The 72,089-nt window shown below is 40.8% G+C and overlaps 2 protein-coding genes across 9 annotated transcripts in view; both read left to right on the top strand.

The window, feature by feature from the left end:
* Positions 1 to 22,857: 22,857 nt before the first annotated feature.
* Pnpt1 (polyribonucleotide nucleotidyltransferase 1) lies at positions 22,858 to 60,464 on the top strand. 4 transcript variants are annotated; one of them, XR_005871769.1, is made up of 30 exons: positions 22,858 to 23,075; positions 24,558 to 24,618; positions 25,322 to 25,396; positions 25,959 to 26,064; positions 27,033 to 27,082; positions 28,148 to 28,211; positions 28,320 to 28,367; positions 29,169 to 29,282; positions 29,402 to 29,588; positions 30,388 to 30,439; positions 30,980 to 31,037; positions 33,281 to 33,377; positions 33,733 to 33,835; positions 39,071 to 39,141; positions 40,589 to 40,625; positions 41,456 to 41,522; positions 41,602 to 41,691; positions 42,997 to 43,050; positions 47,968 to 48,074; positions 49,038 to 49,109; positions 49,198 to 49,261; positions 49,719 to 49,802; positions 50,775 to 50,858; positions 51,950 to 52,056; positions 52,139 to 52,194; positions 54,911 to 54,989; positions 55,765 to 55,812; positions 57,955 to 58,311; positions 58,573 to 58,603; positions 59,330 to 60,464. XR_005871769.1 is itself a non-coding variant. In XM_005070354.4 (28 exons), the coding sequence occupies exons 1-28, from the start codon at positions 22,897 to 22,899 to the stop codon at positions 58,111 to 58,113; spliced, it is 2,373 nt and encodes a 790-aa protein (XP_005070411.1). In that variant the 5' UTR covers positions 22,858 to 22,896; the 3' UTR covers positions 58,114 to 60,464. The 4 variants fall into 4 exon arrangements, 1 of the variants encoding a protein (XP_005070411.1); XR_002382774.2 differs by having other exon boundaries at positions 57,955 to 58,603; XR_005871768.1 differs by having other exon boundaries at positions 58,573 to 60,464.
* An 8,430-nt stretch (positions 60,465 to 68,894) lies between these two features.
* The window catches only part of Ppp4r3b (protein phosphatase 4 regulatory subunit 3B), a 51,220-nt gene continuing 48,025 nt past the window's right edge, over positions 68,895 to 72,089 (top strand). For all 5 annotated transcript variants that reach the window (XM_040733226.1, XM_005070352.4, XM_013113600.3 and 2 more), the window contains exons 1-2: positions 68,895 to 69,297; positions 70,417 to 70,472. In XM_040733226.1, coding sequence (XP_040589160.1) covers positions 69,156 to 69,297; positions 70,417 to 70,472 — 198 coding nt within the window. In that variant the 5' untranslated portion in view covers positions 68,895 to 69,155. The remainder of the gene's footprint in view (positions 69,298 to 70,416; positions 70,473 to 72,089) is intronic.

Genomic DNA, 72,089 nt, shown 5'->3' on the forward strand with positions numbered 1-72,089 from the left:
GGCCAGTCACTACAAAGGTGTCAGTACGGTAGAGGTCGCCAGGTGAGTCGCTAAATAGCCTAATTGTAGGGAGAAGTGTTATTAAGTAATCTAACTGCAGATTGCTCTCAGCTATTCCTGTGAGCCCAGGTTCTTCTATCAGGAGGTCACTCAGTTACCACAGGATATTCTTTCTCTAAGCTGTCTTCCTGTGGGGAAAGGCTGAATGGGCTGTTTGCATGGGCTCTTGTCAGCCTTTAAAGTTTATATAACAATTGCTCCTTGCAGTTCATGACCACCAAACCAAACTACACAAGATACAAAAGGAAAATGAAACACAGGAGAAAATAAAATTTTAGTCACAAAGACACACAAGAATAAATGAGCAAAGGTGAGCTACAAAGGGATCCACCATGTCCAACACAGCATACCAGCAAATCCCCAATACCAATAGAAGATAAAGAAAAAAACAAACCATAATCCAACTGACCAGAAAAGCAACTAACAAAATTATGGGAATTAAAGTCTGGGTGTGATGGCTCGTGTTTGTAATTCTAGCATGTGAAAGAGTGAGGTGGAAGACTCAGGAGTTCAAGTTGTCTCTAGATACAAAGCCAGTTTAAGGCTGGGAGGCTACAGCAGACGCTTGCAAAGAAAAGAAAAAAGAAAAAAATTACATGGGCTTGGGAGATGGCTCACCAGGTAAAAGGTTCATCATGCAAGTGCTACAACCTGAGTTCAACCCCCAGAACCCACATTTTGAAAAGAAATGTGTACAATGTGGTATGCATCTGTAATCCCAACACCTCTACAGAGATGTGCAAGGCAGAAACAGAATTAGCAGAAGCTCAGAAACTTACAGGTTAGCAAGCCTGGGGTACACTGCCTGAGGGCAGAAAACACAAGGAAGACACTGTCCCAGTGAGGTTCTAGGTGGAAATTAATTGCTGAAAGTCATTCTGAGACCTCCCTATATGCACTGTAGCAATCATACAAATGCACAATTAAATAAATAAAATAAAAATTACAAGAGTTGACAAGTCCCTTTCAATAATCTCAAAAGTGACCTCTATTTATCAAGAATAAGATACAAATTAACTGACAGTATTTTAAAAAGATACCAAATTGTTATTTATCTCAATAGCAAGACACTCACAGGCCCAGACTCAAGGAATACAAGCCAATTTTTCAAGCAAATAAAAAACAAAAACAAGATGGCATAGCTATTCTGATTTCTGATATTTTATTAAGTAGACTTCAAACCAAAATGACTTAAGAGAGATGAAGAAGGCTACTATATGCTAATAAATTGAATATGCTAATAATAAGAACAAGAGGGTGTAACAGTTATAAATATATATATATATATATATATATATATGTACAGAACACAGGGTTTCCCAAAGGAAATTAAGGAGAAAAGAGGTAAGAAGGGTCAGATGGGGTCTCATACAATGATAGTTGATTTCAATATCCTGTTCTCATATCTAGATAGATCTTCTTAATTAAATAATCACTTCAAAGAAGCTTCAGAACTAAACTATACTATGGTGCAAATAGAATTAACAGAATATTCTATCAAATACATATTGAATACGCATTATTTTCAGTGTCCCATAGAGCTTTCGGTAGCACAAGTTCTAATAGGTCTTAATAATAAAATCCCACACCAGATATCAGGGGAAATGCTGAAAGGTCAGAGAGAGAAAAGAGCAAGGGACAGCCAGCTCTTACCTTGCTAACTACTCAGCTGAAAGAGACTGAGTTCCAGCTTCCTTCTTCCTTATATTCCTCTCTCTGCCCAGCCATATCACATCCTATATGTCTGTATAGATCTCCAGGCACCTATGGTTAACTAGTGACTAGCTCTGCCCTCTGATCTTCAGGCAAGCTTTATTTGTTAGAGTATAAACAAGATATCACTACAACTCTCTCTAAAATGTATTGCACTATAGATGACAAAACAATCCATAACAAGTAGAAAAGATCTAAATAACTTATTGTGTCTTAGCAGATCAAAGCAGAATAAAACTCTAAACCAATAGCAAAATAAAAACTACAGAAAGTATACCAATATTTAAGAATCTAAACAAGACAGTCTTGTGTTTTTAGTAAGTAATTAAAAAACCATGAGCTCAATGTAAAAATATTCTAGAATAAATGAAAATGAAAGTACAACCTTTAGGATACAGCTAAGATAATTCCAAGAGAAAAGACTTTGCAATCAGTGCTTACATTTGAAAAATTCAGATATATCTCAAACAAAAGATGTGGTGATGTAACTCATGTTTTTATAAAAATAAAATATCTCAAACAAAAGATGTGATGATGTAACTCATGTTTTTATAAAAATAAAATATCTCAAACAAAAGATGTGATGATGTACTCATGTTCTTATAAAAATAAAAATAAGCCAAATCCAAAGTAGCCAATAGACATACTAAAGATCAGGCAGAAATTAATGAGACAGAGACTACAATGACAAGGCATAGAACCAATCAGAGTTGTTCCAAAAAAGTAAATAAGAACTTCATGTCCCTTGACAATTTAGTCAAAAGAAGGATAGTAAATACCCAAGCTAATAAAATCAATGATGGAAAAGAGGGAATGTTATAGTTAATTTCAATGAAATTCAGAGAATCATTAAAAATACTGTGAAAACATACATTCAAAAACCTTGAAACTATGGAAGAAATGGATAAATACCTAAATACAGATGACAAGCAAACTTAGCTCAAAAAAACATAAAAAAAAAATTCAAAGATGTCTCTTGTTGGGGAAGTCTTTTGCCAATAAAGCACTGTTGAGCCAATAGGAATCTAGATAGGTGGGACTAGGAGTCCAGGAGGAATCTGGGAAGGAGAAACACAGGAGATTCAAGATGTGACGCCATGGGGTAGGAAGCCCAGAAACTTCTCCGGTAAGAGACATACTTAGATTAACAATTATGGGGTAATTACTTAAGTCAGAGCTAGCCAGTAAGAAACAAACAAGGCTCACAGCTTCATAATTAATATAGCCTCCTGTGTGTTTATTTGGGACTGATGCGGCTCTAGAACCAGGCTGGTGGGAAGGCTTCTCTCAAAGAAAAAGATTCTCTTTACAGTCTCTTAACAAGCATGAAACAGAGACAGCAATAAACCATCTCCCAGCCGGGCGGTGGTGGTGCACGCCTTTAATCCCAGCACTCGGGAGGCAGAGGCAGGCGGATCTCTGTGAGTTCGAGGCCGGGCTGGACCGATAGCCTCCGAAACAATACAGAGAAACCCTGTCTCGTAAAAACCAAAAAATAAAAAATAAAAATAAATAAATAAATAAAATAAACCATCTCCCAACATAGGAAAACTCAAGAGCAAATGGATTGAGGATCTAATTCTATCCAACCTTAACATGGGTTCTTGACTTATGGGTTTCGACCACTTTGGGGATCAAATGACTCTTTCACAGAGGTTGCATATCAGATATCCTATACATTAGATATTTACAGTATGATTCTTAATAGTAGCAAAATTACAGTTATGGAGTAGATTCAAAAACAATTTTATGGATACAGGTCACCACAGCAAGAGAGACTTTATAAAAGGGCTGCAGCATTAGGAAGATTGAGAACCACCACTTTAGAAAAGCTAACACCCAATGCTCCTTAAATTGTTTTATGAAATAGAAAAGAAAGAAATGCTGAGAAATTCATTCTAAAGAGTATCAGAGTTGACTATGAAGCCAGCAACAAGACTGTAAAACAATATCCTTGATAAACATAGACATAAAATTCTGTTTTCAGCTTTTTAGCATGTATTTACTTAGTGTGCACATGCGTGCTTACCATGGAATGCACATGAGGGTCAGAACTGGTCCTTTCCTTCACCATGTGGACTCCAGGAGTCAAACTCAGGTCATCAGGGTTGTCAACAGGCACCTCTACCCACTTAACTATCTCACCAACCTGACACAAAGATTAGTAATAAAATTTTGCATGATAAATTCAAGAACACATCAAGATCATACATCACAAGTTGATTTTATCTAGGGATATAAGATGGCCCAACATACCATACCATTGGACCATTCAAATAATGTAATTCAACACATCAATAGACTTAAAAACAAATATCACTGCTGGACATGGTGAGACATGTCTTTAATCCCAGTACATACAAGAGGGATCTCTGTGAGTTTGAGGCTTATATAGAATGTTCCTGGCCAACCAGGGCTACAGAGTGAGACCTGGTCTCAAAACTAAAACATTTTTAAAAGAACATGAATCACATAAAAGGCCTTTGACAAAGTTCAACATCTCTTCATGACTAAAGCCCTGGGGAAATTAGAAATACAAGGAATATAACTCAACAAATCTATAACCAAAATTATCTAGAATGGGGAAAAATTCAAAGCATTTCATTTGAAATCAGGAACACTGTTTCCATACCTAATCAATATACTGTTTATAGTTTCAGCTAGAGTATTAAGACAAGAAATCAAAATGAAAAGGATCCACATAAGAAAGGAAGATGTCAAGGTGTCCCTATATGGTAGTTTGAACATAATTGGTCTCCATCCATAATCTCATAGGGAGTGTCACTATTGGGAGGTGTGACTTTGTTAGAGTGGGTGTGGCCTTGTCGGAGGAAGTGTGTCACTGTGGGGGCGGGCTTTGAAGTTTTCTATGCTCAGAAACTATGCCCAGTGTCTCCGTTGACTTCCTGTTGCCTGCAAGATGTAGGACTCTCAGCTATTTCTACAGCACCATGTCTGCCTGCTCACCACCATGCTCCCTGCCATGGGGATAATGGACTGAACCTCTGAAACGGTAAGCCACCACCTCAATTAAATATTTTCTTATAAGAGTCACCATGACCATGGTGTCTCTTCACAGCAATAGAAACCTTAACTAAGACGCTCTATTTGCAGATGGCATGATCTTATACTTACAGACCCTAGAGACTCTTCCAGAAAGTTATTAAATCTGGTAAATACTATCATCAAATTAACAGAAGACAGAGTTCAAAAATCAGTATTTTTCTACACAGCAGTAACAAATTTGCTGGGGTAAAAGACAAAAAGACAATCCCATTAAAACCTAGGAAGGCTTTAGAGGGGGGTGACTGAAAAGTTTTTGCATCCCGTTAAGCGTCTCCGCTGATGAAGCAATCCAAATCAGACCAAGTCAAGCCCAATTTCAAAAGCCCATGTTTAATGGATCCAATGCTCCCAGAAAATTTTCCAGCCCTCAGAGAGGAGACAGAAAAGAGAATCTGGAAAACACATGTCTGTTTTCTGGGGAACATTTTAAATATCCTGTGGGAGTGGTCTTGAGCATCTCTGGGGGAGGGGTCATCATTTGGTGCTCTTTCTGAGATGCAGCAGGGTTTGGAGAGAGATGGGGCGGGGACTTGGAGTGAATCTTCCACCAGAACATTCCAGACTCTTTGGGCATATGGATGCCAGGGGCTGTAGTGAAGCTTCCACCAGAACAATGACTCCAAAACCTTGAGCTTCTACTAGCAAACTGAAACTCCATATCAACTCAAGCTTAACTCATCAGAAGCCAACTATCTTCTAATGAGGGACTTTCATTTTAAACAATAAAACACTTTGTCTCCTTTTGGAGGAGGGGGGAGTAGAGACAAAGCCTCACTGTGAAGCTCTGTATGGTGTAGAACTCAACATATAGACCAGGCTGGATTTGAACTCACAGACATCCTCCTGCCTCTGTCTCCAGAGTGCTGGGATTAAAGGTGTGCACCACCATGCCAGTCCCTTTCTTTGTCTTCTTGCCATAAACACCTTACAAAAGTTTTCCCTGACACCCCCTCAGTCACCCCAAGTGATTTGTGATCTGCACCACAAACCTTTCCTCAAATAAATCCTTCAGTCTGAAGGCATCTGAATCTCTCTCTAAACACAGCAACCAAGCTTTACAAATGACAAAAACAAATGACAAATTTCCATAAGAAAATACCAGGAGACTGGATAGTTGTAAGCCTCCATGCCTTTAGGCTTACAAACAAACAGACAAGAAAATACTAAGAAGAGGAATTAAATTAGGCCAAGTCAAATTAAAGGACCCTTGACAACTGGGTAGGAGAATAATCCCTGTCTACCCTGTGTCTGTGTTAGTACATGGAAGTCCCTATTTTAAGAGATTAAATGTAAACGATTTGCATAAGAAACTCCACATTTCCTCATGTGGTGGTACCAATTCCACACATGCTTACTGAAAATGGAAAGGCAGAGAGAGGGAGGGAAAGGAGAGCTCTAAAACCAGAATGCTCAAACAAAATTATTTTGGATTTAACAAATTTTTTAAAAATATATATGAAAGGGAAGGTAAAAGAAGCCATGGGCCTGCCCCGCACCATTAGGACCAGGTGAGTGAAAGAGACCCACATGCCTGCCTGAGGCTGCTTGTCCTGGGAGAGCAGAAGAAATGACTGGCCTGCTTGGCACCTTGTGGAGCCAGGGGATCAGGCACCACTTTGGTAAGCAATTACATGGCGGAGTATGGGGAAAAGAGAGAGGCAGGCAGAATGGTTTGTGTCCTGTGGAGCAGGACCGACGTGAAGAGGCAAAGGCGGTGAGGCGTGGGCTGAGGTGGATGTCCTGCTTGGCACCCAGGGCCATGGTGATGACCAGGCCTGGCCCTACGGGACTCGTGGTCTGTGTTGACGTCTGCGGCTGTGTTATCACTGGAGGCTGTGAGGATAGGGCTAAACGGAACTGGTCCTGTCCCTTACTGACTGATATACTAGGGAGAGCTGGCCCTGCACCTGCACTGGGCAGCACGGTAGAACTAACACTGGAGGTGTGGGTGCCAGTGAGCCAGGCACCAAGTAAGTGAGAGCAGAACTGGCCCCACCCCTTGCTGCCTTGCTGCCTTGCTGCATTGGGTGAGCTAGCCCAGCAATGTTAGAGAGCTCCCCCCACCCTGTGGTGAGGATGAGGGAGAGCTGGCAGGCTGACCAACCAGCTACCACCCAGGCTGAGAACCAGGGCTATGAGTTGGCCATTCCAACATCCATCCCATCTGTGAACTGCTGCAGCAGGTGAAGGGGTGGGTCCTGCAGATCCAAAGATGCAGGGTCTCCATGACACAGGACCATAGCAGAGTCCCAGTGAGTGCCCAGTATCTACAGTGTAGCTGAAACCAGTGACCTCAAAGTAGACCAATCAACATTTGCTAGTAAATATGTATGGACTAAAGGGCATACTGTATGTCTCATTGTGTTACACCACAGCTTCCACCACAAGTTTTTTTTCTTTTAAATTTTATTTTATTCTGGAGAGGAGGTTGCAAGGGCAGAGGCCAGATATGAAGGGACAAGGAGATGAATGGGATCAGGATGCATGATGTGAAATCCACAAAGAATCAATAACAAGTTTATATATATATAAATGTATATATATGACTGTAAATACAATAGAATATTAAAAACACTATTGCTCAATTGTAAGGACTGTTTCTTACATTTGTTTTTTGGTATTTGTGGAGTGTGGTTGGGGTGAGGCTGTGCAGTACTTTTCTACAGGGTTGAAGCATTCTGTCTTTCAGGGACATTCCTTCACCCAGAAGGGAAACAACTCAGAAAAGCTTCAGGAAGTCCCTGAAACTGATCAGATTCCCTATGTCCCTTCCTTCCAAGAATAAACAATAAAGACTGCAGAAAGTCACTCTCAGACAAGCCAAGCTGCGAAGATTCTGAGACCAGACCACAGCTGCCTGGAAGAGGCAACAAGCACCTTTGCCTGCTGAACCAGGTCACAGACTTCCATAAGCCTTGTTTTTATAAGTGATCTCTGTAATAACCACAGAGAATCTTTACTATACATACAAAAATTTCAGAAAATTCCACATAACCTTGGATACCATCTCTTTAAAAGTCACAGGAGACATAGGATTGTGATGAAGGTTAAGGGAGACAGGAAAACTGGGACCTTTGTATACAGTTCATCGGGTCCCAGCAGTGCTGCCTGTCTGCTGAGCAGCTGCTTCATTCATGTCCCAGACACAGTGAGTGCATTTCAGCACAAAACCTTAAGTTACTCTGAGACGTGAGGCCAATGCAATATGGAATATAATATATTTATTTACATACAAGCTGGGGGACAGAAAACGTGGCAGACTTCCAAAGGAAAAAAGCTTCCTTTTTTTCTTTCACTTCCTTTTATCCTAACTTGTGCTAAATTTCCCTATCTCCACCTTTATGGGCGTGAAGGGTTTTGTGGGTTCACCCCTACATTACTCCAAGACCGCTTAAGTACGGATCAATGTCATCAGTTATATGACCAGCCCAAATCCAAATGCATGGTTTCCTTCCCTCCTGACAACCTCTTGAGTCAAATGTCATAAGGAACCAGAGGAAAAAAATGGATAGAGGATGATTTTCACATTCTCCCTTGACAAACTTTGAAATGAACCTATCCAGAAAATCTGCTAAAAGACATCTTTATTCTGTTAAGAAAACAGAGCAAGTTTAAGGAAGAAGAGAAAATGTTAATGTCATCTGAAATTCCCTCTAGCCTCATCAGCCCAGAGCAACTCCCAAAGTCTCCTCTAGATTTCAATGCACATTAATTACAACTGTCAAACATAGTTACTATGAACTGTAATTGTCTAAGCTCATTTGACTGAGCGTGCAGTGCAGGGTTGGCAAAGAGGACTTGTGCTCAATTGCTGCTCATTCATGCTGACTTGAAAGAACTGTTTTGTTTTGTCAAAGAGAGCCACATCCAACTATCCTAAAAACAGTCAACCAAAGGTGAATGTTTAAACAGCAGCCCAATGTTGTTCATTTCTTTAGAAACCAGCACAAGTACAAACATGAATTAAAGTCTATTTTCAGAGGACTCTGGTTATTACAAAGCTGTAAAATTTTCTCCAAAACAGTGTGTGACAAGGCATGAAAGCATGAGGACTGTGATCAGCAAGGAAATACATGTGTAGGAAAAAGATGACAGATACTGGTGCCAGCAAACCAGTTCAGAAAGTAACAAAGCAACCACTAAGGTGGTGACTGGCAGTACCATAGCACAGAGTACCAAGAGGGTCTAGGCATCACACCCAGCTTCCAGTGGGACACAGGCCAACCCCACTTAGGGACAAATGCCTTTCTGATTCTCTTATTGAACTAAAGAAAAAAGTCATACCAACACACACACACACACAAAGCGAAAGGGGACTTTAATTACCTTTTATGTTTCAATAAGAATAGAACAGCTAGAATGATCCAAGCAATACCTGCTGTCTCCTGTCTTAAGGTGGAGGCTTTCAGTTAACCTAAATGTCAGAGCCCCAGAACTGCTCTTTGCTTGGTTCTTGGGGGAGAAACAAAAGCTATGCCTTTCATCTATACCAGGAAGGCTGGGCAATAATTAAAAACAAGGAAACTGTGCTAGACACTATTGGGGTTCCTCCCAAATGGAAATTGCAAACCAGCAGAAATACCTGGTCACACTCTTCTTAGTGAAACACAAATTAAAGAAGAGCTGTCTCTGTTTTTAAAAAATTAAATTTCATTTAAAAATTGAAAACTAAAGCAAGGAAGCATAGTTATATATACATGTGCTCTTCACTGTTGTGAAGGTGAACACACCTCTTCATCACTATAATGACACACCTGAGATAGGTGTCCCTGTAAAGCAAACTGGATTATTAAAAGCACAGTTCTGCAAGTTCAGAGGCATCACACTGGCAATGGCTTGGTTCAGGAAAAAGCTTTCTTATCTGCATTTTGTCACCATTGGAGCACATGTGGGGAGAGACACATCTGAAAACAGAGCAGAGAGAAGGTAGAGTCCCACAGTTCCTCCCAAAGGCACATGCCCAGCTGACCTGAAGACTTGTCACTAGACCCCATCTCTGAAAAGTGCCACACCACCTCCCAAAGCTGCCAACTTGAGGGTCAAGCTTCAAGTGCATGAGACTTCAGGAGACAAACAACATCTAAACCAAACAAGTTCTCTTTCTTGCTTGTTCCAGGAATGTAATCTATATTCTGGATAGTACAACAAGTTGCCTGTTATGTACATAATCTCCATGAAATGCAATGCGATGGGCATTGTTGCATAGATACACACTTGCCATGTGTTATTTGTGATTGTTATACACTTTTGAAATGATTCCAAATACTTGCATAGTTTTGGAGATGATGTTTTGTTTTGGAGTGTAGTCTCTCCTCCCTTTGAGAATACAACATCTTATCAGATCCCATATGTGAGAGCCTGCAATGAACTCACTGTCTCCTGGGAATATTACGTCAAATTTTATCGGATTTTCCATATGTGAGTTACTGACCTCAACCACTGGACCTTGAGTGCTTATGAGGCCAGGCATTTGCCTGACATTGATGGTGAGGCTGCATTCTGCCAGCTGTTCCTGAAAATGGAGAGCATTCCTTGGGACAAGCTACACTCTGGGATCAGCTTTGTGCAAAACACTCAACTCGGGCTCAGCACTCTCGGGTTTCCACACCAGCACCGGAAATGCCCCTAGCACCAAGGACCTCATGCAGCCTCAAATCTCTAAGATGTCAGGCTGCTCCTCCTAAGAATCACGACAACAAAGACACATCAGGAACATTTGGTTGCTCTGTATCTGAAGCCATGTCTCCTCTTATAAGGACACTAAATCCACCAGAACCTACCCTGAGGATCACATTTACCTGATTCTAAATTCTGTCATACTAAGGGCAAAGACTTCAACATGAATTCCCAGGGTAAGTGACAATTCAGTTCATTGTTCCCCATAATTATCAATCTACATGAATCCTCTACCATTTATCCCTGCCCCCCATGGCTTCACAAAGAGGTAAACTAGCAAGTAAAATTCTCCCAATTACATGCGCCTATTTTTCTTCAGAAGCTTTTCTCGGGAACTGGAAAAGGCACACAGCAATGCTGCTATCTGGTGATGGTGCTGTTTCTCTACAAGATTCATTCTTCCCGCCTCTTAAACAAGTTCCTTCTAAACATCACACACCTTCTCTCCACTCCCTTACTCTCAGCTACTGTCCTGGCCTCAAAGAGAGGAACCTTCAAATTCATCTGCATCTATGCCCAATCTTAAATTCTCTCCCTCCTTTTATATGCAAAAGAGCATGTTTAATGAGGGGTTTTGCTAAGATACCAAAAATCTTTGTTAAGCATCCAAAACTTAAAACCATTAGTGACCACTGCTTCTAGTCAACTTCGACTGTTAACATAATCCAGAATTTGAAGGAGTCTCAATTGGGGAATTGCATTTGTCTTCTTGATTGCTAATTGATGAGGACCAGGCCCCTGCAAGTAGTTCATACCTAGGCAGGTGCTATAAGAAAGCTGGCATACACATACATGTGTACATGCATGAGACAGAGAGAGAGAAAGAAATAGAGAGTAGTGTTCTGTAGACCATACATTTACACCATGTGAATATATGTCACTATGATCTGTTTAATAAACAAGCTGACTGGTCAATAGCTGAACAGGATAAAGTTAGGCAGGACAGCCAAACTGAGGGCGATGGGAAGAGGGCCAGAGTCAGAGGAGTTGCCAGCAGGCACAGAGAGAAGCAAGATGGAATGCCATACTGAGGAAAGGCACCAAGGCACGTGGCAAAGCACAGGTAAGAAATATGGGTTAATCTCAATGTAAGAGCTAGCTACTAACAAGTCTGAGCTATTGGCCAAGCATTTGTAATTATTATTAAAGTCTCTGTGTCTCTTATTTGGGAACTGATGGGTGGAAAAGAAACATCCACCAACATGTGGTGCCCCAACATTTGACAACTACATCCACATAAAAGCTGAGGGGCCTTGGGAAAGGGTTCTAAACACACAGAAACAGAGCCAAGAGTGGCTTCCTCGCTTGCGTCTCTCGTGCTGGCCGAGGTACAGACAGACTCATCTCCTAGCTGCTGCCTGATGGCTTGAGATACACAGAAAGCTCCCAAAGTTTTTCAGGCTGGCCATGAGCTAAGCCAAGTGGTGGGTTCCCATACTTCCGCACACTGGCCGTGAAATATGCTGAGTGGCCATACACTGCAGTCTCTTACACCAGTCCAGTACAAAAAAAAAGCATCTCCTGTCTGCTGGGGAGCTGGTCACAACCTGCCGTGTGCTGCCACCATGTGCTAAGCTGAGCAATGCAGGAAGCTGGCATAACAGTTTAAGATTCACCTCATAGGAACAAAAAAAATTCAGATGCTTGGTAAAACAGATCCAGACAGGAAAAAAACCTCTAAATGGGAAAGAGAAGAGGAAGATTATTTGCAGTCATAGATTTAAAAATATATATAGTTTTAAAATAATAAAATCCTTAGAAGGAGAGTAAAATAAGATTGAAAATACACATGGATACTGTATGTTATGGTGTTGTGTTTGAATTTTTTGACTCTTGAGGAAGGAGCAACAGCTGCTAAGAGACATTTGATAAAAGCTACTGAATTCATCCAATCTATGTATTTTTTAAATGCCTTGACTTCAAAATGGAAGTCAAAAGATATGCTATTTTGGGAAAGAGGTTCTGCTTTTATTTCCACAGAAAGGGCTGTGAATTCATTCAAAGTTAAATATGATCAGGACTGATAAAGGAAGACCCCCTGAAATCCTGACTACAGACACAAAGAAAAAAAACCTAAAAGAACTACAAGACTGCTCAAACGCATAACAAAAAACCATCTTTGGCTCACTTGTGTACAATACATAGTCTATACTTGCATTAATGCAGATATGTATGTTACCTTTACAAGTTTATGTGTTTTCCGAACAAAGGGAGTAGACACCAATAAAAATGGTGATCCAGCATCCAAAACAACTTCAAGGATGGTGGCTGAGATTCTTTTGTTTAAGTTAAATATGGCACGCTATGGATATGGAGGTGGCACAATGGAAGATGAACCATAGAGAGTACATTAACCATGGAGTTCATTACAGGGCAGGAGAGTGAGGAGGGGACATGAAGAGGGTGAGAGGAAGAGAAGGGAGAAGAGAGTGAAGGGCAACCACGTAGAGGTGCTCACTTAAAAGGGCAGGCTTGCACATACTTAATCCTTATGCCTATGCCCTGCTCCAAATGACAGGACAGACTTTGAAGATCCCCCATGGAAGGCTTCACCACCCTGGGGAGCAGAAAGGGGATGGATAGGGAGTTGGTGGGGGGCAAGGGAGGAGAGGAGGGAGAGGCAACTGTGATTGACATGTAAAACAAGCTCGTTTCTAATTTAAACAGAAAGGTTGCAAGTGACAAAAAAAAGCTGAACAAAGGAGATAAGATTCAGGGATCTTGTTCTGAAAAGAAAGGGGGCATATAGAAATGATAGTATTGAAGGTGGATTACTGAATCTACTTTAATCTAAAAAACAACTATTAATCTAGAAAACAACTATTAGTCCCAAAATACTTTATATAGGAATAGATTTTGGTTTTGGTTTATTGATACAAATATAAAGTTATTTTTACTATCTGTATGTTCCTACTCTTATTTGGGGTACTTTGCTTTTTTTTTTTTTTTTTTTGGTTTTTACGAGACAGGGTTTCTCTGTATTGTTTTGGAAGCTATCAGTCCAGCCTGGCCTCGAACTCACAGAGATCCGGCTGCCTCTGCCTCCCGAGTGCTGGGAATAAAGGCATGTGCCACCACCGCCCGGCTGGGGTACTGTGCTTTTATGCAACTCTTTTAAAATGCAATGTATAATTGAGAAATACAGGTTAGTAGTTAGTCATCTATAATAACTAAACTTGTAGTCATATAAGGTATGTTTCCAAGGTTAAACAGATACAGATAGATAGATAGATAGATAGATAGATAGATAGATAGATAGACAGACAGATAGATAGTCAGTCTTCAAAGACTTCAAAGACCCAAAGAATATGGCATTTAAAATGTTTTATTAACATAAGGCTTTTCTTGACATTGAGATATGTCTGCTCCTGGCAGCACCAATTTACTTCAGAGAAAATAAATAGCATAAAGAAACCTCCATGTGGAGTTTGCTTTCTTTATGGCAAAAGCTAGTCATTTTGGCAAAGAAACTTCCCTTATGTCAATTCCTAACAGCATACTGCCCAAACTGGACCAACAGGACGCAAAAGAAAGCAATGGCCAAACTGTGCCAAGACAACGTAGGACAGTCCTTCAAAATCCCCTGCTTCTCAGAAGTCTGTCAGATATTCTAGGTCTGTAGGTCAAAGTTGGATGCCCCAGTGTCACAGAAGAACCTAGAGTGACTGTCCAGATACTCAGATGTCCCTAATGTTAGGTAACACTTCACCTTCTGGGATCTTTCATGGAGTTGAAGACTAGATAGCCAAAGTTAATATCTTCTTTAGTTATGAAAAGGTAAATTAGATATAAAACTTTAGAGTCACAAAGATAAGATAAATAATAGAGTATTTCTAAACTTGCCAAAATAAATGGATATCATAACTGCAATGCTTACTTAATAATTGTTTTTGTTCTATATAATCTTACTATGTTAAAATTAAAGTTCCTTTTTTGTTTTATTTTTTTATTTAAGTTAGAAACAAGCTTGTTTCACATGCCAATTCCAGCTTAATGAGAACATTAATGTTTGTAAGTAGGATTAAGGAGAACTAAGAAGAGCTGCTATACTCCCTAGAAATAATGTGCCATTCCACCCACCCCATGAGGGAGACAGAACACACCCATCTATCCCCACACTCAGTCAGACCAAGCAAGCGGCTGGAGAGAACAACTGGAAGAAAAAGGAACAGGTTGGCATCTCCCCCAGATTCACTCCTTTGATTATTGAGTAATAGTCCTTCCTCTGTTGTCATGAGAGAGGACCTTCTGGAAAGCTGGTATGTGCTCCAGAACTGGAGTACGCTTGCCATAAGTTTAAGTCCATTTTGATATGGGATTGCTGATTTCTTTTATTGGTGGTGATGTGGTCTTTTTGTCCAATCAGCCCCATCGGAAAAATGTTCATTGCAATGAGTCATTGACCTGGCTTGAGACCTCTGGTTTTTGGTACACGATTATCATTGGGCTGGGCCCTCATCAAAACTCCTCTCGGATATCCTGTTGTTACCCCCAAGTCAAGTCATGGATATTCTATGGTTATCATTCTGCAGGACTAGTCCCTTTGTGCACCCCAGCAGGTCAAAGATGAGGTAGATGTTAGGATGAGCCAACCCAAGGCCCAGGATGTTGGTCTAGGTGATAGTTGAGCTGGTCAGTCCAGGCCATTGGGACCACCCCTCAGGTAATGGGCAGAGACAGCTCTCCTAGGTCCATGCCATTGAAGCCAGCCTTCACACCTATGATTCCAGGTTGGGCCATCTCTCCAGAGTGATGGGGTCAGCTCTCCCATGTGAGGGAGAGGAGTGGTCCCAACACTCCAGCTATAGTGTCCGGTGAGGAGCAGGGCCAGCTATCCCAGGTCCAGTGAAGGACAGGCTGGCTTGGATTTCAATATGCATGGTTCCTATAAATCCCTGTGGCAACATGAGCCATGGAAAACAGCCCAGACCCTTTCTGCTGTTGGGCCACAGACCCAGCCATGGCCCTTGACAGTAGCCTGGGCCTGGACCCATGTGGTTGTGCAAGCCACTTGGATTGCCTGATCCCTGTGGTTGTGAAGCCCTCAGACACCAACATGGCCACAAGTGGTAGCAAAGACTCCTGGCATTACCATTGCCTTCCATGGTATCAGGAACCACAGACATCAACACAGACCTTGACTGCTGTAGGGTCATGGACCCAGACATGACCCTTGGCAGCAGAGATCAGGTTTTGAAAGTCTATCCTATTGTCCCCCAAAGCCTTACTGTGTAAGTAGTAAACATTTTCATGCCCTCTTAGACATGTAAACAAAATTGGATGATATTTTATCTTACTACTTCAGAGTTGGCATAACTCTGAGGCTGATGCCTGGGAATCCAGCATGGGACTGATCAAGACCCCCTGAATGGGGGTGTCAGTGAGGAGGCCTAGGTAATCTATTGAGCCTTGGGCAGTAGATCAGTATTTATCCCGAGTATACAAATGGACTTTGGACTCCCATCCAACAATGTGAAGTGCACTCTCACCCTGAACTCTTGGGGGAAGGTCTAGGCCCTGCCCTGGATGAAATGACAGACTATGGACACCCCCAAGGAGGGCCTCACCCTCCCTGGGGAAATGAGGGGATATTGGGGGGTTAGGGGAGGGCACGGGAGGAGGGGAGGGAAACAGAGAGGGACCTGGAACTGACTTGTGAAGCAACCTTGTTTCTAATTTAAATTTAAATTTAGAAATAGTAAAAAAACAGAGTTGGCATAACAAGTACATTTAAGACTAGATACCACTAGGTCAGCAGGTAAGGCTGCTTGCCACAAAGGCTAACTCTCTGAGTTAAGCTCCCAAAACCCACATTATAGAAGGAGAAGTGACTCTTGTAAGTTGTCTTCTAATCTCCACACATGTGCCTTGGTGTGTGCATATCCATGTCCACACACATATACACAAAAATTTATTTAAATTTAAACATAAAAATAGAAACTAGTGATTGCTTCTTGCATTAAATATGAACAGCAAAGACTGACTAGACCTGCTTGAACTGACAGAGCAAAAAGAAAGGCAAAGCATCAGGCACAGTAGCCTTATGTCTATAATACCAGAATTTAATAGACAGAGGCAAGAAGATGCTGAGAGAGGCCAGCCTGGGCTGCATGATTTGATCTTGTCTCAAGAAGCCAAAAGCAAGAAGGAAGAAGGAAGGAAGAAAGGAAGTAGGAAGAAAGGAAAGAAGGAAGGAGAGGAAAAAGGACAGAGACTGACAGGCAGAAGCTAATAGTTAAGACAAGCTATAGTCCCACCTGTCTGTGGCACAGGGGTGTATGAATTCTAAAAGAACCTGAGAATTCCATTTTGGAGGAACCTCATCCAAGACAGCTGGATGCTAAAGTAAGATGGTCTTGTCGATATGAAACAGTGCAGACCATGTGGACCAGAGGCTGAGAAGATCACAAAGGAATGCCTAGAATGTGCTCACATTAGGATATTGTGCTTGCAGTCCCGAGAGACAGCTCCCCATTACCACTGCCAGCTTTTGCACATCTGCTTCAATAGTAGACATGAAAACTAGCCAGTGTTCATCAAAAAAAACACCATTAATAGCTGGGGAGATGGCTTAGTGGGTAACAGTACAGAAGACCTGATCTGAATCTCTAGCACGGTGAAAAGGTGATCATGGCAGTTTGTGCCTATAACCCCAGTGTTGTGGGGCAGAGACAAGCAAATACTGGGAATTCAAGGGCCAGTCAGCCCAGCCACAACAGTGAAGTTCAATGAGATCCTTTGTCAAGGAAATACAGTGAGCAGTGATAGAGAACATCCAACATCCTCCTCTAGCTTCTATGTACTTATTCCCCTACACACACACACACACACACACACACACACACACACACACACTTCTTTCCCTCTCATCTGCTCCTATTTCCTGTATTCCAATTCTAAAACAACTTTAAAAGCAGGCTGTAGTTGGTTTGTTTTTTACCCCTTTGTCGACTTGCTACCAGGCTCCCAAATAAATACACAGAGACTTATTCTTACTTATGAATGCCCACTCAGCCTTAGCTTGGTTTGTTTCTAGCCAGCTTTTCTGACTTAAAATTATCCGTTTCTCTTTAACTACATTTTGCCTCTGGGCTTTTTACCTTTCTTTATTCTATATATCTTTCTTTCCTTCTTACTCCACGGCTGGCTGTGTGGCTGGGTAACTGGCCTTAGCATTTTCCTCTCCTCCTTTTCTCGATCCTTGATCTTTGCTCTCTTCCCTAGATTTCTCCTCCTATTTATTCTCTGGGCCTGCAGACTCACCTATTTCTTTCTCCTGACAAACTATTGGCCGTTAAACTCTTCGATGGACTAACTGGGTGTTTTAGACAGGCAAAGTAACACAGCTTTACAGAGTTAAACAAATGCAACATAAAGAAAGGCAACACATCTTTGCATCATTAAACAAATATTCCACAGCATAAACAAATGTAACACATCTTAAATAATACTCCACAACAGCAGGGAGAATACCCCTCTTGAAACTGTTTAAGAAGAATTTAACATTACTTCTCTGAACTTGGGGGTGGGGGGTGCCTTGAACTGTGTTGGGAGCCCTGGTTTCTGCTTGAGCTACATGCAATTTGGAAAGAACATTCTAGTCTTAGAGAGACAATGACAATGTTACAATAGCAATGTTGATAAAACTAGACAATCTGGATAGCCCCTTGACCCCATCAGCTTCTCCCTTAACCTCCATCCCACAGGATCTGAGACTCTCTAGGTAATGTCATACAGGTCCCTGAATTGTGATGTCATTGACATGACACTTGCTTTCATACTTACATTATCTGAGTTTTCTGTGCAATGTGCCTCTTGACAGCTACCCTGTCCTAGACACTGCCTTACTGATCCATCCAAGATTATTATAGTCCTAAATTCTCCTTCCCTATATCCCTACATTAAGTCCTCTGTAAAATGCCAATCTACTGGTTCTTTCTTGTTGTCACACTTGCTACCATATTGGTTCATGCCACCACATTGCTACTGACCATTACACTTCTCTTTCTTTCCTCCTCTGTTCTATTCTAAGGTCGAAGCCAAAGAGATCATACTCAAGATCAGTTCATACTTAAACTTCCCATCTTTCCCAAGCCCTGTAGCTGTTGTCATTTCCAGGGTCCCATGGCCACCCACCTGGAAGTCAGCATTCAGGCAAAATGTTCAGTCATCCCAGGTTTTAGCATCTCCAGGGGTGAATGTGAATGTGCCATCAGGGCTTGTCAGCCAGTAGAGGATGATTGGAAAAAGGAGAGAATGAGCACAATGATAGGATAATGCCCAAATTGGTAATAAACAACCCAGAGATTTTCCTGTCATAAAGGAATTTAAAGAATTCATAAATCTGTCCACCTCCATGGAAGCTGAGAGAGATTGTAGCATGACTAATTGTAGTAATTTGGCCATGCTTACATTGTAACCAAAATGTCTGGATTATACAGAGAGGAGCCTCTGGGGAAAGGGCAACCCAGCCCTTGAGCTGGAGAGTTCAGAGTGGAGGGAAGGGTAAACAGATAGGGGATGAGGGATGCTGGGAAAACCTGGCAGCTGGATTCAGCTTTGATGTGTTAAATAGGCACCATACCCTATTGTCCTGTGTTTGAAACAACATTTCATTCTTTTTGCTGATAATAAATGAATGATCAGGGACAATGAAATCCATCTATGACTACTTCCTATTGACACTGGGTGTGTTTTTTAGGGACCTAAAAAGTTGGAATGTTGACTAAATCCAGAAAGAGCAGGTGTTTCCCTTGTCCAGGTTCTTGAGGAACTTCAGGAGCTAGGGACAGTGCTAGGCAGCAGTTGGAGTAGTATGTAGTCTTTAATTGATTGGAAATCTGCTGAAACAGATACATATTAGCGCCAGACCATTAAGTTACTTTTTTTCTTTTAGGTGTACATTTGAGACTTCCAAGCCCATGGTCCTGGTAGCTGGGAGAAGTGAGTCCCAAGACCAGAAAAGAGAAGAATTCCCACTCAGTCCAGAACTGGCAAGTGGGAAAATAGGCTACTGACTAACAGTGCTTGTCTGGAGTCCATTTGAGAGGTGGATCTAAGTCCATTGCCTGAAGCTTAAAATAACCTTCTTAAGTTTACAAAAAGTTTCCGATATGTTAGCATTACCGTTGTTTGCAATCTGTATTGAAATTTACATTGTAGAAAAGTTAGTTAACTGGTATCTGTAAAACAGCTGGAATAGATTCATGACTTCCAATCCTAGCAAGAGCTGCAACTTTGGGTTAAAAATACGAACATTTTTTCCTCTGTCCAGAGACCCAGACATAGATTGGACAGGTCACTATGTGGTCCACACCGCCTATATGTCTGCCTAGGGGCAAGCACAGGGCATCTGATTAAACACTGAGTTCACCAGTGGGAGGGGGGGTGCATGTGCTGAACACACAGACATACAAAGACATGGAGGCATGAGAAAAAGTCATACATTGCAAGGGAGCGTGTTCAGTTTATTGGAGTATTAAAAGGACGTAATAAGCAAACTGATAAATTAAAGTTCATAAAAACCAAGTAGAAAATGAAATGTGTAAACACTATGAGAAACATAGGCTGCTGCTGAAATTTAGTCAGATGAAGATACATTGTATTTGGAATTCAGAAAGCCATCTTAAAATTTTTAAAAAAATTTTTTTGAGACTGGGTTTCTCTATGTAACAGCCCTAGCTGTTATGAAACTCTCTCTGTAGAGCAGGCTGGCCTAGAACTCACAGAGATTTGTCTGTCTCTGCCTCGTGAGTTCTGGGATTAAAGGAATGTGCCAGCATCAACTGGAAATTTTTAAGATTTTATTTTTTTATTTGTGTGTCCTTACATTTCTGTGGAGGTCAGAGTTCAACCCGCTGGAGTCTGTTCTTTTATCAATTACATAGATTTCAGGGATCATGGAGTCTGTTCTCTCCTTTTACCAATTATGTGAATTCTAGGGATCATGGAGTCTCTTCTCTACTTTTACCATGTGAATTTTAGGGATCAAGCTCAGACCACCAGGCTTGATGACAAAGGGATGAGCCACCCTGGAAGCCCTAAAGCAGTGTTTTAAAAGTAGGCTGTGCTCTTTCTAAAGGAAACTCTCTTGCATGTCTCAGTGTCCACTGATACTTTTAGTTACAAAGTTAGTGAAATGTCTACAAATGTGTAATAAGATGGCAACTGATTATTTTTGCAGTGTTTGGAAAGTCACCTATCTTAAAAAAGAAAGAAAAAGTAAAATAAATGTATATAATCTTAACCAAACTACAAACCAAATTACTGTTTGACTGAACATGTCTTAATGCAATGATGTTTTACTTTAGTAAAATTGTCACACAGCACATACAAGTGGTATTACTTTGATGTAGTTTAATTTGACTATGAAAGAAAAAGGAGAAAAGGGGATATAGGAAGCACCGCTAGTGGATTTATTTAGATGGCATCATCTCGAATATTCCCCAAGAGTCAAAGAGAAACTCCTTTTAAATTACACTGTAGCTGTAGAACACATTTAGCCAAACTATACTTCCAAGATGTGAAAATCTCAGAAAACAGTTTCAGTTACTACAGCCACAAGAACTTAAACTTCTTGTATTTCTGTCTCTATACTAACCTAAAACTGCCCAGCTTAAACATACTGTGAAAAAAAGCTCTGCCACATATTTCAATGCTTGCAATTAGCATTTGAGTTTATGACTCAATTGCTACTATCCTAATTATTTTCTACTGACATAAGAAAGCAAAGATAGACTCCTTTGTTGTTTTTGTGCACCTCCCCAACATTTACAACTGAACAAAAGCTAAAGTATTCAAGGGGTTCTCAAAAAGGAGCTGTTTTGTTTTGTTTGCTTGTGTATATATGTATGGTATTTGGACATATGTGTGCCAGTTAGCAAGTGTATGGATACACGAGTTTGCAGGTGCACAGGCATGTAGTGTGCACCTGTGCACCTGCCAGTGGAAGCCAGAGATTTACATCAGGTATCTTTGTAAGCATTTCGATGGATCAGATGGGATGGACAGGGATGGATTATGGCACTCGGGAGCCAGAGAATACTAAGTGTTACAGCTTAGATGGGAAGGTGTTCTGACACTCCAGAGCCAAGGAGTACCACAGGTCACAGAAGAGCATAGCAGTTTACAGCCTTGCTTCAGGGAAAGGCTGCCCCAATGTATCAGCTCTGCTCTGGCAGGAGAGGGTTTCCCGGGCGATGTTGCAGTTCAGCTCCATTCCCTGCAGAAAGTGTAACAACTTCAGTTCGCCAGGGGCAGGTTTACCCCAGCGAAAAGTGTTACAGTCCTGCTCTACTCTGGTCTGCTCTGCTCTACTTAGGGTCCTCTCTGCTCCTACGAAAGATTTCACACAAACCTCATTCAAGAGGCTTATTGGGAGGGAAGAATCCAGGAGAATGGCTGCCTTGGCCAGAGTGACAGAGGACAGCCAGGTAGCACAAATAGTCAAAAGCTGAACAGACATGGGGTTTATATAGGACTTCTTGGGGGGTGGCGCTTCCAGGTTGGGAATTGGTTAGGTTTTAATCCCTGAGTTTAGGATGGCTTGATCTCCTATTCAGGGTTTGGTTAGTTTTCTGCACAGAGTTAGGGTCAGATTTGGCTCTGGTTTCAAGGCCAAAGTGTGTTTCTTTCTCTGGTCCTTTTTAGCCTTTTGGCTCTAGTTTTAGGATCAGGGTGCATTTCTTTCACTGGCTCTGATTCCAGGGACAAAGTGTGTTCCTTTGGCATTGGTTTCAGGACCAGAGTGCATTTCTTTGGTTCTGGTTGCAGGGCCAAAGTGTGTTTCTTTGACCCTGCTCAGGGTGTGTTTCTTTGGCTGGACCCTTTCCCCGCAATCTTGCCTAATGACACTTCACTTACTTTTTGAGTCAGGGTCTCTGGCTGTACCTGGAGCTGTCAAGCAAGTTAAGCAGGCCCGCTTGGCTGGTGGATTCAGTATGAGCCTCCAAGAGATGGAGTTACTTCCAGGCAGCTGCCACTGGGTGAGAGGATTTCTTCCTATGCCCTTCCATAGCTATGAACCCAGTCCTTACTTAACCAAATCAAATAATAATGGTTGTTCAGTCCTTATTTACTGTTACATATATTTATTAAACACGCTGTTCTAAGACTTTCTTTTAAACCGTGATAAAAGAGAGAGGGCTTTCTTTAATTCTGCGTAATTTTTAAAAAAGTATTTATTTTTCACTGGTAATAACAGAAGAAAGAAAAGCAGAACAAGAACGCATTCGGGTGATTTGACCCCTTCGGGTCTACGTAGGAGGCCTCCAAGGCTGGCCCCGGCATTATCCACGCTCCGCTAAGGCGGAAGCTCGCTAGGCTCCGCCCACACGCGGACTGGCCAATGAGACGCCACTCGGGCCGCGCGCGCAGGGTATCATGGCGGCCTGCAGGCAGTGCTGCTCGTACCTGCGGCTCCGGCCGCTGCGCTGCGCTCCCCTGGCTCCCCTTGGCCCCCTCGGCCGGCCCGGGAGGAGTCGGGCACTCAACTGTTTGCAGGTGCGAGCGCTGTGGAGCAGCACCGGGTCCGGAAAGGTTTCTGTGGACTTGGGCCATAGGTAAGGAACGGCGTGAGTTCGCGGACTGGCAGCCAGCCTTGGTAGCCAAACCCCCCCCCCCCCAAGGGTGGGACTGCAGCAGCCTGAGTCTCTTAACCTCTCTGCTCCAAACCTGAGTTGGAGAGTTCCTTTTCCGGGTTTGAAGTCAGTCTCCCTGGGCCCTCCCCTTTCCCACGCTGGCCGCTGCCCTTTGCCTCTTGCTCCAACCCCTAGCTCTGTGGTGGACTCCTTCTGAGTCTGAGCCCGTCCGTGCCCCTGGCATCCTTTCTCAGTACTCGCCCAGACCGCGGGCTCCCAAGTGGGAAACCTGCCACCCAGAGATAACCCGTTGTCGGTGTGTGCCCGGCTCAGTTCTGCCAAAAGCGAGGTCAGAGTGAGAAGGGACCGTGGTTTTGTTGAATACCAGTTCTATGATGCACACAGCCCTGTTAAACCTGTAGAAGTACTATTGCCTTCGTTTTGTAGTTAAGACAACAGAGGGCCAAAGGGGTGCATTTTCTCAGAATTAACAAAACTAGGGCATCTCCACACAGACGAGAGAGGAGAGACAATGAATGAATGAATGTGAGAGTAAACATATCCCCCCACACACACAAGCTCCACTTTCTGTGGCAGGCAGCCGTCCCCTGTCCTTCCTTGGCATCTTTCTGCTCTTCTCGTCTCACTCTGTCATGATCGTTGTGTCAGAGTGTTTAGGCATTCGCTCACATGGTTTGACATATTAAAACTTTAAAGCCCTGACACCTGCTCCCATAACCCCCGGTCGCAATCCCCAGAGGCCACTCATGTCATATGAATCCTCATGCATTTGGAGATTTTGGTTTTTCGAGACAGGGTTTCTCTGTATGGCTTTGGAGGTTGTCCTGGAACTCTCTCTATAGATCAGGCTGGTCTCGAACTCACAGAGATGCGCCTGCCTCTGCCTCCCGAGTGCCGGAATTAAAGGTGTGGGACAACTACGACCAGCTGTCTTTATTATTTTTAACATAGCATACAAAATACTGTTATATTCCAGAAGATAGAAGTCTATTATTTTTAACATAATATACAAAGTACTATTATATAGCAGCAATGAAAGTCTTTGTAGTCAGTATTCAAAAGTATCTGTTTTTTTTTTTTTCCAGAAAGTAATGGGGAAATCTCATAGTATCTTAATTAGGGGAGAGAGGAGGCCATATGTTAAGGTTTATGCAGCCAATGAGTCGTGAGACAAGAACTAATAGTTAGGAACCCGCTTTCTCCCTGGCGTTTCCCCTCCTCCAGATGAGCCCTTTGCTCTGGTTTCCGTCGTCTTAGGCCACACCTGTGTCTCCTTTGTGCTTTTTGTGGTCACAAACCCTGCATACTTTGCTTTTTTTTTTTTTTCTTTCCCTGAAGTGGGGGTGGGGACTTAGAACCTTTTGTCCTTTGTTTGTTTTCTAAATTCTCCACTTACTTTTGCTAAGCTAAGACTTGTACTGGTGTCATTTTGTTTTTAAACAGAAAATTAGAAATATCCTCTGGAAAACTAGCAAGATTTGCAGATGGATGTGCTGTGGTACAGGTAAGAAGCCAGGCTGCGTTTTAAAGTGACAGCAGCTGGGTATCTCTGTGCCGACACAGGTCATCATGTGGTATTGGGAATTAGCTCAGATACACTAAGCATTTCAGTGTCAGAACCATGCTGGGCCAGCAGAGTCAGTGCCGGGTATATTAAGTGACCTTTACGATCTCTTCCAAACTTTGGACTTTCTTGTATTCTGTAGTAAAATCTATTACGCCTTTTCTTGAAAAGCTGTTTTTTTTTTTGTATGCTTTCCATAGTAATTCTTGAAGATTTTTCTTTATAGTCTAACTTTCCTCATAGAGTAAAAGTATGATTCATTGATGTGACCAAGCTAGTAGTCATTTCTCCATGTGAAAACCCCAGTGAGTATTCTAATACTGATTATGATCAGATAGAAAGGATCAAGATTGCACTGGTTATAATCATATGAAATAAGAGCTCTTTTGTTGAGCCAGGGTAATGTAAGCCTTAAAACCCAGGGCTCTAGTCCTCTGTAGGCAGAAGTAGGTAGATCTCTGAGTTTGAGGTCTATATAGTGAATTCTAGGCCAACCAGGGCTACATAAGGAGACATTATTTCAAAAACAGGAAGAGAGAGATCTTTCATTGACTTTATTTGGAGTGGGGATTCATTCAATTGCTGTTTACACACTGTCTATTTCAAAGGAATTTACTGGTATTTTTGTGTATGTTCAACCAAGTCAGGCGACACTGCGGTGATGGTCACAGCGGTCAGTAGAACAAAACCCTCACCTTCCCAGTTCATGCCCCTAGTGGTAAGTATTTGCTTATCTGTCTGTAGGCTTTGTAGCACCCTGCCAAGTGTCTGAAGGATTGCCTTACATGTCTGCGGCTCCGTCAGTTAGCAGATGTGAGCTGATGGCCAAGAGTGCGCTCACTTCACTTGTTGGGCTTGTCGAGCTGGGTGGATTTGGGCAAGAGTGTTGGTGTTAAGGAAGCAAGGATTCATTGTCTTCTGCTAGTTTGAGTGTGCAAGCGTTCATTATTAGGATTTTTGTGTCTTTCTAATGTGGTAAGCAGAAGGCAATGTGTCTCACAGAGTTGATGCACAAAGTGGGGAGGAAGGGGCACAGTTTGACTGGATGAAGGTAAGCTATTTTAGAAAGTAGTGACTGCTAAGTGAATAGCTTTTTTTTTAATCAGTTGGTTGAAGCACTCTGTACACTCTTCTTCCCCTAAGTGGTTTAAAAGAATGCTAAAAGGAAATTAAATATTATCGACTTGTCGTCTAGAGTATGTTGTGAGCCGCCTCAGAAAAGTTGGAGCTTAGGTAGCAGTTCTTGGGATGTGAACCTTCGTGCTTCATTGCTGTTTCAGGTTGACTACAGACAGAAGGCTGCTGCAGCAGGTAGAATCCCCACAAACTACCTTAGAAGGGAGATCGGCTCTTCTGACAAAGAAATTCTCACAAGTCGAATAATAGGTAAGAAGAGGCACCGCCTCTGCAGTATGCCATTGTTTCCTGTCTCTGCTCGGCAGGGTCTCCTAAGCTCCCTTTCACTGTGTGACTATCGCTGGCTGCTAGTTATTATTAGAGGCATGCTGTGTGAGAAGAAAAACTTGTTTCTTCACTACCAAATCCTTATACCTAGTGTAGAGGCGTTCATTCAGGAAAAACTGAATCCACCACTTCCTGGTGTAGAGGCATTCATTCAGTAAATACTGATTAAATGAATCTGTTGAGCATTTGAATTCCATACCTTTTCTCTGTTAAATCTATCGCTTGTGGCTTTTCATTTTTTGTTCGATTTAGTAAAGCATTGTATTTATCACCTATTCAAATATGTCTTTTTGAGAAGGAAGAGTCTTGAATGGGTGGGTGGGTAGGTGGGTGTGGTGATGATTGGTGGGAGGGATGATGGTGAGTGAGGGTATATTGGTGGTGATGGTGGGTAGGGTAGGTGGGGTGGTGTTGATGGTGATGTGTGGTGATGGTGTGTGGTAGGGGGTGGTTGTTGGGGGGTGGGGGTGGAGGTGGTGAAAGTCTGGACCTTTCACATGCTAGGCAAGCACTGTACTACTAAGTAATGTCACCAGCCTAATAATATTCCAGCTCTTTGATATCTACAAATATTATGGCATCATTTGTAGTCTGCAGCTTTTCTCCCAATAATTGCTAGCCTGTACATATTTATATGTATTCCTCAGACACAGTAAACCAAATGAAACCTTTTCTTCTCGTCTGCTGTTGGTCTCCAACCTCTCCCTCTGCTCTGTAGCTAGGTCATGGTCTGTATTAATGAAAGTGCTGATGCTTCCCTGTGCTTCTCAACACATGGTCTTTTTGTTCGCATCTGTGACATATCCAACAGCTGTCTGTTAGTTCAGTAGCTTTTCATTCTAAAGCAGCTCTGTCAGAGCCATTTAATATCTTTTTCTTTGTTTTGACAGATCGCTCAATTAGACCTCTCTTTCCTGCGGGCTATTTTTATGATACTCAGGTAAATTCTGCTTTAGTTTGTTACCATATATTATGTTTTTAAACTGTTTAACCCCTATAACTCTTTCTAAAGAACGCTTTATACCCTAAGTCACTTTAAAAGGCAGTACTTTGAAAAACTGTATGTGATTGGTGTCATTGTGAGCTAATGCCTGAATTGTGAGTAGGAGTAAGGGACTATTGGGAACTCTCTAGGAAGGGTGGATGAGAATCTAAAAAGCCCTGTGTTCGGAAATAATGAGTGTATACAGAAGACAGTGTGATAGTAACCAGACTAAGTGGCTGGACTTTGTAGGTCAAATTTATAATAGCCCATTAGGACAATCAACATAACTATTTGTTTTGATTTGGTAAACAAGATCTAAATCTCTGCAGCTCTGGCTGGCTTTGAACTCTGCAAAGCCTAGCCTCAAACATGTGGGCAGTCTGTCTGCCTTGACCTTCCAAGTGCTGAGATTACAACAATGAGCCATCATGACCAGTTTATCACAACTAATTTTAGTAACATATCTTTATTTCTAGGTCTTCGAACTTGTATTATATTTTAATACTTCTGGAATATTCTTTTCTTTCCTCGAGGTGATCATATGCTTTCGTGAGGTATACTTAGTAGCCATTTTATTTAACTGCACTAAATAAGTATACCTTTGAGAGGACATCAGAGCCTCAAGGAAGTTATTCTTTTAAAAATTTAACATGGGTACATCACTGCAGTATAAACTGATAATAATACAAGTCCATAGCTAACATTTGCAGAAATCTGTAGCATGCCTCTTACTAAAGAAACTCCTGGGGAGATGAAACAGAACTGGACATGTAACTTGGTAGTAAAAATGAAGCCGTGTTCAACAATGCCTGGTAGCCACTCGCACACCACATAACCTTAAGAAAAGAAAATGAGGAAACTGAAGTTTTAAATACCTAGTGTCAAGGACTTAGTTAAATGATAGCTTTAAGGGACTTGGATATATTATATTTTAGACCAAGTTGCTAATTTAAATCATAATCTGCCAACATGAAGGGGCTGCTGTTGTATGTATGTCTAATTTGTTTCTCTTGTTGCCAGGTTATTTGTAATCTGCTAGCAGTAGATGGTATCAATGAACCAGATATCCTAGCAATTAATGGTGGTAAGTATAAGAACACCAGCTAAAACGATCGCTATTGATATTTTTTAAAGCAATGAAATACTGTAATTGCAGTTTTTGATCTTTTGGTGTTTTCTCTCCTTTTGAAAGCTTCTGTAGCCCTCTCCTTATCAGACATTCCTTGGAATGGACCGATTGGTAAGTTATAGCTTTAAGTCTGAGCCACTGCACATCATTGGTGCTGACTTAATACTTCCTGGGAAGCTGAACTAGAGAGCAGTCTTGAGATCTTTTGCAGTCTTTCAGGCCTTTCCATCTTTGCTTTAGGTTTTGTTACCAGTAACACTGTTACAGTGCTATTGATTTTATGGCCCTAGACTTCTTAGTTGCCTTTCTTTCTTTACAGTGGGGACTTGCCACAGTACATACTCTTAAAACAAGCATGTTTGCAACTTACAGTTCCTGTAAGTTCTAACCATACAGTCTCCTAAAGGTTTAAGTTTGTAACTTCCAAGTGTCCTCAGTGCTAGCAGCTGGACTGAGCACTGAAGGGAAAAGGCAGTCTTTGTAGTAGCAATGGAAAGAATAAAGAGGCTCTTCTTGTTCTCAGCGTGAGTAAGGGGAAGAGACCGATATTTATTTATTATTATAATGGCACAGACAAGGTGCTTGGGGAATGATGTAGAAGGGCAGGTTGTCAAACAGGGCTTCTCAAAGTACCAGTGTGTAAGTGGAGCCAGTGGGGGAGGGGTGTAAGTATTTGCTTTGTGTAGAGTAGTCTGGATGTAAACAAGAGCAAAAGCATCATCAAAACAGGTGCAAAAAAGCTGACTTGAGGGATTTAGAGTCAGTGCAAAGGAGGGTGAGATAGGGTGCTCTCTGGGCTTTATCAGCATATGATGTTGTAAGAAAGACAGTGGGTTGAAGCTGCTACTGGAATAATATTGTGAAAACAGCAAGTTTTAATTAAATAATTGCTAACATTTTAATTTGTTTTAGGGGCAGTACGAGTAGGAATGATTGATGGAGAATGTGTTGTTAACCCAACAAGAAAAGAAATGTCTTCTAGTATTTTAAATTTAGTAGTTGCTGGAGCACCTAAAAGCCAAATTGGTAAATAATTTAAATATATTCATTCTAGATTTTACTTTAAGTTGTACTTAAAGTGTGTGTTTTTTTCATTTGGTGAAAGATTCTCAGACAGTAATTGATCGCTTTCTCTCTCTAACTAGTTATGTTGGAAGCCTCTGCAGAGAACATTCTACAGCAGGACTTCTGCCATGCTATCAAAGTTGGAGTGAAGCATACCCAGCAGATAATTCAGGGCATCCAGCAGTTGGTAAAAGAAATTGGTGCTGACAAGAGGACACCCCAGAAGATATTCACACCTTCACCAGAGATTGTGAAATACACTCACAAGTAATGAACACCTGTGCAGATGGGCAATTGTCAGCGGGTCTAATTTCCTCTAAGGAAATGTACTTTGTGCTGCTTCCATGTAGCCCTTTCCTGCTTTAAGTGATTACCATAAATATCTATCTGATGCCTACAGGAGGATTAACCCAGCATACTGCATACACTTAATCCAGGACATAAATTTAAATCTCAAGTGAAAAGGAGAGGCATTTGTTGCTGTTTAAAAATCAGCTTATTTGCTGGGTGGCGGTGGCACATAACCTTTAGTCCCAGCACTCTGAAGGCAGAGGAAGGGGGATCTCTGTGAGAATGAGGCTAGCCTGATCTTCAGAGCTAGTTCCAGGACAACTAGAGCTGTTACACAGAGAAACCCTGTCTCCAAAAACAAACAAAAATCAGATCTTTTATCTTTCCATATCCAGGGAAAGGAGAATAAAACATATGATATTTGAATATCTAGGAAATTGTTGAGTTTCTTAAAAAAGAAACGGGTTTTAACCTGCCTTATGTGCATGCTGAGACAGTGCCTGGCAGTGCTGAGAACAGAGAGGCACTCAGCCCGCGAGTGAATCTGAGTGGGAACTAGATGAACAGTGAGGGGGGGGGGGGGGCATAGTGCCATGCAAGCGGCTTACCTGAAAGGTGGGAGGAAGCTCTTCTGGGCATAGTAAGCATGCAGCAGTCACATGCAGCAACAGCTAACCTTTATTTAGTTTGTAGGTCACTGTTGTCTAATTTTTGTTTCAGTCATAGCTTCATAGTCCATTTATTGTTTTGCTAACATTTATTTTATACTTAATAGAATAGCCATGGAGAAACTCTATGCAGTTTTTACGGATTATGAACATGACAAAGTAGGTATACCTTAAATTTGTTTGACAAGCTTTTGTTGTAACTCATATAATTGTTTTTGTGCGTGTTAGTCCTTTTTGTCTTTAAAAACTCTCTGGTCAGGGCTGGGGATGAGGCTCAGTGGCAGAACAGCTGTCCAACATTCATAAGGCCCTCAGGTGGATTGGCAGCACTGCAGAGAATAAATAAATCTCTAACAAGAAAACGTTACTAAAGCAATTCTCCTTTGAGAGCTCACACCATGTCCTGTGTGTGTCTTTTTCCTTTCTAGTACCTTTCGTTCTCTTAGCCCCTACTACTTATAATCTCTCACCTCCGACTGAACTTTCCTTTATACAGCTAAGTCAAACCCTACCTGTTTGTTTTTCTATTCTTTTGTTAATACACATTGCAAGGAAATGCGCAAGTATAATTTAAATTAATTAAATCAGATGTTAACCTTTAAGGAAGGTTATTGTTCTTACAGTGCACTACTTGTGTAGCATTGAAAATGGGAAATGATAATGTTACTTGATTATATAATAGCATCAATACTGTTTTAGATTTCTAGAGATGAAGCTGTTAACAAGATAAGACTAGATACAGAGGAGCAACTAAAGGGTAAGTTCTATTTTCATTTTTAAAGAGGTTGAAAGAAAAACACTGATTTGTTTTTTAAGAGCATAGATTTGTTTTCAAATATTAGTGGTAAGATCTTGAAAACCTCAGTTATTCTCATGGTTCCTCAGTTTTATCTTATATCTGTAATGATGATAGACCACGTGGTGACTGTCATATTACCTTCTAGAAGTGTGGCTAACACTTGGCTTGAGTAGGCACCTGGTAAATAATGAACGTAAAATGTTCCTTTCTTCTCTGCTTCAGGGTCTCAATGTGCTAGTCCTGGAGCCTGCCATTTGAAAACCTCAAACATACTCTTTAAAATTCTTGAGTCAAAAAAGAAAAAGTGTTTGGACATGGTGGTGCACACCTTTAAACTCAGTGATCAGGAGGCAGAGGCTGGAGGATCTTTGTTGGTTCTAGATTGATCTGATCTGCATAGTTCCAGAACAGCCAGTGTTATATTGAGAGACCCTGTCTCAAAAATCAAGGAAAAAAAAAAAGGAGAAGGAAGGCAGGAAAAAAGAAAAGATCACGGTTGGGCATATAGCTCGGAGGTAGAGTGTTTGGCCAGTATGCATGAGGCCCTGTAATAAATCCCCAATACTAAAAGCAAAAACCATTTAACAATACATTCTTGAGACTATCACCGGCAATATTATAATACCAATAGTATCTGGTTTATAGATATTAAATGAGTAGGTGATTTGCATCTGTACCTGCCACATAGCCATCATTTAACATGATTTTATTGCTATTATTCCTCACATTGTCTGGAATCACAGGGGGGCTACCTCTCCACAAATCACTAAGCAGAGTATCTTACTGTATAACATTATTCTTGTAACAACTGAAATATGAGGAAAGATTGACATACAGTTCTTCATAATTTTTCCACCAAGAGAAAAATGCCCTCTTGTGGGAGTGTTTATCAGATTTTTAAAATAAAAATTTTAATGTTGCATTTATGTTAATGCCATTACTTGTAATTATCTCCAAATAGTTTAGAACTTTTCTATTCTTTTAATCAAGAATAAGAAATTATGGTAAGCGAGATGGCTCAGTAGATAATGGTGTTTGCTGAGCATGGCTGGAAACCTGAGTTTGATCCCTGGAAAAAGAGAAGAAGAGAACTGACTCCACACAGTTGTTCTCTGACCTCCACAAGTATACCATGGCTTGCTACCACACACATTTGTCATGCTTTCATATACAGTAATCAAATGATCAAAATGTTTTTTAGAGAATGAGAAATTCATCAGAGGTGGTAGTTCAGGCCTGCAATCTTAGTGCCCAGGAAGCTAAGGCAGTAGTATTGTGAATTCAAGGCCATCCTGGGCTATACAGCAAGACTGTCTTGACAAAGCAAAACTAACAGAAGTATTCTGACCCTGCTAGGAATGTGACTTCATAGAAACCCGCTTCTCATGTGTGAACCCTAGGTTCTGCCCAGCACTACCAAAAGAAAAGTTTGTTGTGTGATGAAGATATAATGTCTTTCAAATTTCTTTAAAGTTATACATTACTTAATAAAGCAAGAGACTGGTCTACGGTATTAATTAAAGACAGTGTAATGATATTTAAAAGCATAAGCTATGAGGCAGGCAGATGTGTATCATGTGACAGCTGGAAGGTCTCTAGAAATGTGCTGTGTGATCTCAGGCAGTGGGTTCTTTGTTTCTTTTTCTTATAGTCCTCCACCTGCTAGGCAAGCAGCCCACCACTAACCTTCAGCCCCCGCCCTCCTTACTTCCTTAAGCCTTTTCTTTCTTTTCTTTCTTACTAATAATAGACTTTTCCTTATAAGCTGTTATGAATGTTAGAGGCATTCCAAGCAAAATATGCCCGTAAAGAATCTGGCTCATGAAAAAAGTTGGTAAATGGTAGCTAAAAAGGCAGCTAGTAGGATTTGTAATCAAAGAAAATTGTTTCTCAGTTTGCAGATTAAATGAAGGCCAACTATTAGTTAACCCTCTTCATAATACAGGTGTCTGTGTTGATCAGGTAGCATGACAGTACAGGAATGGATCATCATGTGTCCTTCTGGTAAAATACACAAGCTAAATTCCTACGAATGGCCTCAGAGCTTTTGATTAATATTCTTTGCTTGCCCAAGAATTAAGTGTTCAGACATCTCCCTTGGTTTTTTCCCACAATACTTGATTTTATGCCCAGAACTTTGGAGAATTTATCTTCCCAAAGGATGAGTGTTTGATTTGTTTTGATTTGTCTCTTTTCTATAGAAAAATTCCCAGACGTCGACCAATTTGAAATAATAGAATCCTTCAATGTTGTTGCAAAGGAGGTTTTCAGAAGTATTATTTTGAATGAATACAAAAGGTAAACATATCCTCGTGTGGTGGCGCTGAAGCAGGTGTTGTGCTTGCAGGTTGCCTTGAATGTAGCAGCGTATTAAAGGAACTGGGTTCACTCTGTAAATGAGTACCTGTTGAGGGAACTGGCGTTCATCTTACAAGTGAGCACCTGTTGACAAGAAGATGGACTCTGTGGCTGAGGTTCTCTTGATGTACAGATCACACCTCCAGACACTGATTCAGTGGACTTAGATTGGAACTCGTGTTTATATTACTGCTTACAGTTCTAACAAGTTACTGTATGCAGCTGGCGATGAGAACTTAATGGCAGATATAAAGATTGTCCTAACTTCCTCTATGGCTTTACTACTTTATTACAGGTGTGATGGACGGGATTTGACTTCACTGAGGAATATCAGCTGTGAGGTAGATATGTTTAAAACACTTCATGGATCAGCATTATTTCAAAGGGGACAGACACAGGTAAAATATGTTTGAAAGTTATTTAATTATATCTGCAATGTAGATGATATAAGTTTGGGGTGGGTGTGGGTGGTGTATCCTTGTATGAAATCAAGGAATCTCATGCTTTTTACAACCACATTTGCTTGGAAAGCTGGACTGTGAACTTCTACTGTCTCCACTCCCCATCTCTCCATAGGCGCACTGTTATTATAGATGCGTAGTACTGTGCCCAACTCTTTTTGTTTGTTTGGTTGGTTGGTTGGTTGATTTTTTTTTCTTGGTTTTTCAAGGCAAGGTCTTTGTATTTAGCGTTAACTGTCCTGGAACTCACTCTGTAGCCCAGGCTGGCTTCTAACTTACAGAGATCTGCCTGCCTCTGTGTAACAGGGTTTCTCTGTGTGGCAGTTCCAACTGTCAACTTTGTAGAACAGTTTTTCCTTGAACGCACTGAGATCCACCTGCTTCTGCCTCCCAAGTGCTGGGATTGAAGATGTGCACCACCACCTGGCTCTCAATATGTTATTGGTATGATTTAAATATTTTTAAGGCAGAATTTCAATGTAGTATACATTTTTAACACATAGAATTTTTGTATATATTTTTTTTTACTTGTTTTATTTTGCTTTCTGGAGTCCTTCTGTGTAGTTTGGGCTGTCCTGGAGCTCACTCTGCAGCACAGGCTAGCCACAAACTTGTATTCCTCCTGTCTTGCTATCCTGAGTGCACGGCTTAGCCTGATGCCTAAAATGTTTGATTTGATATGTTTAAATGCCATAGTTAAAAGAATTAACATATTGGTACAGGCTCATAGCTCAGTGCTAGGGACCTTCCTAGCACATGTGAAGCCCTGGGTTCAGTCCCCAGCACTATTAAAAAGACAGCACACTAGCTTGGTAAACTTTCAGTCACCTCCAAAAGTATTCTGTGTCTTTGTAGCTCCTTCTTCTTGTTCTTTCCCTCCAAGAAACTGCTTTTGTTGTCCAGGGCTAGTGGGTATTTTAACTTTTGCTTTAAAATTTGAACTAGCACAAAACTAAGTTGCGTATTCTCCTTGTTCTAGGGTGTATTGCCATCGTTCGTCCAGTCACAATCCTCATTTGCTTTCTACAGTTACTGTGACCCTGTCACACTCTTTCTCCACATAGATACCCATTCTCTGGTATTTACATCAGTCCTACTGTTCACTTTTTCATTTACCCTGTGCCCATTGCTCTGGAGGTGTAATGTTTGATGCCTCTCTCTCTCATTAACTACTACTTAAAACCCAGTACGTACAAAGTTGTATCTTGTTGCTTTAGTTTGTATTTCCCTACTTCCTAGTGAGAATCTCCTATGTAAGAACCAGTGAGTGGGATCCCTATCTGAGCCACACCCTATTTTCCTGAAGATCATCTCACCTAGAGTTCTGTGACCCGAGGCACTGGTTCAAATCAACTTCTGTCTTTCTTTCCAGATTTCTTGACCAGCTTTTGGGTTTATTTATTTTTCTATTTTTAACATCGGTTACATTACTTTATGTGCTGTTTTTCATTAATCCTTTTCAGTAACAAATCACACTGTATACACATGACTTCATCATTTCACCTTTATTATAGTAGCTTCTGGGTGTATAGAATTAGCTTGAAATCTTGAGTTCTGATGTGGTTACTCTCTCCTTTTTACTTTTTATTTATTTATTTATTTTTTATTTAAGACCTTTATTAACAACTTGCAGTTTGTTGATTTCTTTTTGAAAAAATCAAGTTGTAAACTTTTATTACAAATTAAAAATGAAGTTCTTAAAATCTCAACTTGACCAGATATGAAACAATTTAAAAACCATTAAAGGTTTATTGAGAAAAACCAGACTTTTTTTTTTTTAAGAAAAACATGTTTGTAATTACCAAAAAGAGACATCTTTAGGTAAAAATAATAAAAACCCCATGCTGCATAGATAATGCAGACAGTTCTAGTGGATCTGGTCAACGGGCTGAGGGTGGCGGCGGGGGGCGGGGCGGCTGCTGCTGCTGGGTCTTGGCCTGGCTGCTCATGGTTGCAGTGGTGGTGACTGGGGCTGCGGCTCCTCCTGGCTGCAGTGCGGCTCTCAGGGCTCTCTGGGGTCCGCTCTCCTCTCCCGCTACCGATCCTGTTTTTTTAGTTTTTTGATTTGTTTGTTTTTGTTTGTTTTGGAGCATTCCCAGAGTCACAAAATTATACAACTATTACTTTCTTTTAACTTTCAGGTATTTCTATTAAATTTAGACAGTTAATTTACCTTAGAATATATTGCTATGTATGGTCTATAATGAACCAGTTCACTAATCATTTATTTTTCCCACTAATTTTTGATAATAACTTGTATTCTAGGTTTATATTTTTAAACTATACTTTCTTCACCGTTTTGTGGATTTTCTGGGCCAATGTCATTTTCATTATCAAGTCTTTGGGATACACCTTCGTGTTTGTGGAGTACATCTTCCTTGTTCATGCACCCTTCCACTAAACTCTTAGCTTTTCATGGTCCATTGGTTCCTTCATTTGAATGTGAGAATTATGTCAGCTTCAAACAGTCCTTCTAGACTTAAATTGGAATTGTACTGAATTAGATGTGTTCATTTGAGAAAGAAATGGTAGTTTTACAGTTTGAATCAGTGCTTACAGTGAATATAGTGTCTCACCTTTGATTATTTCCTCCTGTGCCTTTAACATTAAACATGAATAGTTAGATGTTCTGGATACTTTTGCTACCTCTTCTCACAGTCTCTGCCTTTTAACTGGAGAGTGTGGTCAATTTATATTTAATTTCATGAGTAATGTGATCATATTTATGTCTGTTACTTCATTATTTGTTTCTCTTTGACTCATCTCTTTGTTGGATAGTTACTAGAATTCTGTTTTAGTTTTCTGTTTGCTTCATCGATGGACCTATGCATTATTTCTCTCTGGTAATTAAAGGGATCGTAGAATCTTTGGTTGCTCTGAGTCTTAGAGTTAAAATAAGGAAACTTTTTGGCCGTTTCCATGGATTTTCACCCTTTTCCATCCTTCATGCTCTAATTGTGTTGAGTTACATCTACATGTGCCATATACCCACAAGGCAGGATTATAGCTTTTACTTTGACCAATCATATGCATTTTAAAAAAAAGGAAAAGGATTGTCTTTTATTTTTATACCGAACCACATATTTGCCATTTCTGGTATTCTTAATACCTTCAAAAATGTGTCAGTGCTACATCACAGAAAGAGTCTTCCTCCTGGAGTAGTTTAGCTCAAGAGTGAGCCCAGGTTTGAATTTTCTACTTCCTGTGTCTTCCATCTGTCACTCTTGTCTGTTTCCAACAATGGACTTTGCTCTGTACTTATTGAACAGCACAGAAAACAAGATATGAGAAAGGAATGGAGAATCTCTTAATCAATTCATTAACGGAATTCACAAGGGAAGAAATTACATCTACTGTTGCCACAATAAGTTATGGTGGGTACTTGTTTTCTTTAAGGTTGCTTTCAGCCTATTGGCTGCTGTTAGCAAATGAACATCATAACACACACTCACACACACACACACACACACACACACACACACACTTCTGGAAGACTCACAAAGAAAAGACAGTGAAGACATAGTAAGGTTCACTACATTGCTTTCTTAAAAGCTAGTTAAACAGGCTGAATGCACGGTAGAGAAACACATTATGTACATAGTTTTAAATGGTCTCAAGGCCTATTATGGACTTGGTTGTAAAGCTGAACAGAAATTCAGTTTCTGAAAACAAGGTATTTTCAGAAAAAGCTATTTTGACACCTGAAGATCCGAGTTTTCAGTAATACTTCCATCATTCTGACCAGACTAACTTCAGATAAGACTCTTGCTTCCTTGCTAATCTGAAAATGCCTCTGTTTATTGTATTTAGTCCTTTTTCTTGATATAGAATTATGAATTGATTGTGGTAGGGGTGCTTTTTCTTTTATGAGCATTTAGAGATGTGGTATTTATTGTTCTTTATCTTTTATCTGATAAGGACTCATTGTCTTTATGTGAGTGCTATCAAATATGTTCTTTATCTTTAGATTTCAGCAGTACATGAAAAGGTGCTTTTCTTGGAATATGTCATACTTAGAATTTCAAGCATGAATCTATAATGTGTCTTTTCATTAAGCCTGACAAGTTTCAGCTGTTGTTTTTTCAAATATGTTCTTGCGTCACTTTCTTCTCTTCTGGAATTGCAGGCGCATATGCTAGACTCTTTCATATTATCCTACAGGACCTGTGAATATGTTCCCTTCAGAGTGCATGACTGCCATTTTCCTTTGCATCTCCCTCTTTGCTGTCTCCCATGGTTAAGATTGAACTCAGGACCTTGCTACTTAAGTGCTCTGCCAGTGGACTGCTGCCAACCTCTGGATAAATTGTATCTGTCTGCCTTTAGTTGTCTGACTTGATTGTTGTTCAGTGCCCTCTGGAGTAAGTGTAGCTGCAAGAAGTCTTTGACCGTTGATCCAGATTCCAGCTAAGGATCTTGCTCCATTCTGTGTCTTTTCTATTGGGATGTTTCCTGCTTGCTGCTGATGCTGGACCTTGGGATGATGCACTGTGAATCAATCTCTAGGCTGTGTTTTACATCTGCAAAGACTAACTTTTCTTTAAACAGGCAGATTTTTTGTCTGTTTGTTTGTTTTTGAGACAGGGTTTCTGTGTAGCCCTAGCTGTCCTGGAACTAGCTCTGTAGACCAAGCTGGCCTTGAACTCACAGAGATCTGCCTGCCCCTGCCTCTTGAGTGCTGGGATTAAAGGCTGCACCACCACCGCTGGGCTTGAGGCAGGTTTTTTTGACTGAACCTGTGTTGTGGCTTCTTTTATGGAATAACATTGTTCTTATGAGTACTTCTTTCTCTTTCTCTCCCTCAGCAATTCTCGTGAGCTATACTTAGGCTATGTGTTAACCTTTTGGATTGTTGAGATTTACAATCAACTTGGTGTTTCAGGGTGAATGTATATTTACTATACTAACTGCTACGGCTAGCTTTATGTAGTATGTATTTATAGAAGAATTCAGTTTGCAGATATTTTTAGTTTGGGGCTGGGAATGTATCTAGTATATAAGACCCTCACTTCAGTCCCCAACACGCATAGAAAAACAAACAAATGAACAGAACAACAAACTACATCTGAATGTTTGTATATGTGTATACTCATACCTGAATATTTTCTTTTGGTTTTAATCTTCGTTGTTACTATTTTTAAAGTTTAAAGAATAATTTTGTTCATTTCTTAGGTACTCTGTACTGTTACATTTGATTCATTAGAATCCAGTATGAAGTCAGATCAAATTATAACGGCTATAAAGTAAGTTATAGTCTATGTTACATTTTGTGCTCTTTCGATAGTCTTTTTTTTTTTTTTTTTTGGTGTGTGTGCACTAGTACTTTATTCTACTGTCATCACTAGTTTGCAAACTCTTAAAGGGCATTGCTGTTCTGTTTGTTTGCTCTTTTGAGAGAAGGCCTCAGTCTATAGCCCAGGCTGGCTTCGGGTTCATAGCAATCATCCTGCTGATTGCTGGAGTTATAGATATGAACCACCATAACTAACTTGGTTGTTACTTGTATAGCCTGTATCTCTGTACACTTCATTTTCTGTCTACACAGTCAGAATTGCAAAGAATGCTTCTCTGTTGGTGGACCATATTTTCTTCCAAATAGTTGGTTTGGAACACATTTGTAAAACATTCCTTCTGTAATGTGATTGTATTTAACTTATGTCCTTAAAAACATTTCCCAGAGCTGGGTGTTGGTGGTGCACGCCTTTAATCCTAGCACTTGGGAGGCAGAGGCAGGCGGATCTCTGTGAGTTCGAGGCCAGCCTGGTCTACAAGAGCTAGTTCCAGGACAGCCTCCAAAGCCATAGAGAAACCCTGTCACGAAAAACCAAAAAAAAAAAAAAACATTCCCCAGAACCAACTTCTCAAGTAATCTTGAATAAGTTTTGTATTACCAAAAAGTAAACAAATACATAAGAGTAAAGTCCTGGTGCTAAAAAGAAGCCAGAGACTACTGATGAAAACTGATAAGGTAATTTTGTGCTCCCCTCCTGTCTCCACCAACGCAGCAGTGAAACTGTTCATCTGCTTAAGGTAGTGTCCACCAGCCCCGCTGCGTCATGGTCCTGAGACTCTAGTCTTCCTGCCTAACGAATAATAGTAACCCTAAAGTTTTCAGGGTTGCTACCCCCACCCCCGCTTTTCTTGTACATAATAAATTAACAGTTTAAAGACTGGAGATGTTAGTAGCTCAGTTGGCAGTGTTTGCCTAACGTAAACAAAATCCTGGATTCAGGCTCCATATCACCTGCATCAGGCACGGGTGCACATTTGTAGGTAGAGGCAGGAGGAGAAGTCGCCAAGGCTGTCCTCAACTACATAGCAGATTGGAGGGCAGCCTAGATACATGAGACCCTGTCTCGGAAGAGCAGTAACACAAGACTTTGTTTTTGTTCTTTTGAAGAAAAATTGCTTCCACAATCAATCTAGAATTCAGTTGAAGTCCCAGCTGTAGGCAGACATCTCTCTCAGCCACTCAAGGGGCTGAAGCAGGAGCATTGCCTAAGTGAGGGGTTTAAGTCCAACCTGAACAGCGTAGCAAGACTATGCAAAAGTCCCTTTCATCCTCTGTTCTTCAAGTTTTATGTTTCAGACCAATACTCATCAATACTCAGTTGATTTTCTGAAAGCATAATAAAATCATCTTCAGTTATGTCCTTATAATGTTCTAATATTATTCCTTTTTTCTTGTAGCGGGGTAAAAGATAAAAATTTCATGCTGCACTATGAGGTGAGATCATTTTTCTTCCTTTTTTTTTTTTTGGTTTTTTTTTTTTTTTTTGGTTTTTCAAGACAGGGTTTCTCTATTGCTTTGGAGGTTGTTCTGGAACTCACTCTGTAGACCAGGCTGGCCTCGAACTCACAGATCTGCCGGCCTCTGCCTCCCGAGGACTGGAATTAAAGGCATGAGCCACCAATGCCCAGGTTCCCCAAACATTTTTTTTTGTGAAGAATTTCTAGGATACATCAAAACTAAAAGAACTTGAATATGTGCCTACTCCATTGGTCCTCCCATTAACATTTTATCATTTATCCGTGAAGGCTGATTTAGTAATGCTTAGAAAAATTGCTTAGAAAAGAGATGTAGATGAGTAGCTTTCCAACTCCCTGTTCCCAACCCCCACATGTTGGTTTATAACCACCTCTACCTGCAAGTCCAACACCTTATTCTGACCTTCATAGACATCAGGCACACATATATAAAGACATGCAGGCAAAACGCTTATATACATAAGCTAAAAATAAATAGATCTTTAAAAGAAATAAATTTCCAACCCCTAATCTACTTACACAGTACAAAGAACTAATTTTAGTAATGTGGTACATTGTGTTTTTCAAACATCTTCCAGACAGACAGACAGATACATGGATAGATGATAGATACATAGAAGATGGATGGAGATAGATAGATAGATAGATAGATAGATAGATAGATAGATAGATAATATACTTTTTGGAACAAAAGTGGGATTCTGTTGTCTTGTAATTTGTTTTGTTGTTTTGGCACTGTATCTTAGGCATCTTTCTGTGTCACTTACATGTGTGTGTTTTGTTTTGAAGTTTCCTCCTTATGCAACCAATGAAACTGGCAAAGTTACTGGTATGAATAGAAGAGAACTTGGGCATGGTGAGTACAATTCTCAGCATGTGTTGTGTTCTTAGAGAGACTTAGTGCATTTTTCTCATTGTTTTGTGTTCTGATTTAGGTGCTCTTGCTGAGAAAGCTTTGTGTCCTGTTATTCCCAAAGACTTTCCTTTTACCATAAGAGTCACATCTGAAGTCCTTGAGTCAAACGGTATGATATTAAAGTGTTTCTTTCCTGGAGAAGACTGGATTCCCTGACGCAATCTTCAGCTGTGTTGTCATGATTACTGCTACAGAGTCTCAGGCCTGCTACATGAGAAAATATGTTAAATTGATCACACCCTCGTCTTGAATATGTTCTTAGCTGCTAAGTTTTGAAAGCTCTTTAAAAACAAGTTATTTCTCTTTTTGCATGTATTACAGTATACCTAATTTGGGTAACTTTATTTTTTTGCAAACAGCAGAGCAAGTTAAGCTTGGAGAGGGATCCATTAGGCAAAGGATAGCTGCCACATATCAGAGATGAATAATAAATAACTGAACACCAAGAGAGAAACAAGACTAAAAGGTCAAAGTTTGATAGAATAAAGCAGTCCGTGCATAAAGTCTAGGTACTGTCACTGAGGTAGAATAGGCAGGATTCTTCAGGGTTAGCAGTCATGTCAGGTGGTCACAGATTTCAAGGCGACACCAAAGTTAGCTCAGAGTCTAAACTGAAGATTTACTGTTCTCCACTGGACATCTGGTGCAGTGAGAGAGTAAGGACCCCTGTACCTAGTGATTAAGGCAACAGAAATATTGCTGCCCCTTCTGGAAGTTTCCTGTGCTCAGAACCTCTGCAGACAAACTGCACAATAGAATGCTTCATAATAATGGAAATCCTATGCAATATTCATTAGAGAAGCTATATATATTTCAATTAATTTAAGTTTAAGTAACTACTTGTTGGCTAGTGACTGCCATATTGTACTGTGTTCCTGTATACTTTGTAACTTTGGAGAGATTGACTTAATGTTTTTATATTATTTATTTATTTTTTTATATACTAGTGTGGTTGTAGGTATGAGTGTGGGAGGTAGAGTTGACAGAAACTTGCATATACAGACACACAGAGACCAGAGAAGAAAATCTCCCGCTCTGTCACTTACCATCTCATTCCTTTGATACAAGATTTCTCACTGACCCTGGAGCTAGGCTGGCAGCCAGCAAGCCATGGTGACCTCCTGTCTCTGCACCTCATGGCACTAGGGCTCCATGCACATATGGCCACACACCCAGCCTTTTATTATGGGTGCTAGGGATCCAAACTCAGGAACTCATACTTCCACAGCAAACACTCCTACCCAGAGTCATTTCTACAGCCCCTTGAATGAATTTACAAAGAAGGAAGAAAAGACTATTGACTATTTATGTTCAAGTGTAATATATTGTAAGGAAATGCACGAGTCGTTTTCTGAATTTTAAGAAATATATTACAAGTGGTTCTTTGTTTTTTAACTTTTTCCTTTTCCAATAGGGTCATCTTCTATGGCATCTGCATGTGGTGGAAGTTTGGCATTAATGGATGCAGGTAAAAAAATTATGTCTCAAAACTTAGTATTTTACATATCTATATTTCATTAGCACAGAATATAAGATTTGTTTAAATTAGATTTAATAAGTCAAAATCAGATTATAGATTACCAACCCAGGCCAGACACAAGATAATTACAAAGTAGAACATCGGAAGGATATTGGCTGAAGTTCTTATTTTCAACCAGAAGACTGCATATTTGTAATACACTGAAAATTATATACTTGCCTTGGTGACCCAGTGAACTTTCTCCCCTTCCAAAAGTGGAAACTTTCCAGAATTGATTACAGTCAATAAAGCAATTTCAATTAGTAAACAAAATTATTAAAATCCATAAGACAAAGCAACCCTGTAAGCTTTAAGTCAGTGTACAGTGACTTAAAGAGAGTAGTACTCCAAAAATGTGCTCAGAATTATAGGAATGTATACTAAAAGTAGTTTGATGCAATCCCCGTCTGTGACACTTATGCTTTCAAGAGCAATATCTGGCAGACAGTTACAATGCTACTCAAAAAGAAAGGACAGAGGCACCCAAAGACACCAGAGAGGATACACAAGGATTTCTCTAAGTTGCCAAATTCTCAACACAGATATAAAATGCAGAAAGGAGAATGTCTTAGTTAGGATTTCTGTTGCTGTGAAGAGACACCATGGCCAAAAAAACTCTTATAAAGAAAACACTTAATTGGTTGGCTGACAGTTCAGAGGTTCAGTCCACTATTATCATGGCGGAGAGCATGGCAGCATGCAGGCAGACATGGTGCGGGAGAAGGAGCTGGAAGTTCTACATCTTGATCCACAGCCAGTAGTAGGATACTCTGTACCACACTGTCTACTTACTATGTCATTTTGGCTGGCTTGAACACAGAGATCTGCTAGTCTCTGCCTCTGGAGCAGCTTGAGCACTTGTAAGACCTCAAAGCCCACCCTACAGTGAGTGACACACTTCCTCCAACAAGACCACACCTCCTAAGAGTGACTCCCTGTGGGTCAAGCATTCAAATACATGAGTCTCTGGGGGTCATGCTTATTCCCACCAACACAGAGGATGAACCAAAGAGAAAGTGAAGCACTCATGTGAGTGTATGTTAGTGTTTCTTAGAGACATTATCACTTAAAGCAGACCAAAGCTAAAACTGCTAATGACCTTTTCCTAGTTCCTCAAATATATTACAGCTTTCTATTCAGCTTCATTCTTTTACAAATCTTTACTATGTGATACCTGTAAATCAAGCACTGACCTAAATTCTTGGGACATAGTGTTGACCAAAACAGTCATTTGTGTTCATAAAGGTGATATTTCTCAGCCAAGTCTCATATTTAAAAACAAAAAAATTTAATTCCAGCACTCCAGAGGTAAAGACTAGCAGATCTCTGAGTTCCAGGTCTGCCAAAGTGACATAGTAAGAGCCTGTGTCAAAAGAACTCTGGAAAATACTATTTGGTAGATAAAAGACTATTCCTCTACCCACCACTACCCCTGAGAGAATTATGTAGTATAGGGTAACCTAGAACCTGCTATGTAGACAAGGCTGACCGGATTACAGAATGTGCCACCATACCATTCCACAAGACATCTTACGACTGTGGATGAAGATTCATTCAAGACAATGGATTCCCGATTCCCTTGCCTCTACCTCCCAAGTACGGGGATTGCAAGCATGAGCCACACCATGTCCACCTTAAGCAACTTTGTTTGAAATGAGTTGAATAGGCTAATAATATGAACCCTCAATCTCTATATCAGTTACTTTTTTGTTGCTGTGATAAAATATAATTACCAAAGCAACGTATGAAAAATAAAGGGTTTGCTTTGGCCTGTGATTCCAGAGGGATAAGAATCTATCATGGCAGGCAGAAGCATGGCTGCAGGAACAGGAATCTGAGAGAGCACATCTTCAACTGCAAATGCAAAGCAGAGAGCAAACTGGAAATGGGGCCAGTCTATGAACTCCCAAAGCCTGCCTCCAGTAAAGCCTGACCACTGCCCAAACAGCACCATAAATTGGGGACCAGGTGTTTAAATACCAGAGTCTTTGAGCTTCATCCAAATCACTCAAATGTCCTAAACATTTTTGGACCCCCCCAGCTTGGAGCTAGAGTAATGGCCCAGAAGTTAGCATGTACTGGTTTTGTACAGGACCCGCATTCAGTTCCCAGCACCCACTTCTGCTTATAACATCAGCTATTAAGGATCTGGTCCTCAAGTATAGCACACTCATACAGGTGATTAGAAAGTCGTCTTTACTGTAACCAGTCTCCAGCCTGCAGGTACAACTGAGTCATGCTGTGCTTGCTTCATGTGCAGGAGCATTTGATGTAAGCATCCCGATCACCACAACAAACAATCTTCTAAGAGCAGGTTATGGAGAGTTTAAAGGATTCCTGTTCTAGTTTTATTAATTTAAAGAGATTGCATTTCAATAAAGAACTCCAGGAAACAGTTTGTCTAAGCAGACCCAGGCCATGGGCAGGAGATCCAGGTGGAGGGAATAGGCAGTTAAGATACCATTGTAGGAACTACTAGTGAGGTGTCTCATTGGTTAAGAGCACTTGATGCTCATGCAGAGGACCTGGATTTGGTCCCAAGTCCCCATATGGTGGCTCACAGCCACCTGAACTTGAGTTCCAGGGAATGCATTACCCTCTTTCAGCGTCCACTGGCAGCAGGCAGGCACACTGATACACATTCAGGAAAAACACTCATATACATAAAGTAACATACATAAATCTTAAAAAAAAAAGATATCATTACAGTAGTAGTTAAAACCAAAAGTATAAATAAGATAGCTTAAAGAGAATGAAAGAAGCTATCCATCACATTCCATTGTTCTGAAATAAATTCCAAGTGGTCAAAACGTAAAAAAAAAAAAAAGAGAGAGAGATAAAACAAAAGGTTTTATCAAAACTTGGAGAAGAAACTTCTTTGTAAGCAAAATCTAGGAACCATGATTTCATAAACTAAAAATTCTACTCCCCTACCCTCCAAGCCCTCACTGTTATCAAGTTGAACAAGCTAAGCAATAGCACACTTTAATGTAGTAGCAATCTGCTGCTTGGAATGGAAGAGCTCCTGTCACATTGAGAGAGGAAGAGGTTTTCAGGAATTCAGTACAAAAAGACAAGTAACAGCAAAATAAAATTGTGCCACATTAAATAAATCAAAAAGAAACCAACAAATATAATTTTTAAAATAACCATTTTTACTTTTTTCAGTTAGCAAAAATAAAAAAAGTAGGGGGATTAACAAGAATTATCAAGTAAAACCTGAAGGGTTAGAAGCAGAAAGAACAGGAGTTCAAAGCTGACCTTGGCTATGTAACAAATTCTAAGCCATCCTGGCCCACATGAGACGCTGTATCTAACACATGTACACACATACACAATCTTGTGTGCACATACATTAAAGTATAGGTCTTTGGACGGTAGTTTGACAGTTTGAACAAGTATATAAACACCCACGTGCTTTTAAGCCCTTTTAACTCTCCTATGGCATATTAGAGTAGATGTTCAGTACGGTACATAGAGGCCTGGTGATGGAGGTTTGGTCCCAGGATCCCTCAGAGTGGGAGGAGAGAACAGACTCCAGAGTTATCCTCTAATCTCCATACGCACACAGGAGAACACATATGTCTGCAGCACAAATTCTAGTTGGTATTAATAATACCAGATATTTGGCTTAAAGCTAAAGATCAGAGATGCAAAGCGGCCAGCCACTAGAGAGTTCTCACCTCTACCAATGCTCAGACAAAAATGGCGATCCTGTGCTCAGACTGTATCTCCAGATTGCATCTGTCTCCACCAAACCTCCAACTGCACTGAGCTCCTGTCTCCTCCTGCTTATGTTCCTCTCTGGTGCTGGAATTAAAGGCGTGGGATCCCAAGTACTGAGATCACCTTTGTGTGGGCTCTGTTTCTCTTTTAGACAGATTCAGTCTTAGCCCAGAGTGACCTTGAACTCACCCTCTGCCTTTGTCTCCCAATTGCTGGGATTAAAGGTGTGCACCACCACTGCCTGGCCTCTATGGCTAACTAGTGTCGACAGCTTTGTGTTCTAATCTTTAGGTAAGCTGTATTTGTTAAATCATAAGAAATATCACCACATGTATATACTTAAATACACAACATAAAATAAAGATTTAAAAATTGTGTATTATCTGGGAGTGATGTGCCATATCTTCAGGCCCAGTACTTTTGAGGCAGAGGCAGACATATCATATCTCTGTGAGTTCAAGGTTAGCCAGAACTACACAGTGAGTTCCAGTCTGTATTTAAATATTGTTTTATATATGGGAGCCATGCATGGTAGTGCATATTTCATATTGTAACCATAGCACTTGGGAGACTATGGTAGGGAGATTGTGAGCTTGAGACCACCCAGCTACACAGTAAAATCTTATGTCAAAATAATAAGGAAAACATGTACTTTTTAATATTTTATTTATTCATTACATGTATGGTGATTGGTGTGCAACAGGTTTGCTACTAGATAATGCATATGTCATGTTTCTCATGAATAAGAATTTAAAAATTGTGTTTATATTTACAGTTAGTTATATACAGAAATTTTCTAGAAGGCTCTTCTAATAGTACTACCATGGGTAGGTGAACTGAAAGGTTCAGGCTTAAAAAATTTACCAAAAATAGGCTTCAAAGAAGGAACAGAAAGCAAAATAGCAGAGCATAGATGACTTAAAGTTTGCTCTCAGGTTTTTGCCAAATACAGTTATCTGCCTCTTTACAAGTTATTATTAAAGGGTCAAAAAGAAGGGAGAGAGGGCCTTTTCAGCTGGATTTGGTGATGTAGAGAACACCATCGCCTGACATTGAAATAATGTCAGCAGAAGAATCTCTGCATGTTTCATGCTGCCATGAGCATTATTCATAACCTTCTGGTTCTCTTTTTAATTATAGGGGTCCCAATTTCATCTGCTGTTGCAGGTGTAGCAGTGGGATTGGTTACCAAAAGCAATCCAGAGAAAGGTGAAATAGAAGATTATCGTTTGCTGACAGATATTCTGGCAAGTATATTCCCAGTTTGAAATATATACAAGTGTATTAAAAGTACATGCTTAAATCAGTCATGGTGGCATACACTTGTATAGGCTGAGGCAGAAAAATCACTAGTCTTAGTCTAACCTAGATTACATAACAAGTTCCAGGCCAACATGGACCATGTGGTAAGACCTGTATCCCCCTCCAAAAAAAAAAAAAGAAAAGAAAAAAGACAAATAGAAGCCTCGGTCTAGAACAATGCTTCTCAACCTGTGGGTCCCAACCCCTTTGGAGAGTTTCAAATGACATTTTCACAGGAATCACATAAGACCGTTGTAGAACACAGATAATTACACTGCAATTCATAATAGTAGCAAAATTATAGTTATGAAGTAGCAGCAAAAATAATCTTATGGTTGGGGTCAGCACAATATGAGGAACTCTATTAAAGGGTCTCAGCGTTAGGAAGGGTGGGAACCACTGTGTTAAAGGGTTGAGTGTTAGGAAGGGTGGGAACCACTGTGTTAAAGGGTTGAGTGTTAGGATGGGTGGGAACCACTGTGTTAAAGGGTTGAGTGTCAGGAAGAGTGGGAACTATTGTATTAAAGGTCGCAGTGTTAGGATGTGTGAAAACCACTGGAAGAATGCTTGTGCTTCCAGAGTGGAGATGCAGTGTTTATTTCTTCTATTTACCTTGAATTTTAAAGGATATGTATTACTATATACTTATCCAGAATGGCTCCCTTTGGGCTAATTCTACATTAATTTTTATGTATTTATTAGGAGCAGGCATGAGCTAATCATAAGATGGTATTTCCAATGACAAGCTTTGTGCACTGGAGCAGCAGCCAAGCAGCAGAGGTGGCTCGTGCATTTAACGTTAGAGGACACAGCTTACTTCCAGAGCTAGCGCTTGAAATTCTTCTACAGTGACTGTGGGTGAATTTTGGTTGTTTAAAACTTTACCATAATTTCTTGAATTGTTGAAGGGAATTGAAGATTACAATGGTGACATGGATTTCAAAATAGCCGGTACAAATAAGGGAATAACTGCATTACAGGTACCATCTTGTTTCATTTTTTTTAAATATTTAAATAGTGGTGTGGACCACTATTTACTTACGTATTTATTTGGCTGTTCTATATTAGGCTGATATTAAATTACCTGGCATACCAATTAAAATTGTAATGGAAGCCATTCAGCAAGCATCAGGTAAGTCAATGTGTCTTATGCTGCTCTCATTTCTGTCTAGTTTGTTAATGGCACCTATAGTTCCCACTAAGCCTACTATAAAACATCAGTGTCACTAACTGGAAGAATGTTTGCCTGTGATGTATTGAGTCAGATCCCCAGCACCATCAAAACAGGGAGGGTGGAGAGTGGGGCCCTGTAACTTAACAAATAGTAATTATTGATCACGTGACAGAAAGACTGCCCAAATGAAAGAAGAGTGAAATTTTAATTTTTATGAAGTAAGCAACTTTCTGAGCTAGGAGTTTGGAGAAGTGAATGAGGAGTAGAAGTGAAATTTTAAGATAATTGGAATATGAAAAGCTTTCAATACTGAGCTAGAGTTTTGATTGTACACCAGAAAAACTGAGAGTGAAATTATTGCATATCGTACTTACTCGATTGAATTACAATTTTATTCTGTTGATATTTCTTCTAGTGGCAAAGAAGGAGATATTACAGATAATGAGCAGAGCAATTTCAAAACCTCGAGCGTCTAGAAAAGAAAATGGACCAGTCGTAGGTAAGACATTAAAATTATTACTGATAGCTTGATAAGCATTAATGTTTAAACATTTGTTACTATTTTAAAACATTTTTCTCTTATCAAAATAAAAATATTTAAGTACTTTTATTACTAAATACTTTCAAAGAAAAGAATTCTTTTACAGTCATTCATTTATTTGTACATTTGGTAGGCATTTACACACCACACTGTGTGCCTGGCAATCAGAGGCTAACTTGTGGAAATTGATTCTCTCTTTTCATAGTATTAGTCCTGGGATTGAACTCAGGTTGTCAGGGTTGGCAGCCCAGGCCTCGACCCACTCAGCCATCTTACCAGTCCTAGATGAAAGATTTAAAATGCTCTTTCCATAAAGAAATGGAAAAGTGAGAACATATATGCTTACTCTGGTTGAAACATTATACTATGTATACAAGTACTAAAACATCACAATAAATACGTTAAATTTGTTTAAAGAAAACCAAACCTTAAATTACTTAGGTTTAAACATTATACTATGTATATAAGTACTAAAACATCACAATAAATACGTTAAATTTGTTTAAAGAAAACCAAACCTTAAATTACTTAGGTTTAAACATTATACTATGTATACAAGTACTAAAACATCACAATAAATACGTTAAATTTGTTTAAAGAAAACCAAACCTTAAATTACTTAGGTTTAAACATTATACTATGTATATAAGTACTAAAACATCACAATAAATACGTTAAATTTGTTTAAAGAAAACCAAACTTTAAATTACTTAGGTTTAAACATTATACTATGTATACAAGTACTAAAACATCACAATAAATACGTTAAATTTGTTTAAAGAAAACCAAACTTTAAATTTGAGAACATACTTTGTATGTTTTTTCAGTAATTTTAATCACAACAAATTTCTTCTATTTCATAATGAAAGGTTTGTATATAGGTTCATACATCTTTGGCTTCTTTACATCATTGTCTGCATTACATTTCAGAAACAGTTAAGGTTCCGTTATCAAAACGAGCAAAATTTGTTGGACCTGGTGGATACCACTTAAAAAAACTTCAGGCTGACACAGGTAAACGTTGTCTCAAGTTTGGGGGTATTATTAAATGCCAAACCATGTCTGCTATTTCATCTCTAACATGTTGCTCCACAAATAGTATTTGAGAGATAAGAGAAAGATCAGAAGAAAAGTTCAAGCTGTCTTCCCTGTGAATTTTCTGTGCAATTCTTTTGTAAGTTAACAAATTTAATGCTCAACTATATTCAAGAAGCATAAAGCAGCATGGTAGGCATGCCCGTGACCGTAGTATTTGATGATAGCCAGGAGGACAAACATAGCAAGACCCTGTCTCAGAAAAGAGAAAAGATGACAAAAATCCATAATACTCCTTTCACATTTAAAATTGAACATTCCCAAATAATTTTTAGTTTTTTGTAACTAAATAACTTGGGTTGTTAAGTACTCCTACTTGTGGAGCTTGGACTTGGCTTCATTTAGGTTCTTTTGTTTAAAAGCGTATGCACAGGCCAGGTGCATTCAGGGGCAGAGGTGGTGGCTCTCAGTGCGCTCAAGGCTAGCTGGGCGTACATACTGAGTTCCAAGCCAGCCAGCCATTCCCACATTTATATGAGGCCTTGTTTGAAAACAAGCAAGCAAAACCAAGAGTATATGCAGGAATGGTCACATTCTTCTAGAAGCAATGTCAGGATGACCTAGTAGTTAGTTTGAGCTTGTTAAAAGACAAGCGGCAGAGTGACCTTAACCAGTGTTAGGAGTAAGAGACTGACATGATTCATTCTAAAGGATGAAAATAATAAATGATGATGAAAGTGTTCTGCTACAATTTCTAGTCATAATTAGAGAGCATAATTAAAAGCCTTAAAAATAAGCCCTGCTATGCAAGGACATGGTTCATTGTTATATCCTTGGGGGCCTAGTAAAATGCCAGGTGCCTAGCAGGATAGCAGTGTGTGTTTGATGGTGAGTGACCCCTCACTAGGGGACAGTCACACACAGAAACCCAACCTAGCTGCTTCTAGATCCCTCCCTGTTCCTGCATTCACTCTTTAGTCTCCTTTGGCATGACCTTGTTAATTTTAGCATATTAAGTTACCTCTCTTGTCCTTCACACCACTCACTATGATGCTGGGTTTATTCTTAAGGTGTAACAATCAGTCAAGTTGATGAAGAAACCTTCTCCATATTTGCACCAACCCCTAGTGCAATGCATGAGGCGAGAGACTTCATTACCGAGATTTGCAGAGATGATGTAAGTATAGATCTTAGGATAGTTTTCCCCTATTTTTTCCTGTTATCTTTATTAGCCTAATGATTTATTTTTCACTTTACAGCAAGAGCAACAATTAGAATTTGGAGCAGTTTATACTGCTACAATAACTGAAATCAGGTAATTACAAATAAACAATAGGTTTGCTTTTCACTGCAAGCCCAGATTCACTTTGTATTTAGATATATGCCAACACGTGTGTGTGCGTGTGTGTGTGTGTGTGTGTGTGTGTGTGTGTATTTATATGTAGCTGGGAGTGACTGCTTTCTCTCTTTATTCTTATGTGTGTAGATGTTTGGCCTGCATGTATGTCTACCCACCATGCAGTGCCTGAAGAGGATATTGAATCCCTGGGGATTAGAGTTAGATGGCCGTGAGCCACTAGGCAGGTGTTGGGAATCGAACCTGAGTTCTCTGTAAGACCAAGAAGTGCACCCAACCACTGAACTTCCCTCCAGTCCCACCCCCTTTTTGTGTTTTGTTGTGTTTATCATTAGTTTTATATATATGGGTGTTTTGCTTACATGTGTGTCTATCATCATGTGTGTGATGCCTACAGAGGCCAGAAGAGGGCATCAGATTCCCTTGAACTAGAGTTACAGACAGATATGAGCAGCCATGTTGGTGTTAAGACTCCCACCCAGGTCCTCTGGAAAAGCAGCCGATTCTCTTAATTGCTGACCCATCTCTCCAGCTGACTCTGAACTTTTGATGCCCCTGCTTCCACCTCCGGAATGCTGGATGGTGTACACCATCATGACTTGTTCAAGCCATGGGCATGTGGGTCCTCTACATCCCTAGCCCCATGTAATTCTTTTTTTGTATGCTAATTTTATATTCTGTGTCACTGTAGTTTTTCAGTAACATAGTCATATAATAGATTCTCTGCCAGAATTTTTCTTTTTATTTTAGAAACAGTCTTATTTTACATATCAGTCCCCCCATTCCCTCCTATCCTCCCATGCCCCCCAATAACCCCCCCCACCCCACCCCTCACCCACTCCTCAAGGATAGTGAGGCCTTCTGTTGGGGATCATCAAAGTCTGTCACATCATTTGGGGGGAGGGCTGAGACCCTCTTTCATGTATCTGGACTGCAGTAGTATCACTGTAAGGAAGGCTCCCAAAGTCCATTTGTGCACTAGGGATGAACACTGACTCCTCTGTTAGAGGTCCCATAGACCTCCCAGGCCTCCTAGCTGGCTCCACATTCAGAGGGCTTGGATCAGTCCAATGCTGGTTCCCCAGCTTTACGACTCTCCCTCTCCTCTCGTCTCCCAGTGAACATAGGTGGGCCAAGACTTCAACGTTGGCAACTCTGGATGGTCTAGCCTCTCATGGTGTTTTCCTCACTCAGACAGAGGGCATAGGGAGGGCCAAGATTCAAGTGGAGGGTGGAAGGGGCGCCAAGACTGAGGTGTGGCCAGACTCTGGGTGGTCTGTCCTGCTGGGGCACATCCACTACACTAGGAGTGGACCCAGGAAGTTCCAAGGAGGGGGTGAGGGAGTTGGACCTCAAGCGGAGGGCAAGGGGCCAGAATTTTTTTCTTAAACCAAATATTTTTTACCATATTTCTTTTTGGGGACCTGGGGGGGTTCAAGACAGGGTTTCTCTGTGGCTTTCGAGACTGTCTTAGAATTAACTCTGTAGACCAGACTGACCTCGAACTCACAGAGACCCGCCTGCCTCTGCCTCCCGAGTACTGGGGTTAAAGGCGTGCGTCACCAACGCCCAGCCCGTATTTTATTTCAAACCACATTTTCTACCAATTTTATTTTCCCCAAAAACTGTAAGGCAAAAAATACAAGTTAGTGTTCCCTTTTTATCGTTATTGTTTCTACAGCTATTTTTTGATATTTAATTAGCACATATTTTCAAGTCACTTTCAACCTCAAAGTATTTTTACCAGCTGATATTATCTCAAAATGCCACTTCTAAAAAAGGAGGGGGGGAGAAATTATTTAGAATATTTGAATATTTCTTGAAAGTTTTTAAAAATTAATGAAAGAGAATGAGATAATCTGTTTAACATTACAGGTGAAAACTGAGCAATACAATTGATTGTTTTCAGACTAGAGAAAAAAGCAAGAGAACTTTTCACAGCCATCCACTCATAACTCCAAATCCAGGAGATCTGATGCCCTCTTCTGACCTCCACAGGCACTAGGCGTACACATGGTGCACAGACACACATATACACTTACTTCACAATTTTACAGATTGTGAAGAGAAACATAGGTAAATATGAATCTAAAACCTTTTCCTTTATCTCTCTTGATCATTTGAATCCCAAATATTTAAATATAGGGCATAATTTCCTATTGAAAAACAAAATATTTGGGCTCAGGATGGATATGTGGCTTATTATTAGTGCTCTTATTAATTATGTGTGAGGTCCTAGGTTCAATCCCAAGTACTTTGAAACAGGAAAGGGAGGGACAGAGGGGGAGAGGATATGAGAGAAAGATATTTGTTATATAGTCATGATTTTTATAATCATAGACTATATCCTAGAAGCCAGGCCTAGTGGTACACAGCTTTGGTCCCAGCACACAGGAGGCAGGGACAGGCACATCTCTGTGAGTTTGAGGATAGCCTGGTCTACATAGTGAGTTCCAGGGCTATAGAGAGAAGAGACCATCTCTCTCTCACTCTCTCTCTATATATATATGTATGTATGTATGTATGTATGTATGTATGCATGTATGTATGTATATCATCCATCCTAGAATGTAGTCTAGAGATTGGTTTGACATCCTTCTTCTGTGAAAGCATCAGTTCTTCTGTTTTTCAGTACAAGTACTTATTGTTTAACCAAGCTGATGTCTTTTTGTAGAGACACTGGAGTAATGGTAAAACTTTACCCAAACATGACTGCTGTGCTACTTCATAACACACAACTTGACCAACGGAAGGTAAAAGGAAGGACGGATGTGTGTGTTTGTGTGTGGTGAATGTGCACTGTCAGAGCACAGACGTGTATGCAGAACAGAGGATGGCATAGGGTGTGCTGTGGGACTCCCCATCTTATTCCCTTGAGACTTGGTCTCTCACAACCTGTAGTTTGCCACTCCTCACTCATCTAGGCCAGTGGCCAGCAGGCTCCAAGGATCTTCCCTCTCTCATTCCCTACAGCACTGGGGTCACACTTACATGGGTAACTTCTGACTTTTTATACACACGCTGGGGATTTGAACTCAGGTCCTCGTTTTTTGTGCAAGTGTCCCCAGCCCAGAATTTGACCTTTTATAATTACTAAAAATAATATGGAAATTACCTAAATTGTTGAGAATTGTGTGTTTTGTAATAGTTTTAGTACACCAGCCACTAATATTTGCAATAATGAAATGTAAAGAAATAGAACAGCCCTTTTCAAAGGACTATAGTTTGAGTATTTACTTGTGCTTCAGTTATTTGTATGAAAGGATATCCTTCGCATATAAACGTATAGAGTGAGCTTCGTGCCCGCCCATATCTATCAGTACACACTAAATAGACGTTTGAAGCGCTAACACTGTCGTGGGAACAGAAGTTATCTACGTGTAGTTTTGGGTGGTTTTCATTTTCTTCTATTGTTTTCAATCTTTGTAAATAATTTCATTAGCAAAAAAATATAGCTGTTCCCTTGGGGAACAGTGTTTACTTCTGTGGTAGACAATTACATATAACTAATTAACTTTTTTTTTTTAGATTAAACATCCCACTGCCCTAGGATTAGAAGTTGGCCAAGAAATTCAGGTACTTGTGTTCAGTATATTGTACTTCAAGTTCCAATTAGTATTTTTGAAGAAATAGAATAAGAATTCCACCTTTACAGCTGTGCACCAGTGTAGCCTGCCATTGGGAGACAGACTTGATAACATGATTGAAAGCCCTTCATCTTTTAGCAATTGAGGCTTTGTACTTGACTTTAAATATTTCTAAACTTACAATACTGTTGCTACGGTCTAGAACTCTGATAATAAACTGGCCCTGTCTTGTAGTCCTCTGCCATTAATGGAAGTTGTTGCTGATCTGGGTGTGTTTTGGTTACACTTGAGTAACTGAGGCCACAAGTTTATTCCCAATCTGGGCTCCTGTTGTTTAAGTAGCTCTGGGCAAAGATGAGGCCCATGATCAATGGCATCCCTCCTTTATAGATCCCATGATCGATGGCCTCCCTCCTTTATAGATCCCATGATCGATGGCATCCCTCCTTTATAGATCCCGTGATGGATGGCCTCCCTCCTTTATAGATCCCGTGATGGATGGCATCCCTCCTTTATAGATCCCATGATGGATGGCCTCCCTCCTTTATAGATCCCGTGATGGATGGCATCCCTCCTTTATAGATCCCATGATGGATGGCATCCCTCCTTTATAGATCCCATGATCGATGGCCTCCCTCCTTTATAGATCCCGTGATGGATGGCATCCCTCCTTTATAGATCCCATGATGGATGGCATTCCTCCTTTATAGATCCCGTGATCGATGGCATCCCTCCTTTATAGATCCCATGATGGATGGCATCCCTCCTTTATAGATCCCATGATGGATGGCCTCCCTCCTTTATAGATCCCGTGATGGATGGCCTCCCTCCTTTATAGATCCCATGATCGATGGCCTCCCTCCTTTATAGATCCCATGATCGATGGCATCCCTCCTTTATAGATCCCATAATGGATGGCCTCCCTCCTTTATAGATCCCATGGTCGATGGCATCCCTCCTTTATAGATCCCGTGATGGATGGCATCCCTCCTTTATAGATCCCGTGATGGATGGCATCCATCCTTTATAGATCCCGTGATGGATGGCATCCCTCCTTTATAGATCCCGTGATGGATGGCCCCCCTCCTTTATAGATCCCATGATCGATGGCATCCCTCCTTTATAGATCCCATGATAGATGGCCCCCCTCCTTTATAGATCCCATGATGGATGGCATCCCTCCTTTATAGATCCCGTGATCGATGGCATCCCTCCTTTATAGATCCCGTGATCGATGGCATCCCTCCTTTATAGATCCCATGATAGATGGCCTCCCTCCTTTATAGATCCCGTGATGGATGGCATCCCTCCTTTATAGATCCCATGATCGATGGCATCCCTCCTTTATAGATCCCGTGATCGATGGCCTCCCTCCTTTATAGATCCCGTGATGGATGGCATCCCTCCTTTATAGATCCCATGATGGATGGCATCCCTCCTTTATAGATCCCATGATGGATGGCATCCCTCCTTTATAGATCCCGTGATGGATGGCCCCCCTCCTTTATAGATCCCGTGATGGATGGCATCCCTCCTTTATAGATCCCATGGTCGATGGCCTCCCTCCTTTATAGATCCCATGGTCGATGGCATCCATCCTTTATAGATCCCATGGTCGATGGCATCCATCCTTTATAGCCAAAGGGACGTTAAGCCCGTTGCACTTTCCTCTTGTTTGCCTTCTTCATGGAGAAGTGTACTCTAATGCAGTGGTCCCTGAGTAGTAGAGAAAATGCAAAGCCCTTATCTGAACTGTGACTTGGTCTTACAGGATAGGGACCTAGAAGCCATAAAAAGGCACAGTTAATTTATGAGACGATTCTAATTTGAAAACTACATGTCTGCTCTCTTTTCTGTTGTTTGATTGGTTTGTTTTAGAGAGTAGCTCAGGCTAGCATCAAACTCAGGCTTCCTGGTAAATGCTGGTATTACAACAAGGAACTATGCTTTGATTCTTTTTGTCTTTTTATAACAGCTATTTAACCAGATATGTATTGAGTGTGTCTCTACATATTACTAAGCTATGCCTTTATTAGACACATACAAATACTAATTACTGCTTTATTTGTACAATGTAAATTTAAGTGTCTTTGAAATTACATATCAACTTTAAATTGTTTCTTTAACATAGGTCAAATACTTTGGCCGCGATCCAGCTGATGGAAGAATGAGACTTTCTCGAAAAGTACTTCAGTCTCCAGCTGTAACTCCTGTCAAAACTCTAAATGATAGAAGTAGCATTGTAATGGGAGAGCCTGTTTCACAGCCATCATCAAACTCTTCCCCTTGACTCCTTTTGGAAATGGTATTCAATGATATTCTGCAAAGCAAATTTTAATGTGTAGATTTATATATAATTTAAGTAAAATTATTTGTTTAACACAAATAAAATGCTCATTTCTATAGGTGGATTTTTCTGTCCCACCAGCCAGTTCCAAAATCATGACATGGAGACTTATTAATCATGAAAGCTTAGCGGATGGCTTAGGTTTGTTCTTAGCTACCTCTTTTCTATTAATCTGTGTGGTCCCTGAGGCTCGTCCCCATCATCTACACACTGTCCACCCTGCTTTCCTGCTGCTTCCCTGTCTCTTGACTCAGCCTTTCTTCTTCCCAGTGTCCTCTGTGCCTGGAAATCCTGCCTAGCTATTGGCCACTTAGCTCTTAGTAAACCAATCCAAGTGACACATCTTCACAATGCACAAAAAGATTATTCCACGACACATTTCATGTGCCTTTTTTATTTCAGGAGCAACCTATATTTGCCTGTCTTTATTTAGGTAAGTCAGTAAATATTTATTAATGAATAAGCTATTTTTATGTTAGGGGAGATTACCTTTTGTCCTGTAATTGTACACTACTGAAAAGTAGTAGATCATTGATGCTCTCCCAAGGGTCTTTTCCCACCCTCCCTTCTCCCCATGCGTCCATGGCCTTTCTCCCGTCATCGTGGCTCACTGTGCCCACAGCTGTGCCTGCCTGCTCCATTGCTACAACTTGCGGCCATGGTAAAAGCCACAACTTTTTTTTTTTTCAGAGAAATTAATTGGCATTGAGGTAACTAATTTGATTCAGTTTTTAACGGTATGTCTTTCAGTCACAAAACCATAAATACAGTGGAATGAGTTTTATAATTGGGATTCTGGTTAGGGAGATTATTTTTTCTTCTTTCTCTTTTTTTTCTTTTGGTTTTTGAGACAGGGTTTCCCTGTGTTAACAGCCCTAGATGTTCTGGAATTCACGTTGTAGGCTGGCTTCAAACTCACAGAAATCCACCTGCCTCTGCTGGGATTAAAGGTGTATGCCACCATGTCCAACTTTTTTTTTAATTACCTAAATATAAAACATTACGCACCCATCAGATAACACTAGGTCATTCTTTGTGTGTATGTAATTGGCACTGTGTGGATATCTATTATTGGTGAAAGAGCTTGGAACCAGATTAGTGATGTAATTTCTAGAAATAATGTCAAGTTCATTGTCATAATTTTTATTTTTTTCTTCAGACAAGGTCCCACTGTGTAACCTTAGATAGCCTAGAACTCATTAGAAGAGGCTGCCCTGGGACTGAGACCCACCTGTAGGACGGTAAAGTGCTGAAATGAAAGGCGAGAACCTCGTACCCAGCTCATTGCTGTAATTTCAACCATGCTATTAATCCGCGAAAAAGTAAATACTACAATTCTTATCATGTGAATCCTTACTCAGGGCTAATCTATAAGATGTTAAATATCGGGGCTGGACAAAGGTCTCAGAGGTTAAGAGCACTGACTGCTCTTCCAGAGGTCCTGAGTTCAATTCTCAGCAACCACATGATGGCTGACAGTCATCTATAATTCAATATGGTGCCCTCTTCTGGCATGCAGGCAGAATACTGTATATGTAATAAGTAAATAAATCTTTAAAAAAAGATATTAAATATCTATCAGTCCAAGCCAAAGACTTTTAAGGTATATTAATGCATAACTCAACAAACATTATTCTCTGTAAAATGCCATATTAAGACAGTATTGATACCCTTTCTAAAATAGTAAAAATTAACTGAAAATTAAAAATTATATTTGATTTATATATTTGATATACTGCTATTTAGTAATAGTGACCAGCACCATAATCCTTAGTTTAAGAGACAATAACCCTTAGTGGTTGGATTTCAGAATTATATTGTGCATTTCTTAAATTTGCTCTTATTTTTCAAAAGGACTCTAACCTGTTAATAATTTGGAAAAAAAGAATACAGTTCTTGGAACTCTAGAAGAGTGCCACAGAATTAAACGGACAGCTCACTAATAACCAACAGCAGAAGCACCCTCTCACTTCTGCATAAACCAAGAGCCTACCATTTGAGCCAGAATTTCAAATCATGTTAGTTTTCCATAACTTCTAATGAAGTGTAGCTTCAGCTGTCTTGGAACTTGCTCTGTAGACCATACTGTCCTTGAACTCAGAGATCTGCCTGTGTCTGCCTCCTGAGTGCTGGGAATAAAGGTTTGTGCCACTACCACCAGGCCCTGGAATGAAGTTTATAATCTGGGACTGTCATATGCCAAAAACTAATTTATAGTACCTGAATACTGGTGTTTGTAATTTGTTCTTTTATGATCTTTTTTTGACATGCCATGAATTAGTGTTCAAATTTTATCTTTGTGTGTGTGTGTGTTTATTTATTTTGTGCACTTAAAAGCCATTGTGCATGTATAGGGATCAGGATAACTTGTAGGAGTTGGTTCTTTCCTACTATGTGGGTTCCAGGAAACAAACTGAGGTCATCAGACTTGACAATAATTATTACACCATATTGCTAAGCCATCTTACCTGTTCAAGTTATGGTTTTTATGTGATTATTTTCCTTCTCTTCCAAAACATTTTAAGTTTCTAGATCTAAGATAGGAGCATGAACACCAGCAGCTGTGTTTGTTAGCTCAGCCAAGCATCACATTCATTCAGTCAACATTTACTGTGGACTAAGCACGGTCACATGTACAGGGGATGTCAGCAAGCAGAGCTGAAGTTCATGCTCACTTCTTCTTGAAGAATGTAACATGTGACAAAGTAGCAGGAGCTTTAACTAGAAAGGCATTGGGGTAAGGGGTTGGAGTGACCTGTCCTACTGCTGCAATGTAGACCATGAACAAGATCAACTTGGGGAGCGCAGACCACAGTCTATTGAGAAAAGCAGTGGTCATGAGGAATGCTGCAACCTGGCTTGCTCCCCATGGCTTACTCAGTCTGCCATCTTTTTTTTTTTAATAAATACTTTATTATTATCATCATTTATGTATGGATGTATGTATGTACATACATACATATATATGGCATCCCCAAACAGGGTTTCTTTGTGTGGGCCATGCTGGCCTTGAATTCCTCTGCTGGATTAAAGGCATGTGCCACCACTACCTGGTAGCCCAGTCTGCTATCTTATACTATCTAGGACCACCTACCCCGCCTCCCCAGTGAGCTGGGCCCTGGCATATCAAGCATTAATCAGTAAAATGCCCCATAGACTTAACTATTGGCCAACCAGATGGAAACATTTTCTCATTTGATATTCCCTTTTCCCAGATGATCCTGGCTTGAATAAAGTTGATGAATAAGTAAATAAACAACACCAAAACACCCAACCAGGACAAGTGATAAGAAGTTATTGTTTAAAATGAAATAATCCAGAACCACTTCCCTGAATAGATAATATTTAAAAAGAGCCCTGAATGAAGTAGAGGAAGGAGATGTGAAGACATTTGAGAAAGGATTTCAACTAGGGGTCTTCACTTTCATTTGTTATTCTGTGCTGTAAAGCAAACACAACCCTTCCATTCTATAAACCAATTTCACATAGTCATTTGCTTTTTATAACAGACAAAGAGCTGGAGAGATGGCTCAGAGCTTAAGAGCACTGACTGCTCTTTCAGAGGTCCTCAGTTCGATTCCCAGCAACCACATGGTGGCTCACAGGTATCTAATGAGATCTGATGACCCACATGATGGAAGGGAATCAACTCCTCCAAGTTGTTCTCTGACCTCCAGACACACGCCATGGTGCTTGAGTAGCACCTGCAGGTAAATAAGTGTAATGACATTAAAATATATATATATAAACAGGTGGAGATAGCAGGAGTATTTTCAAAACATTTAATCAGGCAATATATCCTTGGCTATTTCCAAGGAATAAACAGAATCATGAACAGTTTAATAGGCTTTGACAGATGCTTTCTCATGAAACTTGACAATAGGAAAGGCAGACAGAAATGGGAAAGAAAATATAAACACTCATTGAGTGTCAGGGATAAGAAAGCAGTGTTTATGTCTCATGGGTGGATATAATTAATGTAGGGCTGAAAGAGAAAGAAGCAGTTACACTGCCAACTTTAGCCTGGGCTTGTGAAGACAGTAGGCTCTGGGATCGGTGGAAAACTTGCTAGATAGGAGTGAATCTGTCAACCAACATAGAGATGACTGTCCTGGAAGCATTTGGAGACTGTTGTGTGGCTTCTGGGGAATTTATTTAGCCTAGAGAGAAAGGGTACCTAACCAAAGAAAGTATTCCATCCAAGCTGATCAGCAAGTAAATTCATTGGGATTCTATAAAGGAGCAATGGGCAACAGACATGTAGCTACCCCAAAAATTCCTACTCCAATAGTGAATCCTTGACCCTCCCCTTCTCAACTGGAGAATATTAATAGGCCCTGAATTCAGTCCCTGGCAACACACCAAACAAGAATAAAAACCTTGTATGATGTACTTTTGTTTCCTTTGGAAACTTACTAATGTAGCTATTAATGAAAAGTTGATAGACACTCTAGCCAAGGGTTCTTGCAATGTAGCCCTAATTTCCCAGGAACTCACTATATAAACAGGCCGACCCTGAGTCTTAAAGTTGCACATATGCATCATGACTCTGATTTGGAGAGGGGAGTTGTTGTTGTTTGTGTTTTAAAGTCATGTTAGGGGCTAGTGAGATGGTTCAGCAGATACAGGCACTCGCCATCAAGTCTGACAACCTAAGTTCAATCCCTAGGATGATGGCTAGGAAGAACTGATTCCAAGTTGTCCTCTGACCTCATGCACACTGACAAATGAGTGTACTCATGTACAATAAATGTAAAAACGAGTTTTTAAAAAACATTGGGCTAGAAAGATGCTTTTATGGGTAAAAGCACTTGGCGTCAAGCCTGAGTTTGATCCCAGAGACCCACATAGTATAAAGAGAATACTGAGTCACACAAGTGCTGATCTCCACATGTGTATAATGGCACATGTGTATGCACATACACTAAATGAATAAGCATGTATGTCTAAATTATGTTATAGGTGTAACAGTTTAATCCCCAGAGTACACATAAGAAGCCAAACATGGTGGTTTGTACTTGTAATTCCAACACTGATGGAGATAGGTCCGTGGTGCTCACTGGCCAGCCAACATAGCCTTACTAGGAAATTCCAAGCTAGTGAAGAGACTGTCCCAAAGTGAATTAACACCAGAGGTTTACTTGTGGCACACACACACACAGTCATTTTCTGCAGTGATTACAGTTGGCAGACAAGCTGAAGCAGGAGAATCCCTTCAGTCCAGATATTTGACCGGTTTGGGTAACATAGTAAGACTTCATCATTCAACAACAAAGGGGAGAGGTAGACTGTTGATTAGAAGCAGTTTTATAAGCAGATGAAAATAAGCAGGATGGACAGTGAAAAGACTTAGAATTAAGATGACTTTATTCTGTAATTGCTAGGAGCACTGAAAAATACAATGTTTCATGAAAACTACATTGAGCAGTTGCCTGTTAATATTTTTAAATTGTGGCTATAGTATTCTCATAATTTTCAAGAATTCATAAACTGGAAGAGACTGCAAAAAAAGCACAAAAGCATGTAGATAATTATCATAAAATATAAAAATTACAATAGATTGAGGGGACAAATGTATCACCAGATGACAAAGAAATTACTTACAAAATTCTATGTACATAAATAATGCCCTTAATTTTACAAGTATCAGGAATTAGAAAGACCGGAGAGATGGCTCAACAGTTAGAAGGAGCACTTGACGCTCTTGCCGAGGACATGAGTTGGGTTCCCAGCACTCAGATGGTGGCTTATAGCCATCTGTAAACTACAGTACCAGGGGATCTAATACTCTCTTGTGGCCCAAGCAGGATCTGAATACATGTGGTGTACACATAAATAAATCCTCTGAGTATAGAAACACACTGAAGGCAGGAACAAAACCAACACCACTATCATTCAGTATTCTGATGGTCTTATCAATGTTAGGAGAGTGAAAGGGGGTGTCAGAAAAACAAAAAATATTTGCAAATGACCACCTAAACCACTTGTTACAAAACAGGATTTACAAGTGAGCATGTCAGCTGGGCGTTGGTGGCACATGCCTTTAATCCCAGCACTCGGGAGGCAGAGGCAGGAGGATTTCTGTGAGTTCGAGGCCAGCCTGGTCTACAGATCGAGTTCCAGGACAGCCTCCAAAACAATACAGAGAAACCCTGTCTCAAAAAAAAAAAAAAAAAAGTGAGCATGTCAAAGGAGTCAAAAGTTGTTATGTAAAGAGCTCGTCTCCATTTTGCTCAGTCAAACCAAACCCATCACCTTTCCAGGCTTTGAAGATCTAAACCAGCAGCAAGTTTGTCCCATCCCTGTAGTCCATACGAAGGTTAAATATCTGCTCCCAAAGAATACAAGCCAGTGAAATCATAAAGTCTTCTAACTGAACACTTTGAAAACTCTGATTTCCCAATGCCACATGCTAGCTGATTTAGTTCCTTCAGTGTGCATCTACTCTCCTTAGCAGACCCAGTAATTCTCCACAGATGGTGTTACGATTTAAACCTAGTTACCATGGCTTCACAGCTCCAAGAAAGAGCAAATATAGTAAAGGACTTTCAAGAGGGTGGGAAATGCTTGCTTTCACAAGGATTGAGGAGCTGCTTCTACAAGGTCTGAGGGTCCAGAGATATCTATAATACAAATGCCCTAAGGAACTCTCATCCACATTTTCAGGTTTCCTAACAAGAGTCTCAATTACATAGCAGAGACGAAGCTGACCATTCATATATTCAAATATCTTTAAGTAGAGCTCTGTGACCTCAAATCCTATGTCTACCCTTCAACTGTAAGAAATAAGTTGAGCTCAAGACTATGCCTTATGACCTAGATTTAGGCTCTGAAATACCCTGAATATCTCAATTGCAGTCTCTATTATTTCCTCCGTATTTTTAGGTGCTCCAATTTTTGCACAGGCAACATGGCTCCCCTCCTTTAGAATATTTTTTTAGTCCAGTAGCTGGTGAGCAGCACGAAAATGGCCACATTCGAAGACTTAAGTAGACCCATTCCCCAAACCAATCTTACTGTTTTTCTTGACTTAGTTATACCACCTGTGATGACCATTCTTGGTTGTCAACTTGACTACATCTGGAATTAACTAAAGCCCAAAAAGCTGTAGGTACATGTGGCAGTTTGAAGATGGACCCCAGTAGCTCATAGGGAGGAAGTGTGGCCATTTTAAAGGAAGTGTCACTAGGGGTGGGCTTTGGGATTTTACAAGTTCAAGCTAGGCCCACTGCCTACTCTCCCTGCTGCCTGTGGGCCCAGACTATAATTCTCAGCTATCTCTCCAACACCTCATCGGCCTGTGCACAGCCTTGCTTCCTGCCATGACAATGGACTGAATCTCTGCACTGTAAGCCAGCCCCAATTAAATATTTTCCCTTATAAGAGTTGTTGTGGTTGTGGTGTCTCTTCACAGCAACAAAACCCTTAGACAGTATACAGGGAATTTTGTTGTTTTTTTGAGACAGGGTTTCTGTAGCTGTGGAGGCTGTCCTGGAACTCACTCGGTAGATCTGCCTGTCTCTCCCTCCTGAGTGCTGGAATTAAAGGTGTGTGCCACCACCACCTGGCCTTTTTTTTTTTTTTTTTTTTTTTTTTTTTTGAATGGGGATTTTTTCTTCTTAAATCATTTGAAGTGAGAAGACCCACTTTTAATCCAGATCTTGAGTGTGGACGACATCTGCTAGTAGCCTGTGAACGTGGTAGGAGGAGGATTGCTCTTTGCCTGCATGTTCCTGCTTTTGCGTTCACTGCAAGTCCATTCCCTCACTGGACTCTACTTTGTGATTCTGTCAGATATGGGAGACTAGCTGAGACATCCAGCCTTGTGGACTGAACTACTGGATTCTTAGACCTTCCATTGGTAGAAAGCTATTATTGGACTAGTTGGCCCATAGCATGTAAGCTGTGTGTCTGTGTGTCTGTGTGTGTGGGTGTGTGTGTATGCTCCTCTAGAGAACCCTGATCTTTTTCAGTTCTGGTCCTCAGAGAAGCAAAAGGGATTACAGTTAGCTTCCATATTTATGAGTTTTGCATATATCCATTTGACCAACTTTTTTTTTTTTAATCCAAAATTGCCTGTGTCAGGCAAGGGAGATATCTCTGTGTAAATGTGCTTGCCACCGCCGGGCGTTGGTGGCGCACGCCTTTAATTCCAGCACTCGGGAGGCAGAGGCAGGCGGATCTCTGTGAGTTCGAGGCCAGCCTGGTCTACAGAGTGAGTTCCAGGACAGCCTCCAAAGCCACAGAGAAACCTTGTCTCGAAAAACCAAAGGAAAAAAAAATGTGCTTGCCACCAAGACTGACAATCTTTTGAGTTTCATGTCCAGGACCCATGTGGTGGAAGGAGGGAAGTGACTCTTGACAAGTTGTCCTCTGTCTTACACACCATGTTGTGGCAAAGGGCCTCTCCTCACAAATAAATGTCATGTTGTCATGTTTTAAAAGCATCTATGGCACTGATGTCTCAGCCATTAAGAGCTCTTGCAGAGGACCAGAGTTCGGTATCCAGAACCCATATCAGACTGTTCACAACTGTCTGTTACTCCAGTTATAGGGCATTCATTCCAACAACTTCGGCTCTCTGAGGACACCTGCACTCACATGCACACACCCACACATGTTCATGTACATAATGAAAAATAATCTTTAAAAGGGCCTTTGTGATAAGCATTTTTGTTCATTATTCATTCTGTAAACAATCTAGTATTTAAGCATTTGTTCTCTAACAAACAAGTATTTAAGTAGCATTATAGGTATTATAATCCAGAGATGATGTAAATTACTCTGCAGGACATGACAGGTTATAAGCAGAACATATGCTATTTTACATAAGGAACTTCAGCATACACAGAATTTGGTATTGATAGGAGGCCTGGAATCAATCGTTCAAGACCACTACACACACACTTGCATATGATAATCTCCAAAATAATTCATGAAACCTAATGGAAAAATGTTCAAAATTAATATTTCAAAATGATCATAGTAGCATTTAGTGTATAATTATATAGGCCACACACCAGAAACGGGCCCCACTCTAGCATTGTACACAGAAGTGGAGTGCAGGGGTTCTCATGGGGAACGGCAGAGTGCCTCCTGGAGAAAACTGAAGAGCAGGAAGCAGGAGCTAAAGACGCCCTGCACTGCAGAAGTTTCTCTGTCCTTTTTTTCTTTATGTCAAAAGATATTACATATGAAAACAAAGGACATCAGGGGCTCAGTTGTACTAGGATTTTTTTTGGAAGGGATCTCTGGACAGTCTTGAAAAAGATTGTTAGGGAAGGTATGGTTGTTGTATACTTTCTGACTGTAGTGCTTTGGGCCCTGCACTGTAGATGCCTGCTCTAGCCTCCTGCCCCCGCACCTACAAGTTCAAAGTGTTAATGAAACCAAAAACACTATCTCTACAGAACATGCTCTGGGAACCCTGAAATTCCCTGTCATAAAAGCTAAATGGGCTTCCAGGATATGTCCAGTGCTCTTGCCAAAGCCTCTTTTCCTGAGAAGGCAACGGAAAGATGCTTAGAAATAACCCTAAGAGTGTCCTCTAACATTGGGCTAAATAATAGCCTGTGGAAAGCTTTCTATGGCCTTTCCAAAACCAATTATATTTTCCCCAGCTCAAAGTTCAGTTTGTCCCTATCAGTCACAGCACTATCCATCACACGTGGACAGTTCCTTTTATCATAGGTAGGGGGAGCTCTCAGATCCTCCAGTCTCAGAGTTCCCAAGTAGTCATTACAGGCAGGAAGCAGCACGCAGAATGGATGTTCAGACAGAAGCAATTATAATCAAACCTTGAAATTGTTAAAATTTTTTGTTTTTTTTTTCTTTGTGGCTTTGGAGACTGTCCTGGAACTAGCTCTGTACACCAGGCTGGTCTCGAACTCACAGAGATCCGCCTGCCTCTGCCTCCCGAGTGCTGGGATTAAAGGCGTGCGCCACCGGCGCCCGGCTTGAAACTAATTTTAATTAAGCGCCTACTGTACAAAAGAAGCACCTTTCAGTGTACTGATGAAGCATGAGCACACTTTGGCAGGTGTAATGACTACAACTCTCGAAATACACCGCGGGGCCAACATGTACACTCAGCCCGTGCTTTTCGGGTTCGAGCCAGGAGCTGGCCGAAGCTGCGGGACGGTCCGGCGCGAGCGTCGCACTCTTGGGGAACCCTCCCAGGGGTGGGCAGCTGATCGCCTGCCCTCGCCTCGCCCCGGCACCTTCCTGAGGGCCGGGACCACGAGGCCATGGGCGGATCGCTGTGGCGGGAACCGGAAGCGCCGGCGCCTGTGGGGACATGACGCCGCCTCCTGTCCCGGTGGCCGCGGGACTCCTCCCGGGTGGGTTCTGTAACGGACTTGGGCGGGTGCGGGGCCTGCCTTTGTTCTTTCCTTAGCGCGGCTCCAGAGCAGGCGGCCGCGGCGTGCCAGCACCCTCCCACGGACTCTCCACCGCACCGCACCGCGCCGCTCTGGCCACCGTCTAGCGGGGCAGGGAACAAAGCTCGCGAGAACTCCCCGTTCACCTGAGATTCCCGAGCCAGTCGCGCAGTCCTCGCGAGAGTGCCAGGTTCGGCTCTCCGGAAGTGTGTTCGGAGGTAGAGGTGCTGTGCCGTGGGCTCGTCGGCCGCCGTAGCCCCTGCTAGGTCAGCCCGTGCGAACCTGCTGGAAGAGGAAGAGAAAGGCAGGGAGAGTCGGGTTACAAGATGGCGGGTCTGTAGTAGTTCCCGCGGCGGCAGCGGGCGGGCGGGCGGCGGCGGAGCGAGCGCTCCCGGGCAGCACCGGGAGGACACGGTGGTTGTGCACGGCACGGAGGGCTCTCGATGGCTCTTGTCAAATCCCTTCTCGCGGTTGCGCCTTTGGAGCCATGGTAAACTCGGGCCTCCCCGGAGCCGCCGCCGCCGCCGCCGCTACCGGCTCTCGAGAGTGAGGCACCGGCCCGGCGGGCGAGGAGGCGGCGGCTGCAGCGCTGGGCCGGCCGCCACCATGTCGGACACACGGCGGCGAGTGAAGGTCTACACCCTGAACGAAGACCGGCAGTGGGACGACCGGGGCACCGGGCACGTCTCCTCCTCGTACGTGGAGGAGCTCAAGGGGATGTCGCTGCTGGTCCGCGCCGAGTCGGACGGTAAGCCCCCGGGACGCCCGCGCGGGGCCGCCCGAGCGCGAGCGCCGCTCGGACAGCGCCTTCACCCGTCTTCTCTGCCCCCAAACAAACCCCCGGGCCCGGGTTTCCTCCGCCTCCATCCCTATCAGGGGTTTGACTCCGTCCCCGCCAGTCCCCGCCGGGGTGTCGGGATTTCGAATGTGAGCGTAGAAAGTCGGTAGGAGACCAGCTAGGAATCCCGCTCGTGGTCTGCGGCACCCCCTACCCCCTTTAGGTCGTCTTCGTCGTGTGTCCAGGGGAAGGGGCTAGTCAAACTTTTCTGAGTGGCTCGAAGAGAAACAGGTTCCGGTTGTTGCAGTCGGCAGGTGCCGCCGAGGAAAATCAAAACGGACTTTTTCTTGGAGTTGGTACAGGCTGTTGCCACGATACAGACACGAGCACAAACGTCTCACTTTTTGATCCCTCCAGACTGACTTAACAGAGAGTGGGAAAAGTGGGTTTCACAGTCTCAGCAAGTTAGAAAACTAAAGCAGACGGTGAGGTTTATTTGTTGATTGCAGAATTCATGGAAAACTTCTTAATATTAAAAACTGGCAGCCACAATTAAAGCAGCTACTTCTTGTATTCAAAAACTGCCCAGTTGGAGCAACTGATATATGTAGGTATTAGAGGAATAACAATCTTAGATATTTTCTTTTTTTTTTTTTTGGCAAATGTTATACTAATGTAGAGTCCATCTTATGAGTCAAAAGCATTTATTTATACGTTATGTGGGATTTTTGTTCTTGTTCATTGTCATAGGAAAAGAGTAAGTATAATTTGTATGGTAACTCTCCCCAAGGAAATTCAGTAAAACAGCTTTTGTTAAAGTTAGTCTTCAGTTGGGCAACTAGACCTTAAAAGTTTTCTTTTACTTGTCTCATAGCCTGAATATTGGTTTCACACAGTTTTTTGCCCCTCTAAAGACATTCGGAGTTAGGATGAAATTAGCCTAGATCTGGAGAGAAAATATGAATTAAAATACGTTTTGTAGCATTAGATGTTCAGCTGGTGAGAAAACATGAAACCTCCGTAAGATGTGTACTATTGAAGGCTTTATAAGCTGAGACTTACATCCTTTTTTTCTTTTAATTCTTTTAGGATCTCTACTCTTGGAGTCAAAGATAAATCCAAACACTGCATATCAGAAACAGCAGGCAAGTAGTTATTAAATCTTTAATTTGAAAGACTGCATCTGTCATCCAGAAGTTTGGTAACTAAAGCTAGAAACCATGTGATATGCATTTACCTTCCAGGTTGGGAAATTTTCAAAGTGAAAAGTAGTTTTTATGTTGGCAATTTAATATTCTTTTTGAATTGAGCCATTGTTTGTATTAGAAAACAATGTATTCTTTGGTCTTGCTTAAAGTAAGTCAAGTCTCTCCTATGTGCTTTACTCTAAACGGTTTCTTTTGAGTCACATTTGAAAGAAGGGGCTTAAAAGAAAATTCAAATGCTGGGCGTTGGTGGCACATGCCTTTAATCGCAGCTCTCAGGAGGCAGAGGCAGGCAAATCTCTGTGAGTTCAAGGCCAGCCTGGTCTACAAAGCAAGTTTCAGGACAGCCTGCCTCCAAAACAATACGGAGAAACCCTCAAAAAACCAAAAAAAAAAAGAAAAAGAAAGTTCAAACTGTTCAGTTACTTCCATTAAGAACAAAAATTCAGTGGTGGTGGTACACACTTTTAATCCTGCCACCTGCAGAGGCGGGTGGATCTCTTTGAGTTCAAGGTCAGTCAGGGCTACATAGAAAAACAGGGGAAAAAATTCAAAGGGATACTATTAAAACAAGGAAAGACTGTGGTGTGAGATTGGATCTTTGACCAAGGAAAGGGGTTGTTAAAGTAGCATTTAAATTCTGCTTTAAATTGTATGCATATTTTAATATAATCATACATATTGGTAACTATGTAGCATTTTGTGTTGATATTTATTGTCACTTTGGAAAAGGAAATCTGTTTTAGTATTTCTAATTAGTTAACATGAAGATGATAGCATTGTCCTTGTCCTTTATCTGTGTTTTTTTTTTCATATTTATTGTTATATGTTGTCAAAGTTGAGTAGTGTAGAGAATAATATAATAAGTTGTGTTACAACACCTTCAGATTTACCAATATTAACATATTATGTCCTTTTCAATCTTTTATAATGTTCAACATGAGTCGAGGTAAAAATCACCTGTCTGTCCCGTTTTGTCCAACCTCTGTTTCTACTATGGTAACTCTATACTAGAATTGCTGTGTATTTTTTTTGTACATGCTTTTATGCCTCTCTTGCATATGTCTTGTGTTTTTAAACTTTTACACTATTGATGCCATACTTTTTACATGTATTCTGAAATTTGTGTTTTCACATTTTTTGACGATTTGTGTTACTGTAGATAACTTTTTAAAATGTATTAAATTCTGATGTATGACATATACCTTTGAGAAATTGAATTATTTCCTCTGTGTGTGTGCTAGTATATAAAGTCGCAATGACAGACTTTGTAAGGAAAAGAGAAATTTTAGGGTTTTTAATTATAGCATCAAGTCTACCTTTCTTCAAGGCATATGAAAATTTGGATACTATAAACACTTCAGAGAAAAATAAAATTACATCTATTGCAAAACTTATTAATAGTAAAAATTTAATGTAAATAACTGCTTTTTGCGTGCAGTACATTCTTAGTTCCTTGAAATATTTTAGTACTGGTAGCTTTTTTTCTCTTAGATAATTTTTATATGTGTATATCTTTTGATGAAGAATTCAACTAAAACATTTGTCTTAAACATT

Source organism: Mesocricetus auratus, unplaced genomic scaffold (assembly GCF_017639785.1).
Source record: "Mesocricetus auratus isolate SY011 unplaced genomic scaffold, BCM_Maur_2.0 Super-Scaffold_100029, whole genome shotgun sequence".
NCBI classification, from domain to species: domain Eukaryota; kingdom Metazoa; phylum Chordata; class Mammalia; order Rodentia; family Cricetidae; genus Mesocricetus; species Mesocricetus auratus.

Coding starts and splice junctions, on each gene's coding strand:
- Pnpt1 (XM_005070354.4), top strand. CDS start 22,897: ATGGCGGCCTGCAGGCAGTGCTGCTCGTACCTGCGGCTCCGGCCGCTG. Junction 29,589..30,387: donor ATTGTGAAATACACTCACAA/GTAATGAACACC, acceptor TATACTTAATAG/AATAGCCATGGAGAAACTCT. Junction 49,110..49,197: donor AGGGAATAACTGCATTACAG/GTACCATCTTGT, acceptor GTTCTATATTAG/GCTGATATTAAATTACCTGG.